Raw genomic sequence first — 72,089 nt, forward strand, 5'->3', positions numbered from 1 at the left:
GTCATAACCAACACTTTGAATTGTGACTGGAAACTGATCGGCAACCAATGCAGACTGCGGAGTGTTGGTGACACATGGGCATACCTAGGGAAGCCCATGATTGCTCTCGCAGCTGCAACTATAGGTAGTCCTCGACTTGCAACAGTTTATTTAGTGACTGTTCAATGTTACAATGGCACTTTAGAAAGTGACTTATGACCATTCTTCATTTTTACAACCATTGCAGTATCTCCATGGTCACATGATCAAAATTCAGATGCTTGGCAACCGACTCATATTTAAGATGGCTGCAGTGTCCCAAGGTCATGTGATCCCTTTTTGCGACCTCCCAACAAGCAAAGTCAATAGGGAAGCCAGACTCATTTAACAACTGTATTAACTAACTTAAAAACTGCCATGATTCACTGAACAACTGTGCCAAAAGGTCATAAAATGGGGCAAAATTTACTTAACTGCCTTGCTTAGCAACATAAATTTTGTGGTTGTAAGTCGAGGACTACCTTTGTTTGTGTTTGAGTTTGTTCTGATTTAGGCTTCATCCTATCATGAAACAGGCACCTTCTCCAGAAAAATACCAAACCCTTTTTATTTGGCTAATGTGAATTCCTTGCATTCCCATCCAGCAAAGTCCTGGCAAACAATCTTTTAAGAGTAAATTGCAACCACAGGCCTTATCAGTCCTTTGATAGTTGCCAGGCCGATAGCTCCAGATGCAAGTCTGTACAAGGAAATACTTGGCAAAGAGTCTCTCAGATAAGCAAATCTTTTCACTAATAATACAAACTAATTGTCTCTTGCAAACACCATTCTCCTTTCACTTCTATTTATTCCCTATGGGAGGGGTCATTCAGCATCCCCTTATGCCTTCACTCCTGAGTCGATCTCTGTTCCTTAATTGTTTCCTTCTCCTGACACTTCTGTGCATGCGCACATAGGGAATAGGTCTCAGTTGTTCTTCTGTCCTACTTATCTACAACTCCTAAGGCAGCTGATAACTGTCAGACAGCCCCGGGCCCATCTCTGCCTCCGATGCAGAGCGCTCATCAGAGCTTTCCCCAGACTCCAGGACTGGTCCATGTTGCCCCTCAACCTCCTCACTGTCTGAACCTGCCGCCAACTCTGCTAGCCAGTGGCGGGCTACAACAGTGTTCAGATTACTCTTCTGAGTAAGTTTGAGCATATGAAGCGGGTGGATGAAAATATATTAGCAATAGCTATAGCATTTAGACTTATATACCGCTTCACAGTGCTTCACAGCCCTCTCTAAGTGGTTTACAGAGTGTAAGCGTATTGCTCCCAACAATCTGAATCCTCATATTGTCAGAATATCATCAATATAACAGTCACAGACCAGCAAAGCAAATTTGGCTTAAAATAGTTGGAATTTAGATCCAAACTTTCTCTTTTGTTCCAATCTGAAGTTTTAGTTTCAAGTAGCATCTGTAGGTACAACGTGTCCTTGAAAATCTGTGTTCATTCACATAGAAGTGATTAAGCACTAAGATGGGGATCCGATAGCTTTGCCTTGTATTTGGAGGTTGCTTTCTGCATAAGTGCCTTGGGATTATTTTTCTTTACTTTAGAGGGATTTAAAACAAAATGAACGTCATAACTCTGTTTGAGAAAAATCTTGTGCAACTCTTGTGCAGGGAACATTCTGTTTAAGGCTTTCGGACTTCTCTGAAAAGGAATTGACCCTGAAACTGACCCACTTCTACAGTATATTTTATGTAATAACATATGAAGTGGAAAACAGAAAAGTCTATGATGGATTTTGACTGGGGATAATATAAACACATGAATATTTCAATATAATATTGGAATGTCTTTAATAACTCTAGAAACAGCGAAGAAAATGAGTGCATGGCTAAGCAGGGAGAGATTACATATTACACTTTACATATTAGCAAATGCAATTATATACATACTGTACTTTTAAATACAAGCCTAGATAAGTATGGAAAACTTGCATGGGATACACAGTTAATTATAAATCTCCCCATATGAAGTGTGGAATGTTTTATGTAAGTGTGAATTCTATTCAGAAAGTACAGTACTGTGCAATAGTGGGTTTCACTTACCTTCGCTACTGGTTCGGAACTGTGAATGCACACACTTATTTTGCCCATGCATGGCACTTCTCTGCATGCGCAGATCATCTGTGATGATGTCCAAGCACATGGGTGGAGCCTCCTGTTACTGCCGCTACCAGTTTGGCAGAACCAGGGCAAACTGGTAGCAACCCACACTGTGAGAACTGAACTTGATAGAAATCAGAGGCCACAGCAAGGAAGCAAATGATGCTTCCTTCATCCTTCTATCTGGGTAATGAATTATGCTTTGACAGAGGGTTTCTGAGAATTAATCTGACTTGAACCCATAAGAACTTATCTTGCAGGGAAGGGACAGAAAGCAAGGGAACAGACAGCAGACAAAGAGCCTTTGATTTAATGTAAGAAGACTCTTTGGCCTTCCACCCAAATGATCAGGGGAGTAACAAGAGAACCTAGTTTCTGGCATACTGGAAGCATGCTAAGTTAAGTAAATGCAAACAACAGGAAAGGACAAGAGTCCTTCATAAAATATTGGTAGGTGTCATCTTAGAAAGAGAAAATGATAAAAATAGTCTGACTTAATTTTCAAGTTTTCTTGCTCTTGTTAAATCGTCTGTACTTCTCCAACAAAATTCATCCATAATGAGAAAAGAAGAGAGAAGAGAGAAAGAGGGAGAGAGAGGGCATATGTTTATGGCATCTTGGTGATATATCCTTGAATTATAAACTCTATCACTGTTCAGAAGAAGTAAGTTAATGACATCATAATAATAATAATAATAATAATAATAATAATAATAATAATAATAATAATTTATTAGACTTGTATGTCACCCCTCTCCGAAGACTCGGAGCGGCTCACAACAACAATAGAACAATACAGATATAAATATAATAATTAAAAACTGTAACTAAAACCCATTACCTTAAAAACAATCAATACTACACAATCATAACCACACATAACTTTCAATGGTCAGAGGGGGGGGATACAATAGTTACCCCATGCCTGGAAACATAGATAGGTCTTAAGGCTCTTGCAGAAGGTGAGGAGGGTGGGGCCAGTTTGAATTTCCGGAGGGAGTTGATTCCAGAGGGCCAGGGCCCCCACAGAGAAGGCTCTTCCCCTAGGCCCCGCCAGATGATATTTTCTGGTCGATGGGACCTGGAGAAGGCCAACTCTGTGGGACCTGATCGTCCGCTGGGATTTATGCGGCAGAAGGCGGTCCTGTAAGTATTCTGGTCCGATGCCATGTAGGGCTTTGTAAGTCATCACCAACACTTTGAAATGTGTCCAGAAACTAATCAGCAACCAATGCAGGCCGCAGAGTGTTGACGAAACATGGGCATATCTGGGAAGAGCCATGACTGCTCACACTGCCACATTCTGCACGATCTGGAGTTTCCGAACACTTTTTAGAGGTAGCCCCATGTAGAGATTGTTGCAGTAGTTGAACCTTGAGATTATAAGGGCATGAGTGACTGTGAACAGGGACTCCCTGTCAAAATAGGGCCGCAACTGGTGCACCAGGCGAACCTGGGCAAACACCCTCCTTGCCACAGCCGAAAGGTGATATTCTAAAGTCAGCTGTGGATCGAGGAGGATGCCCAAGTTGCAGACCCTCTCTGAGGGGGTCAATAATCCCCTCCCCCAGGGTGATGGACAGGCAGATGGGATTGTCCTTGGGAGGCAAAACCCACAGCCACTCCATCTTGTCAGGGTTGAGTTTGAGCCTGTTGACACTCATCCAGACCCTAACAGCCTAGGTACCTTGCTTTATGTTAATGATATAAAGGTGTCTTGCAATGTCCTATCCATCAATGACTACTTCAGCTTCAATCGCAAAAATACACGAGCACACAATAGATATAAATTCAAGGAAAACTGCTCCAAACTTGATGGCAGAAAATACGACTTCAGCAACAGAGTGGTCAATGCCTGGAATACACTTTCTGACTCTGTGGTTTCTTCCCCAAATCCCCAAAACTTTAACCTGAGACTGTCCACTGTTGACCTCACCCCATTCCTAAGAGGTCTGTAAGGGGCATGCATAAGTGTATCAATGTGCTTACTATCCTTGTCCCAATGTTCCCATATACTCATAACCATCTCATTTATACATATTTATACTTTTACTGTAATCTTATATATAATAATTATTAATAATAATTTATTAGACTTGTATGCCACCCCTCTCCTCTCATATATGCTTGACATGATGTTCGTCCATCATGTTCAAAGAGGACCTTGACATTTAATGGGTTGTGGGCTGTACACGATGTGGCTGCAGGTGGATGGTAAGGCCTATGTTTGACATACATACATACATACATACATACATACATACATACATACATACATACATATTTACATACATACAATATTGCCCTAAAGCTAAAGTCCATATTGGTTCCAGTATTAATCAATCCATCTTTTATTCTTTGGTCTTGATCCAAATTAAAATGTGTACTGATTGTCTCTTTCTCTAAATTCTAATGGTTTTACAATTACCAATTTTGGATGAACATTTAAATACGTGAAGGTTCATTAAAAGATTATTTTGCTTATACTCCAGATTGCAAATCTAGTTCATTAGACAAATATCACCTAGATTTTACAAACAAACCCTGATTCTGTCCTCTGAGTTATGGACTAGTATAAAGCAAGGGCCATTTCTATGACTCACTCTTTTTTGTACTGCTTGAAAGAAACACCCAAAATTTCTTTTATTGTTGTTGATGATTGATTAGTAAAAATGAAATAGTTTAGTTGTTTCAAAATGGGCTGGCCCTTCCTCTCAGATTCACCTTAATAAATGCAAACGTGCAGTACACAGTACATGGCAAGCAAGGATGTTTAGAATATAGAGGTCAAAGAATAAGCTGCCATTGTTTATTCAATGTAAAAGAGAACAAGGAGAAACTATGAAAAACATCTGGCTTCAAGACATCTCCTTAGCTTAAACAGAGCTGTCACTCTTCTAAAAAAGGAAATTCTGCGTGTATGGGTGTGTATGCATGGGTGCGTCGATACACACACACAGAAACATGTGTGCATTTATGTGTGTACATGTGTATATGTGTATTTGTGTTTATTACAAGTGAAGGGTTGATAATTATGAGAAAATAAATGATTTTATTGCAATTTGCAACCTAGGGTTAAAACCTTCGCAGTTTGCTAATGATGTCAACATGCTTAGATCTGCCCAAAGATTTATTCTATAAATTCTCTGTTATGATGGCAAATAGGCAGCACTGCCACCTTTTTAAATCAAAACATCTGTCTGTGGAGGATGAGCATAATGAAGATGAAATGAGTTGTTGAAGTTTATTTTAGTTTATTGCATTGCCCGTTTGCATTTGTTAAGCTGAATCTGAAAAATATAAAGTCATTTGTTGAATTTTAGAAAGTATATACCGGTATTTATTTAAAGAAATACTAATTCCATTAGATTAAGATGTTGGCCTTTAGAGTTCAAATTCAAGTAAAGTAGCTACTGACTCTTTAGAATTCTGGAAACATATAAAGAACGATTGCTGGAATTGGGTATAATGAAAAGAAGGACTAGGGGAGACATGATAGCATTGTTCTAATATCTCTGGGATTTCCACAAGGAAGAGGGAGTCAAGTTATTCTCCAAAGCACTTTAAGTTGGACAAGAAGCAATCGATGGAAACCAATCAAGGAGAGAAGCAACCTAAAACTAAGGAGAAATTTCCTGACAGTTAGAACAATTAATCAGTGGAATGATTTGCCTCCAGAAGTTGTAAATGCTCCAACACTGGAAGTTTTGAAGAAGAGATTAGACAATCATTGCCCCTCCACGCAGAACTGTAGAACTGTATCAGCAGCTCCTTGGACAGTTTGAGTTTCCTGAGCTGGCGCAGAAAGAACATTCTTTGTTGTGCTTTTTTGATGATGTTTTTGATGTTAGGTGACCATTTTAGGTCTTCAGATATGATAGAACCTAGAAATTTGAAGGTCTCTACTGTTGATACTGTGTTGTCTAGTATTGTGAGAGGTGGAAGGGTGGCATACAAGTCTAATAAATTATTATTATTATTATTATTATTATTATTATCATTATTATTTATTATATATAAGATTACAGTAAAAGTATAAATATGTATACATGAGATGGTTATGAGTACATGGGAACATTGGGACAAGGATAGTAGGCACATTGATGCACTTATGCATGCCCCTTACAGACCTCTTAGGAATGGGGTGAGGTCAACAATGGACAGTCTAAGGTTAAAGTTTTGGGGATTTGGGGAAGAAACCACAGAGTCAGAAAGTGTATTCCAGGCATTGACCACTCTATTGGGCAATTTTTTTTGCCTCTTAGCATCTGGAGGGCAAAACAGCCTTTCCCAAGACTGAAAATTCGCTGGCCAGCATGCAGATGCACGCTGGAGCTGACACAGGGCAAAGTCTCATGTGCCCTCTAATATGGCTCTACATGCCACCTGTGGCACACATGTCATAGGTTTGCCATCATCGGTATAGAGTTTCCTGCCTGAGTAGAAGTTTGGACTAGGAGACCTCCAAGGTTCCTTCCAACTCTATTATACCATTCTAAAGAATCTGAACTACACCAAAGAAAAATGTTGTACCATCACTCTCACCCACTCAGAAACTGTCCAATATCTAATATGGGCACTGCATCCTCTGTACAACAAAGCTGTAATTCCTGACTAATTAGATCTTGTTTCTAGATGGGAGTGCCTCAAGCAACTTACTAAGTGTTGTGGTTCCGTCTGAGGCCCCTCAGGGAACGGCTGATCTTCTGTCGGTTTCCAGCTCAGAGGGAGAGGATGAGGAACAGGAGGTGCAGGCAGACGAGGAGGAGGAATCCCAGGCTGAAGAAGAGGGAGGACAGCCAGAGTCCCCCCAGAGGGAGCTCTCCCCAGCAAGCAGCCTGGATTCCTTAGAGGAAAATGCACAAGCCATAATTGATCTGCGACAGAGAAGAGCTACACAGAGAAGGGACCAATTGGCTAGGTACTTTCAGCATTAAAGAGGCAACAGCTGGGTTTGGGTGTGGTGCTCTTTGGAAAGGCTAAAAGGCAGACCCACCCTTCCTGGCTTGTGGAGTTTTATCTTTGAGAGTCTTGGGACCTGGCTGTGAACTTTGGCGTCTTGGAATCCTGGTTTGTGCCTTTGACTACTGAAACCTTGGGGTGGGTGTGCCAGCAAGAAGCTTGCTGTATTGTCTGGACATCAGGACTCTGCTGTAAAGTATTATAGCCTGTCTGTTGGGAAGAACAGGTTTTCCTCTGTGTTTATTTTTTCCAGCTATAAAGTACTTTTGCTTTTACCAGAGTGTCTGGCTGTTTTTTCCAGTTGGTGTTGAGGTCTGGGGGAACCCAGACAGAACACTAAGGATGTAACCTTTCTTATGCAACTAAATACCAGCATTATGGAAGATAGTTATATAATGAGATAACACCACAAAGCTCCTAAAAATAATTTACTTCTGAAACTATTTGCTTCTATGCTGTTTTTAAATAAATAAATAAATATCTCTTGAAGTCTGTTTCAGTTGCATATTCTCAAAAAAAACCCCAATCCTTTATAATTCTGTCATTTTAATTGGACTACTCAACCTAGGTGCCCAAACTATACTGAATGACAACTCTCATCATCTCAATCATCATGGTACAAGAAAACTCAACACCTCTAGATGACAGTGGATTATGAAATTCTTCACATCTTTGTTCTAAACAATGTGCAGGATGATTAATAGCAGGTTAAGGTTAACCCTTAACCTAATTTAATTTTTATTTCATATTTTGTAAAACTATCAAAAGGGTTCTTGTTATACCATATCAATGTTTTTAGCATTCTGAATTTAATTTAACTCTGTCCAAATGCTATCGTCACATTTGCTCTATATCTTTTGTAGCTCCATTAAATTATGTAAGTGAATAAGGTTTTGATTTAGCAATGATAACAACATCCATAATAAAACACATACTCTCCAGTTCTGGGTTAATTTTGTGCTTTTGCCTTGTTTCTTTTGAATAAGAAAGGTGTGGGGGGGGGGGTTGTCATGCTTTCATGTATAAAATTTCTTTGAAAATAAGTAGATAAAGGGGCCCCAAAATTATAATGTTGTGACAAAGCAAAAGCACGATTTTGCCTAGATAACTGCTGTCAGGTACACAAGGCGCACATCAAAATGAAGGTTTACTAAGAGATTAATTGAGATAAATAACAGAGGGTGCAACCAGTACAAGCATATCATAATGAAGAAAATCTGTGTACAGTGATCCCTCGATTATCGTGAGGGTTCCGTTCCAAGACCCCTCACGATAATCGATTTTTTGCGATGTAGGGTTGCGGAAGTAAAAACACCATCTGCGCATGCGCGCCCTTTTTTCATGGCCGCGCATGCGCAGATGGTGGAGTTTGCGTGGGCGGCGGGGAAGACCCAGGGAAGGTTCCTTCGGCCGCCCAGCAGCTGATCTGCTCGGCAGCGCAGCGAGGAGCCGAATCGGGGTTTCCCCTTTGCGTGGGCGGCGGGGAAACCCCGATCTTCGTCTGCTCACTGCTGCTGCGGCCGCCCAGCAGCTGATCTGCTTGGCAGCGCAGCAGCAGCGAGCAGACGAAGATCGGGGTTTCCCCACTGCCCATGCAAAGGGGAAACCCCGATTCGGCTCCTCGCTGCGCTGCTGAGCAGATCAGCTGCTGGGCGGCCGAAGGAACCTTCCCTGGGTCTTCCTCGCTGATGCCCCCGCTCGCCCGCCGCCCGCCCGCCGCCCGCCGCCCGCCAGCAAGAGGGGGAGAGATAGAGAAAGAGAGAGAAGGAAAGAAAGAAATGAGCGAGGGAGGAAGAGAGTGTGAGAGAGGAAGAAGCAAGATAGAGAAAGAGAGAGAGAAAGAAAGATGAGAAAGGAAGGAAGAGAGTGACGTCATCGGGTGGGAAAAATCGCGATATAGCGTTTCGCGAAGAACGAGATCGCGAAAATCGAGGGATCACTGTATTCATAACTATTCATTATTAACTACCCATATTTCCCCCAAAAATAAAGACCTTGTCTTATATTTTTTTGAACCCTGAAATAAATGCTTGGCCTTATTGCCTGTTGTGGTTAGCTCTGGCCCAGCTCCTGCACCAAGGAAAGTGCAGGTGGATGTGGGGGAGACATCCACATGCTGCAGGCCTGTTTTGCTCCCGATGGAATCTGCCGATGAAGCCTCCTCTGACCAAGGCAGCATGAGTTACAGGGAAGAGGGGAGTTTGGCAGACAGCCCAGGAGGAGATCAATCATCTGTATCATCTTTGGATTCTGAATAAGAATTAATGACACATCCACGCATGCGTAGAGTGATGCATGGGAGACAACAACTAAAGGATTATTACAAGAGAAATTGAGGCCACCTTTGGTTGGGTGGGGCTCCAGTAATTAGGGATGCTGCTATAAATAGCAGCGTGTGGGTTTGGCCATTGTAAAAGAGTATCTGATCGTAGTTCCTCAGGAATCCTGGGTTGCTGGTTTCTGGACTTTGCTTGATTTTTCACGCCTTTGAAAACAAAGCAGAGAAACGTGTGTATGTGTGTCTCACTTCATTGGAAGAAGAAGGGGTGTGAAGTTTCTTCACAGCTGCTAGCTAAGTACTTAATGACTGCTTAAGGTTAATTGTACAGACTACCGGGTTGTTTTGGGAGTGTTCTTTGCAATACAAAAAGAGTGCTTAGTTTATTTTGACTTTGGGGATAAAGAACATTGTTTGAATTTTCAAACGTGTGTGTGTGTCTGAAATTTGTACCCTTGAATTTTCAGAAGGCTCCTACCAGAGAGCCCAGCAGAACAATTGCCATACACTCAAAAGCCCGATTGGGCTTATTATCAGTGGATGTCTTATTTTGGGGAAAACAGGGTACTATTAACTACTTTCAAAACAAGTAGCTTCCGTATGATGAATTGGATGACAAACATACCATATTTGTTCTGATGTCCATATTGATGCTTTTGCAACTGGACCACCTCAGTCTATTAACCACATAGATGTGCCCTAATACACAACATTGGTTCAATGCCTATTGTAGGATACATTCTAGATGAACTTTTCTTGAATGTGGTGGGAAAATGTGATAATCTGAAATGTTCCCTTGTAACACCAGATAATGTTCTGCTGAATGGTGTTGACTTTCAGTCACAGTCTATGCTGCAAACTTGGAAGACTTCCTGAAAGCTCCATCCCAGAGGTCAATAGATCCTGAAGGATTTTGGAGGGCGTGGGAGATTTTCCAACTGGTATGGATAGCATTTCTGGGAAGCCAAATTCATCCTGTACCACCTTTACCCCTTATTTGGATAGAGTCACTGGGCAACTTTTGCAGATATATTAGTAGCCTCTCCATTACTGCTGTGTAAAAATAGCTTAGGTAACTCATTCAGTTCAAAACAGAGCAATCTTACTGCCACCCAGAGTTTTACTGGATAGATGGGCAGCCATATATATCCGACAACTAGAAAGATGGTAGACAGACAGTCAGACACAGGCAGATCTGACCAATGTGATTCTATTATACCAGAGTTTTCTCATCTCCATTGACTTTTTGTATGTTTCAGGCCCAAGTCTGGTATTCATATGTAAAGCTCTAAATGGCTTGAGTCATGTTGTCCATAGTGTCTCTTGCCATATTTTCATACTTGCACACTAAAAACTTCATATGAGATACTCCTTCAGATTCTCCTGTAGAATTAATTAGGGTTGACATATGAAAAGGAAAAAGGCAATGTAGGGCAATGTTATTTGTTTTTTTGTTTATGGTACATTTTACATCACATTTAGATAAAAACATGAGAGATTTAAAATACAAAATAAGAAAAAATAAAGCTTAAAATATTATAAATGTATGTCAAGATTACAGATTAGATAGATAAATCTATTATTATTATTATTATTATTATTATTATTATTATTATTATTATTATTATTTATTGGATTTGTATGCCGCCCCTCTCCGTAGACTCGGGGCGGCTAACAACAGTAATAAAAAACAGCATGTAAATCCAATATTAAACAGCTAAAAAACCCTTATTGTAAAACGAAACATACATACAAACAAACATACCATACATAAATTGTAAAGGCCTAGGGGGAAAGGGTATCTCAGTTCCCCCATGCCTGATGGCAGAGGTGGGTTTTAAGGAGCTTACGAAAGGCGAGGAGGGTGAGAGCAATTCTAACCTCGGGGGGGTTGGTTCCAGAGGGCCGGGGCCGCCAAAGAGAAGGCTCTTCCCCTGGGCCCCACCAAACGACATTGTTTTGTTGACGGGACTCTGAGAAGGCCCACTCTGTGGGACCTAACCGGTCACTGGGATTCGTGCGGCAGAAGGCGGTCTCGTAGATACCCTGGTCCAGTGCCATGATATCATGATAGATGATAGGTGACAGGTGACAGGTGACAGGTGACAGATAGATAGATAGATAGATTTGTCACAAGTGACTAATGACACATATCAATTATTTAAATTCATCCTAGAATTACCACTAAGTAGATATGTTATATTAGTTGCATTAGACTTCATAATTTCCTATAAACTTAACCTTTGCCATGATAAAATGCTTCTTTATTGCAAAGCTTCTTCTTCCGATACCCCTGAATGGAACCACAGGACCAGTGCTTACCAAATAAAAATGAAATGAAGCAATGTCATAAAAAGAAATTATATGGCTGCCGCTCTGCAGAACAAGAATAGAGAAGGAACAATTTGATCCTTATTCAAGGGATAATTATTAGATATTCATCTGACTGCTCAAGAGCAAGCAATAAAAAAAGGAAAGAAACTCAAAAGGAACAGGAAATTAAGACTGATCAGCATCACCCGAAAGAGATACTTTTAGCCTGGGGAATGTGAAATAAAATAAAGCATAACCTTCAAAGATCTACTAAGTTGCAATGCAGAACGACTGACTGCTTACTTCAGAGGGAAACAGCAGAACAAATACAGTGGTACCTCAAGATACGAACCCCTCTTCTTACGAACAACTCGAGATACGAACCCGGGGTTCAGAAAAAATTTGCCTCTTCTTACGAACTTTTTTCGTGTTACGAGCGCCAAACCCGAACTTCCGTGTTCGGCGTTTGGAGGCTGCTGGGAAGCCCCCCGGCTGTTTTAAAAGGTCACAGCCGGGCGGCAGGGCTTCCCAGCAGCCTCCGAACGCCGAACCCAGAAGTTTGGGTTTGGCGTTCGTAACACGAAAAAAGTTCATAAGAAGAGGCAAATTTTTTCTGAACCGTTCGGAGGCTGCTGGGAAGCCGCGTGGCTGTTTTAAAAGGTGACAGCCGGGCTGGGGGGCTTCCCAGCAACCTCCTGAACCCCGAACCTGGAAGTTTGGCAAAAGTTCGGCGTTCGGAGGCTGCTGGGAAGCCCTGCCGCCCGGCTGTCACCTTTTAAAACAGCCTGGGTGCTTCTCGGCGGCCTCCCGAACGCTGAAACCGGAAGTTTGGGTTTGGCGTTCGGCGTTCGGGAGGTCGCTGAGAAGCCCCAGGCTGTTTTAAAAGGTGACAGCCGGGCGGCAGCATTTTTTTTGCGGGTTTTTTTTGTTGTTGCACGGATTAATTGACTTTACATTGTTTCCTATGGGAAACAATGTTTCATCTTACGAACCTTTTGTCTTACGAACCTCCCCCTGGAACCAATTAGGTTCGTAAGACGAGGTATGACTGTATCTATAAAGTGCAAAGGATGTATCAAACTATGAGGATAAAATTCCTATTTGTAAAGACTAGTAAACCCTTTTGCCTTGGAAAGACTTTATAGAGAGGATCAACAATCTGTCTGTCAGGAACACTGCAGTCATATCCTGCACTAAACTATGGCATCTTGCACCAAGCCAGATGTTGGAGAAGATGACCCCTGGATCATTGGCTCCATAAAACACAATAATAAAAGCATTTGGTGCTGTTTGTGCGACTGTATCTTTGACCCATGCCCAAACATTTCTCAAAGTCCACCCTTATATTTAAAACATTTGTCCTTTTTTGAGCGAAAGCAATTCGGACTCATTGTTCTGAAGACAACTGGGCAGTGAAAGGCTACCAAAATTTTTACTACCACACTGTGAGCGTGGCTTATGCAGGACGCCCTGCATTTTCTTTCATCTTTCAGTGTAAATTGGGTGCTCCATTTTCACATTCCCCCCCCTCCGTCTGGGCAACAGCCCATCCCTGCAACTGGGCCAAGCATCCGGCAAAGGGAAGTTTCAATAGGGAAGTGAGAGAACATGTAATCTGAAATTTATTGACAATCCACATTAATTTTGAGGCGCTATAAGTAATTAAGAATGACAGTCCCAAATACTGAATTAATTAATTAATTAATTAATCTATCTATTTATCTATCTATCTATCTATCTATTTAGTTAGTTATTTAGTTATTTAGTTATTTAGTTATTTAGTTATTTAGTTATTTAGTTATTTAGTTATTTAGTTATTTAGTTATTTAGTTATTTAGTTATTTACTTATTTAGTTATTTATTTAGTTATTTAGTTATTTAGTTATTTAGTTATTTAGTTATTTAGTTATTTAGTTATTTAGTTATTTAGTTATTTAGTTATTTAGTTATTTAGTTATTTAGTTATTTAGTTATTTAGTTATTTAGTTATTTAGTTATTTAGTTATTATGCCACCCTTCTCCCTAGACTCAGGGCGGCTTACAACATGTTAGCAGTAGCACTTTGTAACAGAGCCAGCATATTGCCCTCACAATCCGGGTCCTCATTTTACCCACCTCGGAAGGATGGAAGGCTGAGTCAACCTTGAGCCGGTGATGAGATTTGAACTGCGTACAGCACACTACCAGCTTTATTATTGTTGTTGTTATTATTATTATTATTATTATTATTATTATTATTATTATTATTATTTCTTCTCCTCATCACTTTTGGAATCTGACCTAGAGCAAAAATATATTCTGAAGGAAATCCCAGCACCCTGAGATTATGTACAATGTTTTTTATCTCATGAGCATCATCTAACAGGGGTTTATAAAGCTTTTTAGTAGGTAGTGATGGACAGTTGTAGGTACTATTTCCTTTTCGTGCTGAGAGCTGTGATGAACACAAAACTGACAGCACAGCAAGAGATGAGAGATTTCCAGATTTTTTTTTTCCTCTGGTTTTTTTCCCAGGATTAGAGCCATTTTGGCCTAGTGATTAACGCACCAGACTAGAAACCAAGAAACGGAGTTTTAATCTCACTTAAGGCATGAAAGGACATGGTGGTTCAGTGGCTAAGATGCTGAGCTTGTCGATCAGTTCAGAGGTTCGAATTCCTAGTGCTGCATAATGGGGTGAGCTCCCATTACTTGTCCCAGCTTCTGACAACCTAGCAGTTCAAAAGCATGTAAAAATGCAAGTAGAAAAAATAGGGACCACCTTTGGTGGGAAGGTAACAGTGTTCCGTGCACCTTTGGCATTTAGTCATGCCACCCAGATGACCATGGAGATGTATTTGGACAGCGTTAGCTCTTCGGCTCTGAAGCAGAGATCAGCACCACACCCTAGAAAGGGGAATGAGTAGCACATATGTGCGAGGAGAACCTTTACCTTTTAAGGCATGAAACCCATCTGAGTGACTATGGGCAAGTCCTTCTCTCCCTCAGCAAAGCTCACCCCACTGGGTTTTGTAGAGAAAATAGGAGGGAGAAGGAGCATTAGGTATGTTCATGTATTGGGTTATTTATAAAAATGATGTGGATGGGATATAAATAAATCCACAAATCCCGGGAAGGCTATTGTAGACTTTTAAGTTTCCATATCCATTTGCCATGGGGTTTTTTTTAATGCAACAATAAATTGTGTCCATTTTTAAGTAGTTTGTTACCAACATCTAAAGTCCAAAGGGATTATCATTGGTCAACTTGAACAGCAGGTTGAGTAACAAACTCCCACAGGCCAATATGAAAAATCTTTATGTTCTACTCTTAGCAAGTTTACCACTCTATTATATTGTATATCATGCCATGAATAGCAGAATAAGAATAATTAGCAAAGCCTCAGGAGCATCTTTGTTACAAATAGATAGTTTGGCTTTGCAAATACGTCTCCCCTTGTGTATTTATAGAATTTCCTTTTACAGTTTTGCTCCCTGGGAGTCTAAATCAAGCCCGTTAGAATGATTGAAAGGGAGTGAAAGATGGAGTTTGCCACCAGTGAAATGTTGCCTTGTCTCTCAGCCAGAATAGAAATAAAATAGCTCTTGGCACTACAGAATGCTAAAAATCATAGTAAGGAGATATGTGGTAGCGTTGAAATGATGCCAAATAAGACTTCCCTTTGAATGTGATTATATGCTGGGCCTCAGAGGCTTGCCAAATAGTGGGGACAGAAGAGACCAAAAATAAATGACCACTTTCCTGCAAAACTGCAGGAAAGTGGTCATGGATGGTAGGGATGAAAAACGAAGTTGGCCTAGAAAGCTTAGAACTGCGGCACCTAAAACACAATCTAAGTATTGCCCACAAGATCATATGCTGCAACGTCCTTCCGGTCAACGACTACTTCAGCTTCAACCGCAACAACACAAGAGCACTCAACAGATTCAAACTTAATATTAACCGCTCCAAACTTGACTGTAAAAAATACGACTTTAACAATCGAGTTGTCGAAGCGTGGAACTCATTACCAGACTCAATAGTGTCAACTCCCAACCCCCAACATTTCTCCCTTAGACTCTCTACAATTGACCTCTCCAGGTTCCTAAGAGGCCAGTAAGGGGCGTATATAAGTGCACTGATGTGCCTATCATCCCCTGTCCAATTGTCTTCCCTTCCCTTATCTATCTATCTATCTATCTATCTATCTATCTATCTATCTATCTATCTATCTATCTATCTATCTATCTATCTATCTATCTACATATATATATATACATACATATATCATATATATTCTCTCCTTATCTCTTATATCATATATATCCTCTTTTTCCTTCTATCTTTATATATATTACTTAATGCCTACTCTCTTCCATATGTATTGTATATTGGACAAAGAATAAAATAAATAAAAATAAAAATAAAATAAAATACTGTAAATAGTTATTCTTTAGAGGACTGAGTAGGCTGCCCTTGGAGAAGGTGGTTGATACATAACAGGAATATGTGGGATATGCACTCTGTAAATGGTAGAATGCTGTATATCAATTAGAAAATATAATTTGCATTCTGAATGGAGAATTGCTTTTCTTATCTGTCATTGAAACTCTCTTCCTCCACCCCCAACTAGCCAGAGGCTGTTTTTGCATGGCTTGGGAATTGTTTAACGTCTCACAGCTTCCTGTGTTTCTTGAATTACACCACTACCTCCCACTTGCTTTAGGAATTATACCTGAAATGATATAATACCTGTTATTGTTACAAGAACATACCGTATTTTTCAGGGTATAAGACGCACCTTAGTTTTTGGGGAGGAAAATAGGGGGGGAAATCTGCCTACCAGGTATCCATCTGACTAGCATCCTTAGTTTGGTCAGATTCAGCACATTATTTTATCCCCTGGTTAGGGCTGAAAAAAATCTACTTTGGAAGGAGTAGGAATGAAAATAAGCCTGCAAGCCGGGAAGATTGTTAGCACTGGGGGAAAATGCTTTGGAAAAGCTACATTCGAAGTATAAGATGCACCCAAAATTCTTTTAGGGGTGGGAGGAAATGCATCTTAAACTCAGAAAAAATACAGTAGATAAGAATTATTCTCATATACAGTAAGTATTTGATAAAATGGGAATGATCCTATGCAAGATTTATATTTGGAGCAGAAAGCAAGGATTGAGTTTAAGGAAGATACATTAAACTAAAAAAAGCAAAGTTAGGTTGTTACAGTGATCCCTTGCCACTTCGCGGTTCACATTCCGTGACCTCAGTGCATCATGGGTTGCTGAAGGAACCGGAAGTGAGCGCGGGTGGTGGCTGCTGCTGCCGCTGCTGCTGCTACAACCATCCTATGATGCTGAGGCGAGGAAGGGCCAACGTGGAAATCTTCCTCCCCCCCAGGCTTTTCCCCTGAGCTCCCACAATGGTCACCTCCTGCACCCAGAATACCTGCAACTGATCTCCTCCACACCTGTCAGCCCCATTGATGTCAGTGCCAAGTCCGAGCCTCCTTTTCCCTGCCTAGCTGGGCTTCTTTTTTTTGCTTTTTGGCCACATGCACTTCCAACTCCTTGCCCGGCTGCTTCCCTGGGCGGTGGCCCTTCCGGAGCCCCATCTGGCTCCCCTTCTCCCCTCCCCTTAGTTTGGGGATCTCTGCTCCCCGCTGCCTTCAAGCCAAACTGATTTGGCTGGCCGGTATGTTGATGGCAGGGATGGGGGAGAGGGGATGCAATACCTCAAGCTCTTCGGTGCCTTCTTCTCCAACTTTGAACTTTCCGCCGTGATTTAATTCTGCTGTGTCTTTATTTCGTACCCTCCACACAAACACCTGTCCCTGCCATCAACAAGCCAGCCAGCCAAATTAGTTTGGCTTGAAGGCAGCGGGGAGCAGAGATCCCTGAACTAAGGGTGGGGAGGAAGGAGAGCCAGATGGGACTCCGGAAGCACCGCGGCCCGGGGAAGCAGCCAGGCAAGGAGTTGGAAGCACACGCAGATGAGAGGCAAAAAAAAAAGGCCCAGCTAGGCATGCAAATGGAGGCTCGGACATTGATGGGGCTGACAGTCATGGAGGAGAGCAACTGCAGATATTCCGGGTGCAGGAGGTGACTGCTGTGGGAAGTGAGGGACAAGGTGTGGGGCCGCGGTCCCCAAACTATGGCCCACAGGCCACATGCAGCCCGCTGAGGCCATTTATCCCGCCCACGGATGAGTGACACAACACAGTGTTCCATCTAATTTTCTATGAATAAAATGCTGTATTTTGTTAGTAACTATTATCAATCATCAAAAAAGTTGCAAAAGTTTTTTTTCTAATTTTGTCATCCAGTTACATTCATTTTCTTTTAATTAAATTCCCTCCTTAATGTTATTTCAAAAAGTACACCAATTATATTTCTAACTTATTAACCATTATGCCAAAGTGCTTCCTTCTTTCTTTATACATTCTCTATACGCCAAGAAAACCTACGATCAGATGTTAACAAAAGAAAATTAAAAACAAAACATAAACATATATGAATTTCAGACTTCTTCCCCCCCTTTAAATAGTACGTTCCCATTTTGTTTTTTACTTTAAAATAAGGTATGTGCAATGGGCATAGGAATTTGTTCATAGTTTTTTTTTATAGTCCGGCCCTCCAACAGTCTGAGGGACAGTGAACTGGCCCCCTGTGTAAAAAGTTTGGGGATCCCTGGTGTGGGGGATTAAAAGTGGAAATCCTACTTCACGGATTTTAATTTATTGTGAGTGGTCCTAGAACGTAACCCCCGCGATAAACAAGAGATCACTGTATTTCAAAATAAAATGCATCTTCCTGGTTAAGCATAGGCCTGCACATTTACAGTTGCAGTATGGTCAGCCATTCATATTTTTAATGCAGTTGTCCTTTCTGATTATTTCATCTAATTGCAAAGGGTTTGTGAGGCCTGAGAAACAACATGTCTAAATGTGCTCTTCGCTCTTCAGATCAGCTTGATGAAACTAACCAATGCTACAAAGGTCAGAGAAAAGATTGCTAAGCCACTGTTTATGCATCTCTGGAAGACTTGTAGGGAAGCGAAGCAGCACTCACATCTCCTTGGCCAAACTGCAATTAGATCTCTTCCTATTTATATTTACAAGTGTAATCTAAACTATCACATGGTTTCCTTTTATACAGCTCGGACAAGAACTAATAGTTCTTCTGCAGTGCATTACATGTTATTGCAATTGAGCAGTCTACACCGGTGAGAACTAGTACAGACTTCTCCACAAACATCTTGGCTTAATATATGAAGATATTTGTCTCTTGCACATCTGCCAACTCTATGGCCACCCTCATTCCTAGCATTAAGTTGTTATTTATTTGAAAGGTGGTGCCTGCTTTCCAAGAAGTTAGTAACAGCAGTAGCACTTAGACATACAGTTTATACTGCTCCATAGTGCTTCATAACACTCTCTAAACAGTTTACAGAGTCAGCGTATTGCCCCCAACAATCTGGTTTCTCATTTTACTCTACTTTGGAAGGATGGAAGTCTGAGTCAGCCTTCATCCCCGTCAGGATCAAACTCCAGACTTTGGGTAGAGTTAGCCTATGATACTGACTGCTAACCTATGCACCACCAGGGCAGTTACATAGTTTTTAAATATTGCATTTTTAAATATTTTATTTTTTATATATATTTCATGTTTCTAACTGCCCATTTCCTTCAGTATTTTTACACCATGATGCAGCATAAAATCTCCCAAACATGAATGCCATCCAGTCCAAGTGATTGTTAACTTCCTGTTTTTGCAGTCACCAGCAGACAACAAATGAGAGAGATTTATGAAGCTAGAAGAAAATGTATGGATAAAGGGATCACGAAATATTCTTGTCCAACCCTAACCCTGTCTCTTATTGTAATTACCTATGTAAATATGTTTCTGACCACCAGATCAAACTATGTATCTTTAGGGGCGTAACATGCCCTGATAGAAAACACTCAACAATTCCAGGTTTAAATAACATTGTGAATGAGCTGGCATTCTGAAAGACACCAGAGGTTGATGGCTATGTATTAATCAGCAGAACTATATGTTGTGTCCAGAGGACAGTTAGGCCTTGTACCCGCCCCATATTCCTTGGGCGGGAAAATACTGCAAGGTGATTGGTTGGCTCAGCCTGGCAGCCCGGTATATGTATAGCTGCCAGGCATGGCCATGTTTGTCTTGTTTTAGTTCTGTAAACCGTTACTTACTGTTAATAAAGAACCATTACTTACTGCAAGATTGCAGTCCTTCATTCCAGCAAGGATTTAACATCTGGCGACGAGGAAAAGTGCACCAGAGAGAAGGTAACCAGGGTCTTCCCTCAACCACCAGCAATTCCAGAAGTGGGTTTCTCCCAGTTCACATTGGTAGAAAACTGCTGGTGATGTATGGTGATGTCACAGAACTGGCTCTGACAGTGCTGGTCCATGGACGCCACCACCATTTTGGGGGATTTTTCTTTTTTTCAAAATCTGATTTTTTCCCTCTTCTACACATGAGCAGAAGCCAAATTTCTGGCACTGCACATGTATCACCATCTTGTTTTGGGCTTTGGGGATGGGAGTTTTCTAGAATTTTTGGCACTGTACATTTGCACATGTGATTTGCTGGAGAATGCAAACCGGCAGCAGGGTTAGTTAGAACCCACCCCTGAGCACTTCCTTTTCAAACATTTGTTCAAGAGCCTGGACCTACCATGAAACCGAGCCTCACTCCCATCTGAACAAGGGGAGAAGCAACCTAGAACTAAGGAGAAATTTCCTGACAATTAGAACAATTGATCGGTGGAACAGCTTGTCTCCAGAAGTTGTGAATGCTCCAACACTGGAAGTTTTTAAGAAGATGTTGGATAACCATCTGTCTTAAGTAGTGTAAGGTTTCTAGTCCCCTAAGCAGGGGGTTGGACTAGAAGACCTCCAAGGTTTCTTCCAACTCTGTTGTTGTTGTTATGGTTGTTGTTGTTGTTGTTGTTGTTGTTGTTATTATTATTATTATTATTATTATTATTATTATTATTATTATTATTATTATTTCATTCTGTGGCTCAGTAACCAGGATGTTGCCACTATCTTTTTGACAGCAGCAATAGAGGTCAGGAATCCAAAGACTTACAGTACACAAGATAATTTCCCAAGAGCTCAGCAAAACTTAGAGCCAGGATCAAGGTTTATTAATTCCTGACTTGCAACGAATAATGATAAGTCCAAAGGGTGAAGAGGAAGTAGAAAGGAAAGGAGAGAAGGAGTGAGAGATGGAGAAAGAAAGAGGGAGAGAGAGGTGTAGGAGGAATAAAGGGAAAGGAGGTAGGAGGAGGAAAGAAGGAAGGAGGAAAAGGAGCGGGTGCAAGAAAGGGTAATTAAAGGGGCAGACTGCTGTTATTTAACAATCTTTTTAAAAAAAATTAAATAGGCGTCTGAATAAAGGGCAAAAAATACAATTATGAATTTTGTGTGAAGTATGTAATACTGGAAGGTATATACATGTTGAATCTGTATTTATGAAGGTGGAGAAAAATAAAAAAACGTTTGAAAAATAAAATAATAAAAAAGCTTAGTGAAGTTGGAAAAAAATTAATAAGTTCTTGCAGAAGCAGAAGATTAAAATCATATTTACATGCAACTTACAAACAACAACAAAACAAAATGACTGATGCTATTATCTTATTCAAATTGGAATATGGTGACAGATACATCAGCACAACTAGTCCTCCCCATGCCATGTATGAATTACACAATACTTGCTTTTGCTACACAAAGCATGTGATAGATTAGCGAGTGGGCTTTTTTTGTCCTATTAGGTATCAGGTTATCCCATCCTGGTTTAACTGTAACATTGTGGATCAGCAAGAAGAATGTTGACCCAGCAAAATTGGATTCAAAAATAATCTCAGCGACAAAATTTCTCATTGGCCTTGAGAAAATCACAATCTGTCAGCCTCTGTTCCACATCATTAAAATAGAGTTTTAGCTCTTCCTTTAACACAAGTATTCAAGGACAGAGTAAACGAGGAGAAAAATTGTAAACTATGGTAGTTATAACAGCAATCTCTTAACCTGGTGACCTTGAGATGCATTGGATAAATACTTATTGTGCCTGCCAAAATGGATAGCGGCCATACTGGTTGGGGATGATGGGGATTTTAGTCAAAGGCATTGGATGGGGAGTGCCACCTGGATAAACTGCTTCCAAATGCTAGAAGTACAGCAATCTCCTTTCTTTTCCTCTCTATCTCTTGTCCCTTTGTCTTATAGGGAATAACTGAGTTTCTAAGTAGTTCTTAGTAGTGGTCAAAAAGAGAGCTCCACCTAGATTGGTTAAATTGCCTGTCTGATTTCTGCTGGATGGGTGCCAAAAGGCTCAGACTCAATCCAGACTAGATGGAGTGGCTGTGGGTACTGCCTCCCAAGGACACGTCCATCTGTCTGTCCATTACCCTGGGGGGAAATTATTGACCCCCTCAGAGAGGGTTTGCAACTTGGGCGTCCTCCTTGATCCACAGCTGACTTTAGAACATTATATTTCAGCTATGGTGAGGGGGGCATTTGCCGGGATCTGCCTGGTGCACCAGTTGCGGCCCTATTTGGACAGGGAGTCTTTGCTCATGGTCACTCATGCCCTTATCACCTCGAGGTTCGACTACTGCAATGCTCTCTACATGGGGCTACCTTTGAAGAGTGTTCGGAAACTTCAGTTTGTCCAAAATGCAGCCGCGCGAGCAGTTTTGGGCCTTCTAAGACATATCTCATCATCACTCTATGGACTGCATTGGCTACCGATCTGTTTCTGGACACAATTCAAAGTGTTGGTTATGACCTATAAAGCCCTACATGGCATAGGACCAGACTATCTCCGAGACCGCCTTCTGCCGCATGAATCCCAGCGACCAGTTAGGTCCCACAGAGTTGGTCTCCTTAGGGTCCTGTCGACCAAGCAATGTCAGCTGGTGGGACCTAGGGGAAGAGCCTTCTCTGTGGAGGGCCTGGCCCTCTGGAATCAGCTTCCCCTGGAGAGTCATACTGCCCCCAGCCTCCTCACTTCCGAAAGAGTTTAAAAACTCATCTTTGCTGCCAGGCCTGGGGTTCCTTAGATCTTCCCCCCTGACCAATGAATGCTTTAGTTTGATTGTTGAATGAATGGTATTGATAGTTTTTTAATTAGAATTTTAAAGATTGCTTTTTAATGTATTATTAATTGGATTGTTATTACTGTTTCTTGTTTTTCTGTACATGCTGTGAGCCGTCCTGAGTCCTCGGAGTGGGGCGGCATACAAATCCAATTAAATCTTAAAATCTTAAATCTTAAACATAAGAACAAGCTGAGTCACAGGCAAGTTCATGAATTGCTGTTCTGTTTCTTAAGTGCAGGACCTGATTTACATAATCTCAATTGAGCAAATCTTGATAACAGAAGCATCCAAGAAAATAGGCCCATGGGAGAATGAAAGTGCAATAGATTTGAAATAAAGAAACCTTGGGGTGCTTTTGTCTTCTGAAAGTGAGGGGCTAAAATAGGAGAGAACAGGAATGGGCTGCTATGGGTTCACCCGGGTTTAGGCAGACCCATAGCTAACATTATGACTGGTTCAGTGAACCATCAAATTCCATCCCTGTGTTAAAATTGTGAACTAGATATATTTTCAGTAGCTCATTTCCTTATATCTAATATTTAAGATTATAGATAAATAAGAGAAAGTGTTGAATAAATCAAGGTAAAGAGGTTTTAAGAATGCCAGTCTAATTTTAGTATATATATATCGATGTCTCATACATCTATTTAAAAAAAAGAAAGAAAGGTTTGATCCCAGATTTGTATCTGTTTGAATATATACAGTTCTTAACATTTATTAGGCAAGTTGTTCTTTTTTTCTAACCAACGGTAGAAGGGATCCCAGCAGTTGTTGAATGAGGACTCAATATTATTTCTAATTACCATAGTTAATTTAGTCATTTCTGCACAGTATTTGATTTTTCCTATTATTAAGTCATCTTGAGGTATGTCTTCGTTTTTCCACCATTGCGCAAATGCTAATCTGGCTGCTGTAGTTATATGGATAATTAGGTGAACTTGATTTTTATTTATTTATTGTATATTTGTAAATAAAAACTTTTATTTAAAAAAATCCATCCAAGACTGGCCCATTTTGTATGTGAGATAAGTGCAGGGCCCCACGGAAATTCAGGGAGGGGGGGAAATGGGCCTTCCAGAAGTTCTGGAAGTCTGAAAATAGGCCCATTTCTGGGCTCCGGAGGACCTCCAGAGCCTGGGGAGTTTTTGCCATCCTAGAGGCTCAAGGAATGCCTCCAGAGCCTGGGGAAGGCAAAACATGGGTCTCCCAGAAGTTCAGGAAGTCCAAAAATGGGCCCGTTTCTGTCCTCTGGAGGGTCTCTGGAGTCCAGGGGAGACCGTTTTTGCCCTTCCAGAGGCTCAAGGAAAGTCTCTAGAGCCATGGTGCAGGAGGCCAACTAGGCCATGCCCATCATTGCCAAGTCCACCCAGCAATTGGCCAAACAACCCATTGCTAAATTTTTTGAAGCCAAGCCCGGGAGAGACACAAGAGCGATAGTCTTGGGGTCAGCACTAATGTGAAAATTGCAGCCTAAGGCATGGTCTAGCTCATCGAGAATTACTTGTCTGTGAGCCAGTAAGACAAGAACTTATTAATAGCTTTTGTTAATTTGTCTGCACTTTTTGCTTATAGCAAAATGGCCTGGATGTTGATTAAAGCTGTTCATTTAAAAGAGAGGTAAGCAACACTTCAAATTGATATTCTTCCCTCTCCTTTCTCTTTTTCCTCTTTGTTTATCAACATTCATTTCTTCTCTGGTTTGATCACCCTAGCTAAGAAACCTTCTTCACCTTGTTTCTCAAGATGTTGTCATATCATTAAGGTAAGATGACCAAATGCTATGCAACTTAAGGCTTTTGCTACAGAATGAGCAAAAGTGCAAGGGGAGAAAAGACACATTTGCAAAAGCCTTCTTTTCTAAGCAATAATGCAAGACAGAAGGTTCTTGCTACACAATCCATTAGATGTCAAGGTCCTCTTCGAACATGATGGATATACAAAAAGACATTGAAACTCTGGAGAAGGTGCAGAAAAGAGAAACCAAAATGATCAGGGGTCTAGAAACCAAGAGAGACTAAGGGAACTGGGCATGGATAGCCTAGAGAAAAGGAGGGCCAGAGCGGACATGATAGCAGTCTACAGGTATACGAGGGGTTGCCACAGAGAGGAGGGGATCACTTTATTCTCCAGGGCACCGGAGGGCCGGACGAGGAACAATGGCTGGAAGCTGACCAAGGAGAGATTCAACCTGGAAATAAGGAAGAACTTCCTGATGGTCAGAACGATTAACCAGTGGAACAACCTACCAGCGGACGTTGTGAACTCCAATACTCTGGACATTTTAAAGAGGAAATTGGACTGCCATTTGGCTGGGATGCTATGGGGTTCCTGCTTAGGCAGGGGGTTCGACTTGATGACCCGCATGATCCCTTCCAACTCTAACAATAAATAAAATAAAAAAATAAAATAAAAAAATCATTTCAAAAATGAATGCTAAAAATGTTATAAGGCAGGGCTGTCAAGCTCGTAGCCTAGATGCATCACTCACTCGCCACACACACAGCTGGTTTAATGAAGGGGGGGGGGAATTCATGGTATGTCACATGATGACATCACAACAATCCGAGTTTGACACCCCTGTTATAAGGTATAGGACTCAAGTAACAACTGTCCCCCTCCTGTTGTGCTTTGGTTGATTTGGGCCCGGAACTCAATTAAAGACACCAGATTGATAAGAACCTGGATGGATTGGAGCAGGGGTGTCAAACTCACATTGTCACGGTGATGTTACATGACATATTGTGACCTTTTTACCCTTCTCTAAACCGGGCGAGGATGTGGCCAGCGCATGATTCATCTGTCCCATGGGCCGCCAGTTTGACAGGCCTGGATTGGAGAATTGGACCAATTAAGATAGAAGCTATAGTTTTCTCCTGAATCTTCTCCTGAACAGCCTTCTAAGAAATCTTATACGGCACTAAACTTACTGCAGCTCAGCCTTCTACCTCACTGAAGAAGGCAATCAATTCAATGATTGTTTTCGATATCCACAATTGCACAAACACGGCAATGTTTGACAAGATCGACACATCATACTAAAATAAAATGTAGTTTGGTTGCGGCATAGTGATAGAGTAGGAACCCAACCATTGTGGTTTGCAAACTGTGGTTTATGAAGCTTTGGTTTATGCCCCCACCCACCCCAAAAAATGGCTGCATTTGCATCACAAAGCAGAAAGGCTGTGTTAGCAAAAACTTCAGAAGAAAAGGATTTAGGGGTAGTGATTTCTGACAGTCTCAAAATGGGTGAACAGTGAAGTCAGGCGGTACGGAAAGGATGCTTGGCTGCATAGCTAGAGGTATAACAAGCAGGAAGAGGGAGATTGTGATCCCGCTATATAGAGCGCTGGTGAAACCACATTTGGAATACTGTGTTCCGTTCTGGAGACCTCACCTACAAAAAGGTATTGACAAAATTGAACAGGTCCAAAGACGGGCTACAAGAATGGTGGAAGGTCTTGAGCATAAAACGTATCAGAAAAGACTTAATGAACTCAATCTGTATAGTCTGGCGGACAGAAGAAAAAGGGGGGACATGATCGAAACATTTAAATATGTTAAAGGGTTAAATAAGGTCCATGAGGGAAGCATTTTTAATAGGAAAGTGAACACAAGAACAAGGGGACACAATCTGAAGTTAGTTGGGGGAAAGATCAAAAGCAACATGAGAAAATATTATTTTACTGAAAGAGTAGTAGATCCTTGGAACAAACTTCCAGCAGACGTGGTAGATAAATCCACAGTAACTGAATTTAAACATGCCTGGGATAAACATATATCCATCCTAAGATAAAATACAGAAAATAGTATAAGGGCAGACTAGATGGACCATGGGGTCTTTTTCTGCCGTCAGTCTTCTATGTTTCTATGTTTCTAAAGGAGATGCAGCACTGAATTTCTCAACATGTTGTCAGTGTGCTCGTACCTATCCTCCTTGGTACTCAGCAGGATTTCTGTTCCATCTGACCTTTTCTATTTATATATTAATATCATACTAAAGGGCTGACATTCTACAAAGAGAAACTATAGCCTCCAGCCTCATCTTTATTTTTAGTAATATATCTAAGTCCCAAACAGATCCCATAAGCCTCCTTAAAAATAAAAACAATGACTTACAATCACTAGGCAAGAAAAAGTTAAGCAGAGCGAGCAGGGCATACCCTCTAAAATAAGCTGCATTTTGGTCAACTAGAGCATTATGGTTGCAAATGCCCACATGGCAAAATAAAGACTCCATAACCAGCAGCCGTTTTGCAAGAACGCACACAACTGATTCTCCAAATTGCAAATGTGACCATCAGCCTCCCATCCTTGCAATTTTCTTTGCTAAGCCATGAGATAATTAAGCATTCGCTAACTGAATTAACCCGGTGTTTACTGTTATATTCTGTATATGTACTGAATATAAAAAATCAGTAGATATTGAATTAAATATTCAGAAAAGACAACAAAAGCCTAATATGGCTTTTTATATTGTTCCCCCCCACCACTGCAATAATTTTGTGGCATAAACTGGGCCAAAACTAATGCTGGCAAAGGACTGTACAAGGCCATCATGGCCGAAAATAGCCTGGGCAGGCCACATGCAGTCCCTGCTAGCTAGCTGCCAGCAATTCAATAGTTCAAATCTCACTAACTCAAGGTTGGCTCAACCTTCCATCCTTGCAGGTCATTAAAATGAAGACCCAGATTGTTGGAGCAACATGCTAACTCTGTAAACTGCTTAGAGAGGGCTGTAAAGCACTATAAAGTGGCATATAAATCTATGTGCTATCACTATTGCTATTGTCATGGATTGGGTGACCCACTTCTACCTAGGCAAGTAGGATTTATACATTGGGTGGTTCCCAATTCTTTCCAATGTACTTTCATACAGGATGGTAAAGGAAATATTTCCTTTAAATAAAGCATACAAACACAAGTGATGGAGCCGCAATGTTTTAAATTCTGCTGATATAAATACTGTGAGAAGGAATAACATTGGACTGCAGCCGATAATGTAATTACTTCTGAGGAAGTGAGTTCTAAATTGCTTCCTTTGCAATTGTGCCAGCAATACGCCACCCCGATTTTCAAACCATTTTAAAATATTGTCTTTACATTGGATTGCATGGTACAACAGAACAAACCCATTGATATTACTTTGTTTGCAAATACAGAATGATTAGAATGGACTTTTTTAAAGTTCAGAGAGGCTCCATAGAGAAAGCATTTGTCTCTTGATTGAATTATTCCTGCCTGTACATTAGATTTTGTTCAAAATGGAGAGGGTGTAACAGTGGTGGGTTGCACTTACCTGCACAAGCACAGGTAGCAAAACCATGCTAAAATCTCACAAAGGGATGCTCACACGCATGATTTTGGTGATTTTTTTGCTTTTGCACATGCATGGAAGCAAAAATAATCACTGGAATCTCATGCACATGTCTCATGAGATTTTGCTTCTGCGCATACACTGGAAGCAAAAAAAGCCCCAAAATTCAAGACAAATGATGGTGACACCCAACAGACTGACACTGGAGTGGTCGTGCTCAAATTGTACAATCTGGCAGTCACTACTGGTTTGGAGTTGCCTACTGCAGCAGTAAGAACCCATCACTTGCCCACCACAGTGGTAAGACTTGTTTGCAGGAAATTGTACCCAGTAACAGCTAATGAGGGTTTTCCTCTAAAAATGTTCCACATTCTTATTCAGAGGTTCATTCAGGCAAGGCACAGGAGGTGTGAAGGAAAGAAAGAATAAGAAAAGTAGGTGTTTCAATCCAAACTAATGTGCAGTGTATATTTTTGGGAGGTTAGCATGGAACTCATGCAGCTAGGACCTATTTCATTACGCCTGTTCCTCTCCAGAGATTCCCACCCTCAATCCTGGCACTCTTTTGTCCCTGGGGCAAAGGGAGTCAACAATGTTTGCCTTCCTCAAAGTGCCATTTGCTACTTTTACTGACATAAATCACACTATGGTGCCAAAGAGAAGAAGCGGAAATGAAATTTCACAGTGCTTATCCGGTTATTTCAGTTTTACTTCTATTTTTATGATGGTCCTTCAGTTGAACCAAACAGCTGTTTGCTGTGGGAAAAAGAAGTCTGATAGAGAAAGTCTCTTTCTCTTTTATTTTTTTTATTTTTTTATTTTGTCCAGTACACAATGAGGGTTTTAGTGGGTATATATCTATATACACATAGTAAAATACATGATAAAGGTTATAGAGGAGATACTCATAGTAAAATATATCTAAGAAATAATGGAAAAGAAGATATAGTAATAGAACATATCAAGGAAAGAATAGAAGAAGAGATATAGGAATAGAAGAAAGGAATAGGAGATATAGGAGAGCAATAGGACAGGGGACGGAAGGCACTCTAGTGCACTTGTACTCGCCCCTTATTGACCTCTTAGGAATCTGGATAGGTCAACCGTAGATAATCTAAGGGAAAAGTGTTGGGGGTTTGGGGATGACACTACAGAGTCCGGTAATGAGTTCCACGCTTCAACAACTCGGTTACTGAAGTCATATTTTTTACAGTCAAGTTTGGAGCGGTTAATATTAAGTTTAAATCTGTTGTGTGCTCTTGTGTTGTTGTGGTTGAAGCTGAAGTAGGAGAAAGCTGGGAGAAACTTTGGGAGAAAAGAATGTTTGCAGAATCTTCTCAATTCTCCCACACAAACACCTTTTTGTTTTCTTCTGATATTTTGGAAGGAGTTACCTAACAGTAACTAAATCCACCCAAAGCACTATAAATATTGTAAAAAAGGATAGCCAGGTTGTAAATATATTACTGCTAATGGCATAAATATATAGCATAAATTGGGACTTTAAAAGAAGGAAGCTACAGGCCTGAAAAATAAAATATCCCGGACCTCTTAATTTGGCTATCAGAAAAAATAACATAAAGAATTATGTGAGCTTATGTTTTGAGCAGTAATTTCAAATCTTGCAGAACCAATTCCAGATAAAGAAATAGATTTTCCTTGCACTGCCAACCTTCCCAAAATAGCCCAGCATTTCAAAACAGGACTAAAGGAAGGACAGGGAAGAGAGCAAAGAAAGGAGTTGGGGAGAGGAACTCATGATCCAAGACATCTACAGTTCAAATACTATTATGTTCATAGCACAGAGGTTAACTTATACTTAGAATTGCCACAAAGGATGGACAGCACTTTTGGTTCTACATTGTCTCTACCCATTGTGTGACTGAAAAGTTTATACTGAAATCAGCAAAATGCCATCCATCAGTGGACAAAGCAAGAATTAGATGACTGATCAGAGTTTTCCCCTTTTCTGTCGGGCTCTCTGGTAGAATCCTCCCAAAAATTCACAGGTACAAATTTCAGACACACACACGTTTGAAAATTCAAAACAATGTTCTTTATAATGAAAAGTCACTTAAACTAAGCCCTCTTTTGGTACAGCAAAGAGCACTCGTCTCCAAACAAACTGGTAATTTGTACAAGTCCCTTATCAGTTCTGTGATACTTAGCTTGCAGCTGTGAGGCAATTCACAGTCCTTCTTCTTTCACAAAGTGAAACACACTTTGCTCTGGTTTAGTTTCAAAGCGGGGAAAAATCAGCACACAAAAGGTCAAAGTCAGTAAAGCAGTCACAAAACACAATGATCAGATAATCCTCCACAATGGCCAAACTCACAGGCTGCTATTTATAGCATCCTCACTAATTACCACAGCCCCACCCAACCACAGGTGGCCTCATTTTCTTTGATAATAATCTCTCAGTTGTTGCTGCCTATGCATCGCTCTCCGCATGCGTGGCTGTATCATTAACTCTTGTTCTGAATCCAAGGAGGAGCTAGATAATTGATCTCCTTCTGAGCTGTCTGCCCCACTCTTCTCGTCCCTGTCACTCATGTCTTCTTGGTCAGAGGAGCCTTCATCAGCAGATTCCACTGGGGGCAAAACAGGCCTGCAGCATGTGGATGTCTCCCCCACATTTCATTTCATTTCATTTATTGGATTTATATGCCGCCCCTCTCCGAAAACTCGGGGCGGCATCCACAGTCCTTGGGGCAGGAGCTGGTCCAGAGCTAACAACAGCATCCCCCTTCTATGTTCTAATGTTTAATGAATGTTTAATTCATGTGGCCCTCATTATAACCATGATACAAGCCTTGAATTAAGATTTACATGGGGAAAAAATACAGCAAATATAACAAAGTGATCTGTATTCATGACCTAAGCCAGGCAGTGCACTACCGGTGCACTGAAACTCCGTGTGTCTAGCCTGTGCATATGCACAAGAAGCAAAATCTCATGAGGGGACACATAGAAACATATAAGATTGATGGCAGAAAAAGACCTCATGGTCCATCTAGTCTGTCTTTATACTATTTCCTGTATTTTATCTTAGGGTGGATATATGTGTGGTTTTAAGACTTTCTACCCTGAATGAGTCTCACAGCAACTTGTAAATTAAAAAAAATAGGCAGAGCTTGGCTCACAAGCCTTCACAGCTTGATTCACACAAGGTACCAGGAAAGCACCTTGGGCCTGCTTCTACCACTTCTGCATAAATTAACACATCCAGAGGACTTTCCCTCACTCTGTAATGCTGGGGGTGGAGGGAATCACATGATTGGGCAAGATGTCTATTATTTAATATCTCAACTGTGGTTTCTCTGACTGGCCTCAGAGGGACCTCGGGAGCATCTGAAGAATTTTGAAAATTGCACAAATTGTAAAAATTGTAACAAATAGCGTAGCTTGATTTTAAAAAATCATAGGCTTACTCCTATTACGTGCCTTCCCTTTTCTAAGCCTATTGTCCTTTGGGAAAATGTTTGATCTATCTGTCTGTCTGTCTGTCTGTCTGTCTGTCTGTCTGTCTGTCTGTCTGTCTGTCTATATAATCTATCTATCTATCTATCTATCTATCTATCTATCTATCTATCTATCTATCTGTTGTGATTCAGTCTGAGGCTCCTCAGGGAACGGCTGGAACTCTGCCGGCTCCATGCTCAGAGGGGGAGGATGAGGAACAGGAGGAGGAGGAGGACCAGGCAGACAGGGAAGAGGAATGTCAGGATGAGGAGGAGGGAGAACAGCCTGAGACCCCCGGGGGGGAGCTCTCCCCAGCAAGTAGCCTGGAGTCATTAGATGAGAACGCACAAGCCATCATAGATATGAGGCAGAGAAGGGCAGCACAAAGAAGGGGACAATTAGCCATGTATTTCCATCCCTAATAGGCAACAGCTGGGTTTGGGTGTGGTTCTCCTGAGAAAGGTTGAAAAGGCAGGCCTGCCCTTCCTGTATTGTGGAGAGTTATCTTTTGGGAGTCCTGTGACCTTGCTTCGATCCTTGGCGTCTCTGATTCTGGCTTGTGGCCTCAAAGGCTGAAAACTTGGGGGAGGCGTGGGTTTTATTATCTACAGTGGTGTGTGTGCCAGCAAGAAGCCTGTTGTATTGTCTGGCCGTCGTGACTCTTCTGTGAAGCTTCATAGCATTCCAGTTTGTAAGAACAATTTTTGTTATCTGTGTTTGTTTTCAAAGATATAAGATGACTTTGCTTTTTACCAGCGTGTCTGGATACTCTTTTTAGTTGGTGTTGACGTCTGGGGGAACCCAGACAGAACATCTATCTATCTATCGAGACTGCTATGCCACCCAATACCTTGGTACTCAGGGCAGCTTACGACAAAATAAAATACAATAACAATAGTAAGAGGTCAAATAAATATCAAATTATAAAAACCCCATTATAAAACCCCATTATAAAACCCACCATACAATCCTATCAAATGACATGGATACCAATCAACATATTTCGGCTGTGACAGATGTTAATATTCACGGCCCTCAGGCCTGCCGGCAAAGCCAGGTCTTCACAGCTTTCTGGAAGGCCAGTATGTTACTGGTAACTCCTAAATGTGTGTTCATAGATGACTGCATAGTACTAACCAGAGGAATTTTCTGGAGGGTTTTTCCCTCTATTGATTCTCATCCAGTTTGGTAAAAGACAAATTGTTGTAGAAATTCTTTTTTTAAAAAAGCAGTTTCAAAGAAATCCCCACAAGGGCTCTTACATTTGTTTAGACACAAAGTGGCCAAAGATGCTTGGGTCAAATCAACTCAAAGTTGACTACACAACCAACACGGCCAACATTGTATGGTCAAATTTTGGTAGACTGCGTCTTTCCTGACTTCCTTTGTTTCAATGAAGTTTTAAAGGAAGTCTTTTGGTAGAGAACTCTCCCCTTAGAGGTTTTTTTTTCAATGGGAGAATAGTTTTTGCTGCTAGGATAGTTCTGCTGTTAAGCAATTCTGGAAGTTCTTCCACTTAAATTATTGAAATTTAAAGTAACTGTCCACTTAATTTCTTTGGCCACAAAATCTTCAGAAGGTCATTTGAACCTAGCTCTTGTACAGTCTTGCTGGCACCATTGTAAGCTCGACATAATAATAATCAACCCCTCCCATTTCCCCCATGGCCAGCAGGAAGTACAATAAGCCTGCCCACTGATTGTCACCCACCCGTTTATTGATGTCAATACTTTTCCATTGCATCAGGTCCCAACTTCCTCTTACTACAATAGTGTAATTTTATACAAACAGGGAACTTCCATTTGAAGAAATCTAACTTGTACGAAAGAAGGAAACTGACACTTAGTGTTATGGAAAGCATATAATCACCCTGAGTCTACGCCACCCTGAGTCTACAGAGGACAGCATAGAAATCCAAGCAAAGAAACAAATAAATAAATATAACAGCAGCATTGACTGACTGGCAGGAATTCAGCCAGCTTCTGCCACCCATGGAGCAGAAGAAGCTGTTAGTCGCAAGTGACCAGATCTACACCTGTTAAATTCAACTTAACTATTTTATTGTATTCTGCCTATAATACAGGAATCTTCGCAGATGGCTTGCCTTCCCTTGGAAAGGAATAAATAAGCTTCCAAGGAGCTTGGAGAGGGAAGGTCAGCCTTGGATCTCTTGCTGTTCCACAACTATTCAATACTAATTCCCCCTTGTGTCTTCCTCCCTGCTAGTTGGCTGTTTCCCAACAGAGGCACGTATCAGCTCAGGCTGAAGCTTAAACCTAGCCAACTATTTAAAGTGGGAGGTATCAGAGTTTCTTCCAGATACAGAAGAAAGTAGAGCTGGGAATATTGAGTCCTGCTCAGGGACTGTCATTCCTTTGAAGTAGAAACTAAACCAATCAAAGCAAAACCACAAGTATTAATGCTAACTTTGTTGTGAAGAACTTCTCCCCTCCCTTGCCTTTACTTGCCAAAACAATTAGAGAAGGACCCTTCTGAGATGCTTTCTCTACCTACAGCCCTTTTGTGCAGTATCTCTTGCCTGGCATTTTCTGGTCTGCAGCTCTTCCTTCAGTCTCCCAAGGTTATTCTCACAGACAATAGGAAGCTTCTGATTCTGAAACCAAGACTCTGGCCTGTTGCCCTTGCTTGATCAATCCAGCAGCTCATATGTTCGGTGCACAATTCCAGCAATGGATAAATAATTGGATCGGAAAACCCATAATCCATTTGGCCAAGTTATGGGCACTCATGACCTCAGCCTTGACATGTCACTAACTGAGGGGAAAGAAAAAAGTAGCTTGCCAAATGGTTAAAATAAACCATGAGATGGTATAATGTACCCAACTCCTAAGTAGGATACAGGAAGTCTTTCTTAGTGGATGTTATCTCGTTAAAACTAAGGATTCTGCAAAATATGAAGGTATCCTGCACCACCCATTCCACAATTAAACAATACCACTTTTCCGTGGCCATATAATGCTATTAGCCTCATTGTGCAGTGGTTAGAGTACAGTACTGCAAGCTACTTCTGCTGATCACCGGCTTCCAGCAGTTTGGCAGATCAAATCTCAGCAGGCTCAAGGTTGACTCAGCCTTCCATCCTTCCGAGGTCGGTAAAATGAGGACCCAGATTGTTGGGGGACATATGCTTACTCTCTGTAAACCGCTTAGAGAAGGCTGTAAAGCACTGTGAAGTGGTATATAAGTCTAAATGCTATTGCTATTTGAAAATAACTACTGCTGCAATGGCAGACTTAACTCACAATATATTCCAGCGAAAATTAAGTGTCAACATCGAGTAAAATTTCAAACTTCGAACATAGTTACAGCTATGTTAATAGGAACTCGTGGAGATTCTCAATAGTTACAGCTATGTTAATAGAAACTCGTGGAGATTCTCAGTCATCCAGGTCATGGTTGTCCCAAAGGTGCTTTTCAAGAAGTAACTGGTTTTTCTTTGAAGACGTTTCACTCCTCATCCAAGAAGCTTCTTCAGCTCTGACTGAATGGTGGGGAATGGAAAGATTTATACTCCTTGCAGACCGCTGGACATTTGCATTCTCAGGAACTCAGTAAGTTTTCTTGCTACAAGAATTTAGATTTTTAAATTCAGAGTATCAATAGCTGTAGGAATCAGGCTATCCAAGAATCATGATGTGCCAGGCATTATCTGTACTTTTGGTAACATCACATTTGGCTATCCCTCCCCTAAATAAGCAACAAGCAAGAAGCTTAATTTAGCAACCAGGTTTTGATTTACAACTTAGATCATGTCTCTTGAATGTGAATAGAATTTCACTGGCACCCCATTCATTTCTGGGTCCAGATCCAAATTTCGATGTCTACCTATTAAGGTTTCAAAGAATTGGCGCCCAAATGAAATGCCTGAAAGGCTGCTTCTTCTGCACTAATTAGCATATATGTTAAGGTCAGTGGCTCATGCCATTTCAATCAGAGGTGAGATTAATTATTAAAAGGCAGAGGCAGAGACACACAGAGAGAGATAGAGAGAGTGGGAAAAGGGAGAGAGAAAAAGAGAGAGGGAGGGAAAGGGAGAGAAAGAGGAAAAGAGAGGGGGAGAAAGAGAGAGAAAGACAGAGAGGGAGAAAGAGAAAGGGAAGGGGAAAAGAAAGAAAGAAAGAAAGAAAGAAAAGTTTTTCTTTTTTATTGCTGCTAAACATAATATTTGAAAAGCAGAAAAAAATTAAGGGGAATAAAAGTGCATTTATCACATTTTTCTTAGAACAATTAATATACATTACATTATTGGGACAATGTGAATCCCTTTCCTTTCATAGTTTGTGTCTCTCAAACACTTAGCCAGGGTACCTAAATAAGATTCCAAGTAATCTGCTTTATCCCTACTTTGGAAAAAATTTAGGAGATCAAAGTTGAATTAACTAGTTTGAGGGTACTGAAGAGAAAGGTTCCATGCGTTTAAAGAATACCCATTGCCAATCTTAGACATCATTTCATTTTCTAATGAACATCCATGGAATATCCGCGAAAAGTTTTTTGTGTGTGGCCTAACAGCTCCTACACTTGAGGGGCAGCTTTTCTCTCAAGGTTGGCAGAACGATTTGTGCATTGTACAATTGGCTTCCACCAACTGCCAAAATGAGTCATTAAATGTGCAGGGAGTTCATGTGAAATCCCCTCTGTATTATAAAGGATTATTATAAAGCTCAGGATTTTGCAGCAGATGTTGGGGAAAGATGAAAAGTCTTGTTTTCACCTACAGGGCTGCTTCAAGGGTATTGGCCTAACAATTTGATTGCTTGAAAATTATTGATAAAAACTATTTTCTTTGCTTTTTGCATGTACATGTCCTTCTGTCTTAATTTTTTAATTTTTATTGTTTTTATCTTTAAACATCATGTTATTTTAATAGCTCTACACCCAACTTCATGCATTGTTATTATTTGTTAATATAATAATAATAATAATAATTTATTGGATTTGTATGCTGCCCTTCTCCATAGACTCGGGATGGCTAACAACAATGATAAAACAACATGAACAATCCAATAATAAAAACAACTAAAAACCCTTATTATAAAACCAAACATACACACAAACATAACTTGTAATGGTCTAGGGGGAAGAGCTATCTCAACTCCCCCATGCCTGATGGTATAAGTGAGTCTTAAGTAGTTTACGAAAGACAGGGAGGGTGGGGGCAATTCTAATCTCCGGGGGGAGTTGGTTCCAGAGGGCCGGGGCCGCCACAGAGAAGACTCTTCCCATGGGGTCCACCAAACGACATTGTTTAGTTGACGGGACCCAGAGAAGGCCAACTCTGTGGGACCTTATCGGTCCCTGGGATTCATGCGATAGCAGGCGGTTCCGGAGGTAATCTGGTCCAATGCCATGTAGGGCTTTAAAGGTCATGACCAACACTTTGAATTGTGACATTGTAATATACAGTATTTCATATGTTTACATAGTCTAATAACATCATTTTTATCTCACATTGTCTCACAGTCTTTTCTCGGTTTTTTAGTCTAATTGTAACCTTTAGTGCATATTTCGTAGTATTCTGAATTATTTTGCCCTTTAAGTTCAACATGTCCATCTCAGAATACCTATATATTTTATCCATCAACGCGTTTTCCCATTCCAGATACCTATGTCCATCAGCATTCAGTTTGCTCTGCATATTTGATAATGATTGGATGATTCCCAGGCTATTTAGCTGGACATTGATACTGCTAAATGCAGGATTGCATACAAGTTCATAAGAAGCTGTTTTCATCTAGAAATACGGTAATTTATTAAAATGATTTTTACAAGTCATCTAAGGAAAAATAAGTGAGAATAACATTTTGCACTGAAATCTTCCAAATACTAATTGAATCTTGCCCTTCCCCCACAAAGTAAAAATTATGCTGTATTTAAAAAAAAACATTAGAGAATCTATTAATTTTAAAATGTCACATTGCCACAATTTTTTTTCAGTGTTTTACTTCTTAGTAAAAATAAACTACATTTGCTGGTTTGTCAAGTGAAAGAGCTTAAGAATGTGCAATAAATAAGACCAAATCATCAATTACTACACTATTATTTTTGCATTGCTTATTTGATTGATTATTTGAACCCTATGACAATCATTAAGTGTTATACCTCATGATTCTTGACAAACGTCAAGAATGTACACTGAGAACATTAGCACCAAAGACAAATTCTTTGTGATCTTGGAGTCTTAGTGGACAACAAACTAAATATAAGCCAACAATGTGCAGCGGTGGCTAAAAAAGCCAACACAATCTTAAGCTGCATAAACAGAGGAATATACTCCAAGATAAGGGAGGTGCTAATACCACTCTATAATGCCCTGGTTAGACCACACCTAGAGTACCGCATTCATTTTTGGTCACCACAATACAAAAGAGACTTTGATACTCTAGAAAAAGTGCAGAAGAGCGCAACCAAAATAATAAAGGGACTAGAGACGAAAACATACAAAGAAAGGTTGCAGGAATTGGGCATGGATAGTCTAGCAAAGAGGAGGTCCAGGGGGGACATGATAGCAGTCTACAAATACTTGAGAGGCTGCCACAGGGAGGAGGGGGACACATTATTTTCCAAAGCACCAGAGAGCCAGACAAGGAGCAACAGTTGGAAGCTGTCCAAGGAGAGATTCAACCTGGAAATAAGGAGGAACTTTCTTACTGTGAGAGCAGTCAACCAGTGGAACAGCTTGCCCCCAGAGGTGGTGAATGTTCCAACACTAGTGACCTTCAAGAAAGGACTGGACTGCTATTGGACTAGCATGATGTAGAGCACCAGCAAGGAGTTGACTAGATGACCTGCAAGGTCCCTTCCAAATCAAATCAAATCAAATCAAATCAATCAATCAATGTTTTTTTAATCAATTAGCAGTTTTGTACTTTATGCAAAGTACAAATGACTTCCTAGTAGATGTTTGCCCGGATGAAACATTATAAAACTGAAATTTTATGTCTCTTTGTCAACCACATTCATTAGCCTCCATTGGTGCAATAATAATTATAATTAGAAGAATATTAGAAAACATTACTATCCAATTGTAGGTGATATTGGCGTACACATAGGCAGGTGGAACTGAAGAATAACTATCTTAAATGCTCTTGTGCAGAGAACTTGAGCTTGGTCTTTTGACAATTTACTTGCGACAATATCTTTGCTGTAGATGTTGTGTATGCTAGACATATACTGAGAGGGCAACCAATTTGTTTAAATTTTTGATTACTATCATAACACAATGTGAAAAACCAATTTAGCTGTTTGGGAGGTGGGGGTTTTTTTTTTATTCACATACACTATAAATTTTTCACAGCTTCTAGCAATTTTATCCCCTGCTGATACATAAAGCAGTGGGTGTGAAATCCTCATTTTAATGTGGAAAAGAGTGAGCAGACCAGAAATTCTCATCTTTCCAAACTTTTTGTTTTAACAAGTAGTATTCTACAGGCTGCATCCAGAGGCTGTAAGCAAATAAGCCCTCTTTGTCCTCTAGAAGATAAAATAACAAGAGAAGGAAGGATCTTTCAAAGATTTTCCCTATGAAAGTAAACATCCCATAGATTTTATGGGGTGGAAATGAAAGGAACAAGCATTGGGATAACAAAGAAAGGTATTTCAGACATTTTTAGTTCAGAAGTTAAGTGATTAGTTGTGAATTATTGGCAGTCAGAGATATTACATATAGGCCATAGATACAAGACTGCCTATGTTGTTGTTGTTGCTATCACTGCTGCTGTTATTATTACCTTTTTGATCTGGGAGTTCTGGAGAAGAAAATAAGTTCTGGGAATGGTGTTTTAATTTAAAGGACCTGTGCAATACCATGTAAATTAAGGTGACCAGATTTTAACATTGCTAAAGAGGGACACCATTGACCATGGTTGGGGGGGTGGATTAAAAATTTGGTTTATATGGAGCAAAAAAACTATTTTTCTTTTTTTACTCTCGCTCTCTTCCTCTTTTTTCACTCTCTTTTCCTTCCTTCCTCTCTCTTTTTTCTCTTTCTCTTTTCCTTCCTCCCTGTCTCTTTCTTTCTCTCTCCTTCCCTCCCTCCCCCTCTCATTATCTTTCTCTCCTTCCTCCCTCCCTTTCTCTCTTTCTCTTTCTCTGTCCCTCTTTCTTTCTTTCTCTCTCTCTTTCTCTCACTTCCTTCCTTTCTCTTTTCTTTTCTCTCTCTCTCTCTTCCTCCCTCTCTTTCTCCCTTTCTCTCCCTCCCTCTTTATTTCTATCTCTCTTTCTCTCTCTTCCTTCCTTTCTATCTTTTGTCTCTCTTTTCCTCTCTCTCTTCCTTCCTTCCTCCCTCTTTCTCTTTCTTTCACTCCCTTCCTTCCTCTCTTTTCTCTCTCTTTCTCTGTCCTATTACTCTTTCTTTCTCTTTCTCTCCCTCCTTCCCTCCTTCCCCCCCTCTCTATAATTCTCTCTCTCTCTTTCATGATGCTCAGACCTGGTAGGCACACTCCTCCATGCAGCCGCCGTATGGGAACATTGACAGAGCACCCAGTGCACCGCCGATATATCCCCGAGCAGCAGGAGCGCCTGATGAAGAAGAGGGCCAGGATGGTGAATGCGCTGCTTCAGCTTCTATGGGAAGCTACCCAGGACTCACCAGCCGCCTCACCCATCCTGTCTCTCTCTCCCTGCGAGGAGGCACGGCATCGGCTGCTCAGGCAGGCTGAGGAGCAGCATCGTCAGTGCCTCTTTAGCAGCGTCGATGTCCTCGGTGCCCATCCCAGCCACCCAGGGTGGAAGCTGAGCTGCTTGCAGGTTGATTCCTTCAAGCCACTCAATCGCACAGCAAGCAGATCCAAGGCAATCTCCAGCTGGCGTTCAAGCTGCCGGCTGGTATGTCAAAAAAGTGGGACTTATTTGAAACCCAGCGGGACACAGGACAAATTGGCAAAAAACGGTACTGTCCCACAGAAATCGGGACGTCTGGTCACCTTAATGTAACTTCTAATATTACTTCCGGAGAAAAATAATATTGCCCCTTACTGCTTACAGTTTTAGAATAGAATTTTTTTTATTTTTTATTGGCAAAGTGTGATTGGACACACAAGGAATTTGTCTTGGCGCATATGCTCTCAGCGTACATAAAATAAAAATGATTGTCATAGGGGTCAAATAAGCAATGAAGAAGCAATATTAATAAAAATCTTAGGATATAAGCAACAAGTTACAGTCATACAGTCAACATGGGAGGAAATGGTGATAGGAAAGATGAGAAAAACTAGTAGAATAGAAGTGCAGATTTAGTAGAAAGTCTGACAGTGTTGAGGCAATTATTTGTTTAGCAGAGTGATGGCGTTCGGAAAAAAACTGTTCTTGTGTCTAGTTGTCTTGGTGTGCAGTGCTCTGTAGCAACATTTTGAGGGTAGGAGTTGAAACAATTTGTGTCCAGGATGTGAGGGGTCAGTAAATATTTTCCCTGCCCTCTTTTTGACTCGTGCAGTATACAGGTCCTCAATGGAAGGCAGGTTGGCAGCAATTGTTTTTTCTGCAGTTCTGATTATCCTCTGAAGTCTGTGTTGGTCCTGTTGGGTTGCAGCACCAAACCAGACAGTTATAGAGGTGCAGATGACAGACTCAATGATTCCTCTGTAGAACTGTATCAGCAGCTCCTTGGGCAGTTTGAGCTTCCTGAGCTGGCGCAGAAAGAACATCCTTTGTTGTGCTTTTTTGATGATGTTTTTGATGTTAGGTGACCATTTTAGGTCTTGAGATATGATAGAACCTAGAAATTTGAAGGTCTCTACTGTTGATATTGTGTTGTCTAGTATTTTGAGAGGTGGAAGGGTGGAAGGGTTTCTCTTAAAGTCTACCACCATTTCTACGGTTTTGAGTGTGTTCAATTCTAGATTGTTCTGGTCACACCACAAGGATAGTTGTTCAACTTCCCTTCTGTATGCGGATTCATCATTGTCTTGAATGAGTCCGATCACTGTTGTATCATCTGCAAACTTCAGTAGTTTAACAGATGGATCGTTTGAGATGCAGTCATTAGTGTATAGAGAGAAGAGAAGTGGTGAGAGTACACAGCCTTGGGGGGCACCTGTGCTAATTGTACATGTATTTAATGCGATTTTTCCTAGCTTCACCTGCTGCTTCCTGTCTGTTATAAACTTGAAAGCAAGACATCTTGATTTAACAGATATTGCATTCTTATATTCACTTATCTGAGAATAAATCTGCTGCATTCAAAGCATCTTGCATCCGCGCTTGCTCTATTAATGATTCCAGACAGTTTTATTTCCTAAGTTAATATTTTTTATAACTTGCACAGTGTTCTAGAGTGTAATAAAGACTGCTTTATAAATTAATACCTTCACAGGCAAGTAAATTCTTGCCAAGTCAAAAATCTGCTCATGTTCCTCAGATGAATCACATTTTGTACTGACTGAAGATCATTATTTCTGAATTATGCAAGTGGAATTTTTGGATTAACTTCCTATTTATTTTAGTTAAACCATGAGTAAAATTACAAAATGTGAATTAAGGATTATGAGACATCAGTTCATCCATTGGTTAAAATAAAAATCAATCCTTCAGTTAAACTTCATACTTTTGGCTCTCAAACAAATAACAACAGTAAGAACAAGAAGTAAAAATATTACTTAGCTTATTTGATTTTATTGCTGAAGTGAGGAGAGAAAGAAACTTATTTTCCTGAAATTATTTTTATTTTAAAAATATAGAATTTAAATTTCTGGATAGAAACAGAGAAATTTTTAGAGACAATGATCAACCCCTCCCCATTTGGACAACCTGCATAGTGAATGCTTTGAACAGTTACTTCTAAATACTCTACTGCAATTGATCCCCTGCTTAAAATTGAAATTTTCTCAGCACCAATGGCTTCTATATCCACTGATCTCCACCTTGCCTGGATGAGTCTAACCATGATTCTGCCCATATAGACCCTGGAAGCCTCCAGAGATCTTGCAAAGCCCTTTACCGCATGTCCCATTGGGCCTGGGATTTTATGTAGAAGTGAGCAAAATCCGCATATTAATGATACCTCACCCTGAATTGATGGATGACTTCACCCAATAGTATCATGTAGATATTGAACAGATTATTGCTTTCCAACTGGTATAGCTTAGCTCAGGGATGTCAAAATCAAGGCCCACAGGTCAGATTCAATTCAATTCAATTTATTAGATTTGTATGCCACCCCTCTCCGTAGACTCAGGACGGCTAACAACAATGATAAAACAACATGAACAATCCAATAATAAAAACAACTAAAAACCCTTATTATAAAACCAAACATACACACAAACATACCATGCATCACTTGTAATGGCCTAGGGGGAAGGAATATCTCAACTCCCCCATGCCTGGTGGTATAGGTGGGTCTTGAGTAGTTTACGAAAGACAAGGAGGGTGGGGGCCATTCTAATCTCTGGGGGGAGTTGATTCCCGAGGGCCGAGACTGCCACAGAGAAGGCTCTTCCCCTGGGGCCTGCCAGACGACATTGTTTAGTCGACGGGACCCAGAGAAGGCCAACTCGGTGGGACCTTATCGGGCGCTGGGATTCGTGCGGTAGCAGGCAGTTCCAGAGGTACTCTGGTCCAATTCCATGTAGGACTTTAAAGGTCATAACCAACACTTTGAATTGTGACCGGAAACTGATCGGCATCCAATGCAGTCCACTGGGTGCTTAGATCTGACCCAGGGGGCTGCCCTGGAAACAATGACCAATAGTTCCTCTGCCAGCAAAAACGGAGCTCGGGGAGGGCCTTTCCGAGCTCAGTTTATACTGGCAGAGGGCTGCAGGAGACTGTCTGTGCAATAATGGGGCCATACCAGAGGTGGGCTGCTGCCCAGATAGGGGGGAAATGCAGTGGGGTAGCAAAGATGGAGTTCCGCCCCAGAGCACCCAATTTGCACTGAAAGTAGTGAAAGAAAATGCAGGATGCCCTGCATAAGCCACGCCCACAGTGTGGTAGTAAAAATTTGGGTAGCCCTTCACTGGGCCATACCCACCCCAACCTGGCCACACCCAGCCCAGCAAGGCCCTTCTGATGGTGCCCCAAAGTCATACACAACCTTGACGTGGGCCTCATTTAAATTAAGTTTGACATCCCTGCCTTAGCTTCTTTGGATCGTAAGCTAGTTTAGATGTGTAAGCTTTTGGGGTGAAGGTCAGGGGTGGACAGCAGGCAGGACAGGGTGGAACACAGTTCCACCGGCAGAAATGCAGATGGTGCACAGCTCCAGCTGATTGGCGGCTGTCACTTCCTGGATTACTGGTCTTGGCTTGGCTCTCCTTTTTTCCCCTGCATCTGCGCTCCTTGCTTTTTTCCTCTTTCCTCCTTCCTGGCCTCGGATGAGCTTCACTCTCTCTTGCCCGGTTCCCCTCCAGCCTCACGTGGCCACCTCCCCCCGGAGGTGCAAGCAGAAGCTGTGCATGGAAGGGGAACTGGCAACATTTATGTTTCTGACAGCACCCGTTCGCCTAGCTACCCAGCCTGAGGCAGGGAAATGACCAAGGAAGGAGAGCATGGGAAACACGAAGCAAATTGTCACCCCAGCGACACTGGTAAGGCTGTAAGTCGAGGACTTAACAGTTCAAGCCACTCCCAACCTGATCACATGGCCAGCATGCCACTCCTACCCAGTCACATGGCCATTAAGCCACACCCACAAAATAAGCCACACCCACAGTATGGCAGTAAAAATTTTGGCTGCCCATTACTGCTGAAGGTCCATAGCATAAAGTGATCTCTAGAAAGGCCTATGCAAATGAATGAAACTATAGAACTAAATAATGATCCTAAGACTATACCCTAGAGTCTTGCTGTAACATAATTACCATACTGATAATCATGAACAGTCGTATCTATGCATTCCATACATTCATTATGGCATGTGCCTACTGACCTTGTATTCTGGGGTGATGATTAACAGTGGGACTCTCAAACTAAATTGGAGTGCGTGGAACTAGCTTTAGCCTTAATAACACTCCCTGCAGCGTTCTTTAAAACTGGCTTTGCTAAGGGAACACCGGCTTGGAGAAAGCTGGTTAAAGACCACAGTATCCCCAATTGGCTGCTGTGGAAAGATAAGAGAGAAGAAACCCGAATGGCTTTACTGTAATAGAAAACTATTCAGGCTTGAAAGCACAGGCAGCTTTTCTTTTCAATTTGCCAGCTCAGACAGGGGTCAATGAGGGTCTTTAAAAGGGAATTAAAAATACAGTAGAGTTTTTGCCCCCATTTGTCCCTGACCTGTGTGCATGTGATACAACAGTAACAGAATATTATTATGACCTGTAAAGGTTTTCCAGGCTGCTGATTATAACAATTAACTTTGTGAGAGATGCTTTGGGAGCATTCCTTTTCAAGCATGCATACGCTCGTATTCTATGATCCATATAGAACAGTCTTCAATGGTTAATATGACTGCACTTATGAGAGCAATAGTGCATAGGCTAATATACTATTCCAGTACTTTACTGCAGTCTCTAAGTGGTTCAAAGAGTCAGCATATTGCCTTCAACAATCTAGGTCTTCATTTTACCCACCTCAGAAGGATGGAAGGTTGGGTCAACCTTGAGCCAGTCAGCATCGAACACCTGACAGTGGGCAGAGTCAGCTTGCAATATTGCATTCTAGCCACTGCACCACCAGGGCTCTTATAAAATGATGTCATTCTGGAGGATCTACACATTTATACACTGTTACGTATTTGTTATCACCACGAGAAGAGTTATGGGATTCTTATTGGCACTGCTCATCCCTGTATTACAATGGCTATTTAACACAAGGTTTCCAAGTATCATTCATACACTGTAAAAAGAAAAACAAAGTTTTAGACCGTTTTGCCAAAGTGCACATAACTTCTTATTTTATTTATTATTTATTCAATTTCTGTGCCGCCCAACTGCCTAGAGACTCTAGGCAGCTCATAACAGGAATATAAAACAACAATACTGATACAAAACCTCTATAAACCATTTTAAAACAATTTACAGTTAAAAAAATAAACCCCTGCATACCATTCATGGCCGGATCTCACTGATTACCCTCATAAGATCAATGGCCCCAGTCATGTCGGAAGAGCCAGGTCTGTACGGCTTTCCAGAAGGCCAATAGGATGAAACAGTCTGGAACTCAGGAGGTAGCTGGTTCCAGAGAGCTGGGGCAGCCACAGAGAAGGCTTTCCCCGATGGACCCTCCAGCTGACACTGTTTTAGCTGATGGGACCTGGATAAGGCCAACCCTGTGGACCTTTACTGGTCACTGGGAGCTATGTGAAGATTAGTGAAGATTGAACTTAATCCCTGGATAGTTCAGTAGATTTGCAGCTGGCTGAAGTTAGACATCATGTTAATGGCGAGTATTCTGAGCAGAGACAGGTTACAAGCGGTGTGCCACAAGGGTCTGTTCTGTGTCCTATTATTTTTAATATGTTTGTGAGTGACATAGGGGAAGATTTGGTAGGGAAGGTTTGCCTATTTGCCGATGACTCTAAAGTGTGCAATAGGGTTGATATTCCTGGAGGCGTCTGTAATATGGTAAATGGTGTAGCATTAATAAATAAATGGTCAAAGCAATGGAAACTGCAGTTTAATATTTCCAAATGTAAAATAATTCACTTGGGGAAAAGGAATCCTCAACCTGAGTTTTGTATTGGCAGTTCTGTGTTAGCAAAAACTTCAGAAGAGAAGGATTTAGGGGTAGTGATTTCTGACAGTCTCAAAATAATAATAATAATAATAATAATAATAATAATAATAATAATAATAATAATAATAATTTATTAGATTTGTATGCCGCCCCTCTCCGAACACTCGGGGTGGCTTACAACAATAATAACAGTATACAATATAACAAATCTAATACTAAAGATTATCTAAAACCCATCATTTTAAAATCATACAACACGAGGATACCATACATAAACTATATAAGCCTGGGGGAGATATCTCAGTTCCCCCATGCCTGGCGATATGGGTGGATCTTGAGCAATTTACGAAAGGCAAGAAGGGTGGGGGCAGTTCTGATTTCTGGGGGGAGTTGGTTCCAGAGGGCCGGGGCCACCACAGAGAAACTTTTCCCTGGGGCCTGCCAGATGACATTGTTTAGTCGACAGGACCCGGAGAAGGCCCACTTTGTGGGACCTAATCGGGCGCTGGGATTTGTGCGACAGAAGACGATCCCAGAGATATTCTGGTCCGATGCCATGTAGGGCTTTATAGGTCATAACCAACACTTTGAATTGCCACCGGAAACTGATCGGCAACCAATGCAGACTGCGGAGTGTTGGTGTAACATGGGCATATTTAGGAAATCCCATGATTGCTCTCGCAGCTGCATTCTGCATGATCTGAAGTTTCCGAACACTCTTCAAAGGTAGCCCCATGTAGACAGCAATCAATATACAGTACCAGCATCTATTCAGAATGAAAGATCATCTGTCTGCATTTTCATATAAAATAGTTTCCCTCTTTGAAAGTTACCTTTTTGATTTTTCCATTATCTGGTTTAAGTACCGTGTTTCCCCAAAAGTAAGACAGCGTCTTACTTTCTTTTTATCCCCAAAAGCCCCACTATGTCTTACTTTCGGGGTATGTCTTATATTGTCCCGGGCACCGGGGCCGGCTCGTTTTCGGCCCGACCCCCCGCCGCCATTCCCGCTCCCCGATCTCGCTGACCGCTCCGGAGATTGCCATCCAATCCGCAAAATGGAGAAGAGTCCTCCACTGCACAGGAAATGTGAGGGAGAAGGATTTATTTCCCTCCGTTCTAGTTTTTCTCTGTGGTTCTTCCGCAGATCTTAAACGTCACCTCCGATTGGTTCCTCCCCTCCCACCTCCTAAAGGCCCTGGAGCCAATCGCGGCCTCCTCTGGCCCGAATTCTCCGCCCCTCCCTTTTTCCCCAACCAGTACTGAGTTGCAGTCCTGAAGCGAAAGAGGGCTCAGCTCGCTTGCTCCCTCCTTCGGATCGTAAAAGAAGCCACAGCGGGAAGAGCGCGAGGCACCCGTAAGGTTAACGCGATGTCGCGAGCTGTAAACCGAACCTCCCTTACGCAGCGCGCCACCGCCAGCTGGCACCAGGTTGCGTAAGGGAGATTCTCCTGGGCGCGCAGCTCCCTCGCCAGCGCCACGAACTGCTCCGCCGCTTCGGCCAGGGCCGCCGCCTCGCCCGCCGGGTGGCCCAAGCTCTGGGCGCAATGCGCCACTGCCAGCTTGGGCCACCCGGCGGGCGAGGCGGCGGCCCTGGCCGAAGCGGCGGAGCAGTTCGCGGCGCTGGTGAGGGAGCTGCGAAGACCTCCCCGAGGCAGAGATCCTGGGCAGCCTGAAAATGGACCGCTGCCGCTCGCCGGCCGCTGCACGCCACAGCCCCGCGCAAGGCTCGGCCGGCGAGTGGGGCTCCCCGGGCAAAGGCCGGGGCGCGGCGGCGGGCAAGGCGCGTAAGAAAACCCCAGGCAAGAAGAGCCCTCCGGGAACGCCCCCCCCCCCGGCAATACCCCCCGTGTTTCCCCATATGTCTTACTTTCGGGGTACGGCTTATATTAGCCGACCCCCCTGAAACCCCCGATACGTCTTACAATCGGGGGTGTCTTACTATCGGGGAAACACGGTATGATCACCGCTGTCAGGTTTTCACCAGTTTTTTCCTCCTTTTCCTTTATTTTTGATTCTCAGCTACTTAGCACATTCACACATATTATGCGAATTGAACAAAATTAGGTAACTTGCTATCTTTTCTTAGACTCTGTGAAATCTGTTTCAAAATAGGAATACTAAGAACTATATCCAAACTCAGTTCTGAGAATAATTACTCAGAAGTCCCAGTGATGGATCATCTGGTAAATATGTACAGGACTGCCATTGTTATGATTATTTGACTAAGTCATTATACTCAGTATGAGTTTAGTAAACATGAACATAATTGGACTGTAGAAATACTCCTGAGTGATGGTACCCAACTCAACCATCTGTTTCAAAATCTGATTCAATATTGTTCTACAATATTGCTACAATTCCTAGCAATTGTTGACTTGGATTGTTCAATCCTGAACAGCAAATTTGATATAATGAAGAATGCATGCTTAATGCATTCCCAACTCTTCGGTTATCAAGTTTTTATTTTATATGGAATAAACTTATCAGATAAAATTTAAGAGTGACGAAGTTTTAACCAATCCATGTGATGTTGGATCAGAGCCAGTGTCTTGCAATGTCAGCTCCTGAAAAAAAATTATTTGTGCTATCAGGCTGAACCACTGCAAATATTAAAGCAGCTAACTTAAAACCATACTGCTGATCACAGGCTAAAGGAAGTAGTATTTTCAAACAATGGAGCAATAAACAGCTGATGCATCCAACAAGACGGAGTGGCTATGGGTTCTGCCTCCCAAGGACAATTCCATCTTTCCATCCATTACCCTGGGGGGAGGGGATTATTGCCCCCCTCAGAGAGGGTCTGCAACTTGGGTGTCCTCCTTGATCCACAGCTGACATTGGAACATCATCTTTCAGCTGTGGCGAGGAGGGCGTTTGCAGAGGTTCGCCTGGTGCACCAGTTGCAGCCCTATTTGGAGAGGGAGTCATTGCTCATAGTCGCTTATGCCCTCATCACCTCCAGGTTCGATTACTGCAACGCTCTCTACATGGGGCTACCCTTGAAAAGTGTTCAGAAACTTCAGATGGTGCAGAATGCGGCCGCGAGAGCCATTGTGGGGTTACCTAGGTTCGCCCACGTTTCTTCAACACTCTGTGGCTTGCATTGGCTGCCGATCAGTTTCCGGTCACAATTCAAAGTGTTGGTAATGACCTATAAAGCCCTACATGGCATCAGACCAGAATATCTCAGGGATCGTCTTCTGCCGCACGAATCCCAGCGCCCGATAAGGTCCCACAGAGTTGGCCTTCTCCGGGTCCTGTCGACTAAACAATGTCATCTGGTGGGCCCCAGGGGAAGAGCCTTCTGTGTGGTGACCCCAGCCCTCTCAAACCAACTCCCCCCAGAGATCAGAACTGCCCCCACCCTCCTTGCCTTTCGTAAATTGCTAAAAGACCCACCTATATCGCCAGGCATGGGGGAACTGAGATATCTCCTCCGGGCTTATATAGTTTATGTATGGTATGCTCGTGTTGTATGATTTTTAAATGATGGAGTTTAGATAATTTTTAGTATTAGATTTGTTATATTGTATACTGTTATTATTATTGTTGTGAGCCGCCCCGAATGAATTATTATTATTATTATTATTATTATTATTATTATTATTATTATTATTATTATTATGTGCACCTTAATAAAGATTGATATGACATTGCAATATGAACAAGGCCATTGGAGCTGTGAGCTCCGCCACCTGTTTACTGGATCCGTGTCCCTCCTGACTGGTTTAGGCCAGCAGGGAGCTGACACAGAGCTGGGTCCAGGAGATTGTCAATGCTTCTTTGGGGGGGTCCTTTCCGGCTCCATACAAGGAGGCAATTGTGCGCCCCCTCCTCAAGAAGCCTTCCCTGGACCCAGCCGTCCTTAATAACTATCATCCAGTCTCCAACCTTCCCTTTATGGGGAAGGTTGTTGAGAAGGTGGTGGTGCTCCAGCTCCAGCGGTCCTTGGAAGAAGCTGATTATCTAGGCCCTCAACAGTCGCTCAACTAATTTGCATCACATAAAAAGGTATTTAAAGACCAGTGTTCTGACAGACAAGCACAGTTCAAAGTGCACTGATAATGTTCCCTCAAATAGTGATGAAATATTTGCAGCCCAATTACCAAGCTCAGAGCTCAGCCCAGCAGCTTAACATTATTATATGTATCATAGTGATAATTCATTGGACTGCATGTTGTATTGTCTTTTGTTTAGATGAAATATTAATGCTTCAGATGGAAGGAAGATTTGATGACAATCTGAGTCAAGTTTGAAAACAAAACAGCCCCTGGGACATATAATACAGCATCCAATCCACCAAAGAGGTTTAGAATATTTTTTTTTCTTGCCTAGTACATACTGGGCAATAGGCCATATTTTATCATAGGTTTAGCAACCTCTCTGAATATGAAAGTAGAAGATACGGTAAATATAATCAGCTGTTAAAGCAGTAAAGACTTTTGCTGACTTGTTTGGCAAACTTTCCTGCTAGCTAAACTATGAACTCCGGAGAAGAATCCTGGCAAGCTTATAATGTGTATTTGGCGATATGGCTGTCAGCCAAATCTCACTTTCCATAAAGAGGAGGTTTAACTCCTGGAAAATGTCTTGAAGTGATATGGAGTCAAATCAAAGGGCAACAAATAGTGGCAGCTGGCTTTTTAATACTTTGCTGTATTCCCTAGCACAGCAATTTGTTATCTAAATATTATACTTGTCATACTTGTTTGAGAAATTTGATTTATAAAAGAGATAGTTAGAATAATTGATAATGAGAGGAAGGCAATCAATCCTCCAACCTCCTAAATTTGCTACTTTGGTTTCATGTTTTCTGTTAAAGAGAAAAATATTTAGAATTTAGTATTTTAACAGAAGTATCAGTCCAAGAATACTTTTATTTTTATTTATTTTTATTTATTTATTTTTGTACAATACACAATGAGGGTTTTAGTGGGTATATATCTATATACACATAGTAAAATACATGATGAAGGTTATAGAGGAAATACTCATAGTAAAATATATCTAAGAAATAATAGAAAAGAGGACATAATACTGTCTTATAATACTGAAGACATAAGCTTTGTTCCTTAGACTGTTCCAAAAAACCCCAACCCCGAAAGGTTTTTTAAATCATTCTACTAGAACTTCATTTATTAAGTCTGAAACTGTTATTCACTGATTTTGCACTTTCTTGAATGCATCATTTTTTTAACCTATCATACTGTGTTTAAAATGCATATTTTAAAATGCAAAAATGCATTATTCTAGAAACTTCCATTCCAAAATAAAACATGTTTGTAATAGTTTCAGAGAATATTGCAGGACAATATTCACATTCAGATTTTCATCCAAGGGTAGGTTGTTTTTCTTTTTCTATTAAAGAGGGTTAAATATGATAAGATGCACTTAAGCCAACACTTACGTAACAGTGGCACTGACCAGAAATAGACCAATTTGCCTACCTAAAAGGTATGTGATTTTAAACTCATGTAAAGAGTTTCGCTGATGTTAAAAGGAAAACATATCTGTCTAATATGCTCAACAAGTTAATCTTCTATCTGTGCAAGAATGGACCCAAGTTTAAGGAAGCAAGTCCCATGCGAAAGAGATATATCTATCATGTTGAGTTACTGAGCATTTCAATTCCCAATATGTCCTTTGTTAATCCGTGGGAGATAATGTTGATGATTATCCTGGTAGCATAGAAGGCAGCTCCCTGTGGATGCATGCCAATTTTTATTTCTATTTCTGGCAGCATAATGAGATAAAACAAGATCCCTGTATATGTTGAAATTAATTATTAATTTCATTATTGCTTCCAGGAAAAGATGGACTTTCAGAAGTAGGTTAAATTCAAGAATCACAGGTTAACTTCATTAAAAACATAGAAAAATAAAACATAAAAACATAAAAACATAGAAAAAGACTGACGGCAGAAAAAGACCTCATGATCCATCTAGTCTGCCCTTATACTATTATCTTAGGATGGATATATGTTTATCCCAGGCATGTTTAAATTCGGTTACTGTGGATTTATCTACCATGTCTGCTGGAAGTTTGTTCCAAGGATCTACTACTCTTTCAGTAAAATATTTTCTCATGTTGCTTTTGATCTTTCCCCCAACTAACTTCAGATTGTGTCCCCTTGTTCTTGTGTTCACTTTCCTATTAAAAACACTTCCCTCCTGAACCTTATTTAACCCTTTAACATATTTAAATGTTTCGATCATGTCCACCCTTTTCCTTCTGTCCTCCAGACCAGTGATTTTCAACCTTTTTTGAGCTGCGGCACATTTTTTACATTTACAAAACCATGGGGCACATTGAGGGGTGAGGGGGCGGCTAAAAAAGTTTGGACAAAAAAATTCTCTCTCTTCCTCCCTTTCGCTCTATTTCTCTCTCCCTCTTTCTCTCCGTCTTTTTTTCTCTCCCCATCCCTCTTTCTTTCTCTCTTCCTTCTTTCCTCTTTTTTTGCTCTCTTTCTCTCTCCCTCCCTACTTCCCTCTATGTCTTTCTCTCTCCCACCTTCCCTTCCTCTCTTTCTTTCTCTCTCTTTCTCTCTCTCTTGCTTTCTTTCTCTCTTGTTCTCTTTCTCTATTTCTTTCTTTCTCTTGCTTGCTTTCTCTCTTGTTTTCTTTCTCTCTCTCTTGCTTGCTTTCTCTCTCTCTTGCTCTTTCTTTCTTTCTCTCTTTCTCTCTCTTTCTTTCTCTCTCTCTTGTTTTCTTTCTCTCTCTGAGCTTCGCGGCACACCTGACCATGTCTTGCGGCACACTAGTGTGCCACGGCACACTGGTTGAAAAACACTGCTCCAGACCAGTGTTTCCCAACCTTTTTTGAGCCGCGGCACATTATTCATATTTTCAAAATCCTGGGGAACACTGAATGGGGGGACGGGGGGGGGGCGCGGGGGGGCTAAAGAAAAGTTTGGACAAAAAAAATATCTCTTCCTCCATTTCACTCTATTTCTCCCTCCCTCTTTCTCTCTCTTCCTTCCTTCCCTTCTTTCTCTCTCTCCATCCCTCTTTCTTTCTTCCTCTCTTTTTTGCTCTCTTTCTCTCTCCCTCCTTCCCTCCCTCTATGTCTTTCTCTCTCCCTTGCTCTCTCTCTGCCTCTCTTGCTATCTCTCTTTCATTCTCTCTCTTTCTCTCTCTTTCTCTGTCTCTCTTGCTATGTCTCTTTCTTTCTCTCTCTATCTCTTTCTCTTTCTCTCTTTCTCTCTCTCTCTTGCTATCTCTTTCTCTCTCTCTCTCTTTCTATCTCTTTCTCTCTCTCTCTTGCTATCTCTTTCTTTCTTTTTCTCTCTCTCTCTTGCTATGTCTCTCTTTTTCTCTCTCTTGGGCGGGGGGTGGGGGCTAAAGAAAAGTTTGGACAAAAAAAATATCTCTTCCTCCATTTCACTCTATTTCTCCATCCCTCTTTCCTCCCTCCCTCTTTCCATTGTATCTCTCCCTCCCTCTTTCCTTTCTATCTCTCCCTCCCTCTTTCCTCCCTCCCTCTTTCCTTTCTATCTATTTTCTTTCTATCTCTCCCTCCCTCTTTCCATTGTATCTCTCCCTCCCTCTTTCCTTTCTATCTCTTTCCTTTCTATCTCTCCCTCCCTCTTTCCACTGTATCTCTCCCTCCCTCTTTCCTCCCTCCCTCTTTCCTTTCTATCTCTCCCTCCCTCTTTCCTTTCTATCTCTCCCTCCCTCTTTCCTTTCTATCCTTCTCTCCGTCCCTCAGCGGCGGCAAAGAAGAAGGAAGGCAGGCTGCAGAGGGCACCGAGGATAAGAGCGCTCGCTCGCTCCCTCACCCTCTGACTTCCCTCCCTCACTGCTGAAGGGACGAGCGCGGGCACGAGCGCGCGTGGGGGCCCGTTGCAAGAAGTTTGGACTGTGCCTGTCTTTGGTCAGTTTTGTCCAAAAAACATGTCTTCAGCCCACTTTGTCAGCAGGCTCACAGGAAATCAAGATTTTAGGGTGTCAGACAATATAAATAAGACTAGCTAGTAAAGTGCTTACCTTGAGGAAACAAATGCAAAATTTTGATTGCTATTTATAAGAAAAAGTGTTTTAATATTTTCTGTCCCACACAGCAAAGAAAATACTGCTGGTTCAGAGGTTTGAGCCACGGTGGGGCACTGGTTAGGCTGCAGTACTGCAGGCTACTTCTGCTGACTAACGTCTGCCTGCAATTTGGCAGTTCGAATCTCACCAGGCTCACGATTGATGCAGCCTTCCATCTTTCTGAGGCGGTAAAATGAGGACCCAAATTATTGGGGGCAATATGCTGACTCTGTAAAGCACTGTAATGTGGTCTATATGTCTAGGTGCTATTGCTATTAGGCACCTGAGTTAAGTGAATCTTGCCATTTGCTGCTCTGTTTCAGAAACAAACTGTCAAGCAGAGAGCTGGATTACAGGGTTAGTTAATTTTAAAGTTCATTTTTTAAGATCAGTTTTTCATATTCTAATTTCATTGCGGCTGTGCAGCTTTTTTCACGTATCAGAAAACCCTTTGTTTATAACTGTATGAATAGGACATGCTGGGTTCATGTTGTACCCTGCTTACATAATTCGGAAAGGATACAGTTGAGGAATTGTGTTGTGAACAAAGAGAACTACTGCTCCAGTTTCCAGAAGCTTCCTGTCTGCTATCAGATGGCTTAGAAGATACGTGAAGTACAACCAAAAAGGGAGAACAAAATGCTTTAAACTACAGAAAGCCCACTGCCGAATTTCCACTTGGCCCGGCTCCTTTTAGTACCAATAGCCTTTGACTTGGTGTCATCTGAAGACTATAGGATCATATAGGCAAACAAATCAAATGTGCCTGACATCTTTTACAATGCATTTTCTCTTAGGAGAGTTAGTGCAAACTAGCACCATCCTTAGATGTCTGTGTTGATGAGGCATAATTATATTGTTTATATATGCGGGAATCAGTGAAGGGTTCCTATGGGTGTAGGGTCAGGTATGAAGAAACGGTAGAAAAATTTTGGTCAGGTACACAGACACCATTAGAAAAATTTTTCTTTTTTTTCCTTCTGGGCTCAAGTTATATTTTTCCTATCGCTGTAAATGAGGTTGAGTGTGTATAATTTTTAGAAGAGCTTTGCGTGTATGTGTGTACATATGCATACAGTTTATATAGTAGATAATGTATATTTTTGTGTGCTTGTGTGTGATATATATGTACACATATGGCATATATACATAGAATTAAATAGTATATTTTGGATGTTCAGTAATAGTAAATAGATAGGGAAATTGTATCTCTTTGAGGCAAGGAGAGGCCAGGCACCCTAACCCTAACCCAAATCCTTGCCGTGAGTTACGTCAAGTTGGCCACCTTTAAGCTAATCACATGACCTTTAAGCAATTTCCTGGTCACATGATTGTCAAGTCACTCCCACCTGGTTACATGGCTGGCAAACCACACCCACAAAATAAACTATGGCCACAGTGCGGTAGTAAAAAATTTTGCAGCCTTTCACTGGCAGGAATGATACAAGAGGCAAACTAACTGGGTTTATTAACATTAATTTAGACTCATTTCTCTATCTGGAATCAAAAAAACAGATTGTGAAGAGCATCATTGCTCCCCTATAAATGGGTAAAGTTTAATTTTTGGAAAACACCAACTTCCTCACAAAAAGTGGACACTTACATTTGGGAATTAAACCTGGAAACCGGGAAATTAATCTCAGTTAAGGTAAAGAACTAAGGTCATAGTCAAAAGTTCCAGAAAAGTTACAGAAATATAATTCCACATAAAAAATGAATTTTCTGAGCTAGTTCATATTTTAATAAACCGGATTATTTTGTTGCATCATGTTTTAAAAGTTTGTATCAAACAATATGGCAAACCTTTCTGACTGTCTTAATGATAGAGCTGACCTTCACTACCATTACCGTAGGTTTTGGGGGCCATAAAGCAAGCTGGATGCAAAGTCCTTATTATAGTGAAGTCTTCAAATGAACATCTACCAGCTATAATTTTACAGAAGGGCATAATTACATGTATCACTTTAAAGAATAATGTAGCTTCAGTACATTGTGCTAGCCTTTCTAAGGAGTTGTATTTTTCTCCCCAGGATTTGAAAGTTTTGGGCAAAAAGACTATATCCCTTTTTCCTGCCTTTCATGTGAAAAGTAAACAGGATCAAGGGATGGCATCTAGTCAATTTGCCATCCACCGAAACATGCTTATTAGAAGAAAAATGTATTATTTATGAAAGACGTGGCTTAAGGTGAAAAACTTTAAATTGAGTTTGGTAAGTTTTGCAATTTTAGGTTATGCTCAACACAAGCTAAAAATATGATGAATTATTCAGCACAGAAAACCTGCCAGTGGGAATAACCAGAAAGCTGATATGGCCCTTGAAATAGGCTTTCATATTATTAAAGAAAATCTTTTTTAAAAAATTAAAGAGTGATGCTGAATTCCATTATTTCCATTTCTTCTTTCCCCTTAAAATGGCAGCTGAGTGACAGGCCGCTGTTAAATTGTTTCATATTGCAGCTTTCAATGGCAACGTTAAGGTGAACTCTGTTGGCCTTAATACGAAGAGGTTTCTACCTGTCCTGTAGAATATCTACATGCAGTCCCTATGTGCTTCAACAGGGACTTCAACCTGCTGTTTCTACCTCTCCCTTAGATATTACTCAAAAGCAGTGGGATTGTGACATGCTGAATACGCACTACTTCTTGGCAACAAAATAGAGGCATGAAGTTTGCCAGTACAGTGATCCCTCGATTATCGCGAGGGTTACGTTCCAAGACCTCTCGCGATAATCGATTTTCCGCAGTATAGTGGTGCGGAAGTAAAAACACCATCTGCGCATGCGCGCCTTTTTTCCATGGCCGCGCATGTGCAGATGGTGGAGGCGGGGAGCAACAAGAGTGCGGAAGCCGACAGATTGCTTTGAATGCCGGCTGCCCCCGCCCCCTCAGCACCCGCCCGCCCGCCGTTCGCTGCTCGCCCGCCCGGCTGCTCGCTCGCCGCTCGCCCGTTCACCCGCCCGGCCGCTCGCTCGCCCGTTCACCCGCCCGGCCGCTCGCTCGCCCGTTCACCCGCCCGGCCGCTCGCTCGCCCGTTCACCCGCCCGCCCGGCCGCTGTTTGCCGCTCGAGAGCAAGAGGGGGAGAGATAGAGAAAGAGAGAGAGAAAGAAAGATGAGAAAGGAAGGAAGACAGTGAGAGAGAGGAAGAAAGAGAGAGAGAGAAGAGTGGAAGGAAGAGAGAGAGAAATGATAGAAAAAAGGGGGGGGGAAAAGAGAAATGAGAAAATGATTGAAGCAGAGAATGACAGGAAAGAAAGAGAAAGAGACAGAGAAGTGACTCTTGGTGATGACGTATGACATCATCAGGTGGGAAAAACCGTGGTATAGCAAAAAAACCGTGGAGTATTTTTTAATTAATATTTTTTGAAAAACCGTGGTATAGCGTTTCGCGATAATCGAGATCGCGAAAATCGAGGGATCACTGTATCACTTTCATGGTACCCAAAGATCCGACATGCAGAAAGACCAATGTTTTGAGTCTTTTTTTTCATATTTAGTAGTTTGGATGCCTTACTGGACAAAATCCTTTCAACATCTGGGGGATGTAGAAGCAGGGATGGGTTCCAAAAAATTTTCTTTCCACTCTGTGGGCATGGCTTAATTTTGTGGGTATGGCTTAATTTTGCAGCTTGACAGTCATGTGACCAGGTGGGAGTGCCAGAAACCTAGCTTCTGCACATGCTCAGGAGAATTTTTTTTACCGGTAAATAAAATTGTAAAAATCATTTTTTTTAAAAGAAAAGAAAAGCCAAAAGCAATATGGCAAATGCATGCAGAGTATTGGAAACTTGGCTTCTGCAAATATTATTTTTTTAAAAAAAATTTAAAGATCGTGGCACCTATGGATTGGCACCAACCAATGTGCTTTGGTGATGTCATTGTGACATCACCAGTGGGTCACTACTGGTTTGGGTGAACCAGTCCAAACTGGGAAGAAATCACCCCTGCCTAGGAGACATGCCCTACCTGAAGTTGCTCCAGACCTTTGGAACAGTTTAACACTTGAGATTCAGGGGTCCCCTACCCTTTTAGATTATGAAGATGATGAAGATCTGTTTCTCCCCTAAGGCATGAGGGTTGAAAATAACCAGTTTATGTAGATGTGATTGAAGTTGTGGTATAGTGATGGGAAGCACTGGATTGCTTTGTGATAGGATTGTTTTATTACTGTTTCAGTTTTTCTGGGAGTTTGTTAGAATTATTATGTAAACGTTAGGCAGACAAAAATTATAAATTAAATTAAATGATTAGGAGCACACCTGGCAGATATCCAAATACCTTAAATTTTAAATCCTATTTAAAAAGATACAGGCTGTGTTGACTTGATCAAGTAGAGCTGCTCTGGCACTGGCCTTCCAATTGTGCAATTTGGGCACGACGGCTCTGGAGTTGTCTTTGCCTGTCTGTGCACGGTGCCATTTTCCCCCCTAATTTTTGGTGATTTTTTTTTTCTCTCTGAACATGAGCAGTTTAAGTTTAATTGGATTTGTGTGCCGCCCCTTTCCGAGGACTCGGGGTGGCTCACAGCACATAATAAAACAGTAGAAAAACAATCCAATTAATAACATAAACAACCATTAAAAAAATCTAATTTTAAAACTTCAATTAACAATTCATACAACAGTCATACTAGGAAACATTCATTGGTCAGGGGGAAAATCTAATAACCCCAGGCCTGATGACAGAGATTTTAAACTCATTCGGAAGGCAAGGAAGGTAGGGGCAGTGCGAATCTCTGGGGGAGTTGATTCTGGAGGGCCGGGGCCCCCACAGAGAAGGCTCTTCCCCTAGGTCCCACCAGCCGACATTGTTTGGTCGACAGGACCCTAAGGAGACCAACTCTGTGGGACCTCACCGGTCGCTGGGATTCATGCGGCAGAAGGCAGTCTCAAAGATAGTCCGGTCCTATGCCATGTAGGGCTTTATAGGTCATAACCAAAACTTTGAATTGTGTCCGGAAACAGATCGGTAGCCAATGCAGTCCGTGGAGTGATGATGAGATATGGGCATGTCTTGGAACGCCCAAACCTGCTCACTTTGCTGCATTTTGGACAATCTGAAGTTTCTAAACACTCTTCAAAGGTAGCCGCGTGTAGAGAGCAGAAGGAAAATCGTCCCTCTGCACATGCATGGAAACAAAATTGTGTGAGGAGTCGCGTGCACACACATAAAATATCACAATGTGCATGCAGCACACCAGTAGTAAGGTAAGATGAACCCGCCCCTATATACACCTAAGATCATACACACTTTTTTGTATGAAATATAATTAACTAAGCAACAAATTACGGAAACACACATGTGGCCTTCCTCAGGAGCAATTCCTTTGCTGTTTCTGGTACACAAATTAGTGAATAGACAGGAACATGAAGGATGTTGAATCTTCTTCTACCCTTGAAATATTGGCTTTAACATAGTGGTACAGCGTGAACTCCCTTTGAACTCTGCAAGATAAAACAGTAATACTAACTTTAAATTCTATTTTTGATCATTTGCAGTCATAAAAATACCGTATTTTTCAGAGTATAAAAGGCATGGGAGTATAAAAGGCATGGGAGTAAGTATTAGTTTTTGGAAAGGAAAATAGCCGGGGGCGGGGAGGGATCTACCTACATTGGTATTCATCTGGCTAGCATCCTTAGTCTGGTCAGCCCCAGCACATTATTTTATCCCCTGGTTAGAGCTGGAAAAAAAATTCTTTGGAGGGAGTAGCAATGAAAAAATCCTGCAAGTTGGGAAGATCGTTAGCACTTCATTAGGGTGAAAAAAAAACCTTTTTCAGAGGGAGTAGCAATGAAAACAAGCCAAGAAGATCATTAGTACCTCATTAGGGCTGGGGGGAAAAGGCTTCGAAAAAGCTACATTCAGAGTATAAGACGCACCCAAATTTTCAGCCTCTTTTAGGGGGGAAACAGGTGTGTCTTACACTCCAAAGAATGTGGTACCTTGATGTTGCAGGTATTGATAGTATTTCATTGCTAGTTGAAATTGCGAGTAAGAAAACCAGTAGGAAAATAAACATTACCCCTAAAATCCAGCCCTTGAAAGTATTAACAGAAGACAACTCTATATGCGTATTTTAAAAGATGGGAATTGATATGGATGCTCCAGGAATACAAATATCAAGGCCTGCTTGTTTTCAGAATTCCCCAAGGCGTCTGGATTAATGTTGATTAATATAGATATGCACATTAAAAGAGAGAGAGAAAGACAGAGATTAACTGTACATCAGCTATCTTACCATTTTTTTAAATATTCGATTTAGGTTAAGTACTGGGGAAAATCTGCAAATCTGGATTCATAGAGTTATTCTATGAAGTATTAATTTTGACATTTTCTTTTAGTATTTTATAAACAGTCTTTTAGCACAGAATCATAAATCTTTCAATACCATGTTCCAGTGTAAATTGCCTTCCTTGCTTTTCCTCCCGGTAGTAGATTAGAGTTGCTTCTTTAAAAGAAAGCCCAGCAGAGTTTGGGGTTTTTTTCCCCTCAAGTTCTAAACAAGACCATGCAATGTCATTATGCATTAAGGAAGTAGGAAGAAGAAGGAAAACAGATTACTCTGATTGTAATAATCGAAATAATACAGTTCAGAATAACAGAACGACATTTGCAATCTGCATTTGGCATGACAAAGGGTAGAGTTGGAGCAGCAGGTCCATTTGTGCAATTTTTTTAATGCAGATGTCATTACCTATTAATGTCTTTATAATATGACAACTTTTCTACAAAGAAAAGGATTTAGGGGTAGAGATTTCTGACAGTCTCAAAATGGGGGAACAGTGCAGTCGGGTGGTAGGGAAAGCAGGTAGAATGCTTGGCTGCATAGCTAGAGGTATAACAAGCAGGAAGAGGGAGATTGTGATCCCACTGTATAGAGCGCTGGTGAGACCACATTTGGAATACTGTGTTCAGTTCTGGAGACCTCACCTACAAAAAGATATTGACAAAATTGAACGGGTCCAAAGATGGGCTACAAAAATGGTGGAAGGTCTTAAGCATAAAACTTATCAGGAAAGACTTAATTCAACAACAATTTGGCCTCTTTGAAAGTCTGAGAGGTCTGCCATTTCTAGAAGGTTATAACCAATTTCCTTAAATTTCTGTTTAAAAAAAGGTAGTTTAAAAAAACATATCAAATAACAGAAATAACCCAAATGTTAAAATATGTCAAGTTTTGATTGATTTGAACATGTTCAAACATTATGATGCCAAAAAGTCAAGTGTTTCCATTTTTTTGTCCACCCTATGTAGTACTGTCCTTGAAATGTATCTTCAACTAATACAGATTCCAAACAAACTTGGATACCCAAAGAATGGCACATGTAACACCTCTGCTGTTTGAGTTGCATGCCAATTTGCTTCTGGATCAAATTCAAGGTATCGGTTATGACCTTTAAAGACGTTCTGTTAAGTGTAAATATCGGCAGATCCATTAGCCAAATGTGCCTTGCCCTAGCCAGAAAGGTAGATTAAAATATTTTTATTTATGCATAAACAAAGATGGGAATCACCTTATATACTGTTCAAACACATGGGGTTTGGAATGAATATCTTATTGGTTAATGTTATTTGATACAATCTCTGATGCGACACGTATGCTCAGTAATTCTAATATGTGGCATGTAACATTCCATAGCATCCCCTGATCTTTTTAATGCTCATCCACATATTCAAGAGGTGTGAGCTTTTGCATTACAATAAGGTATAATGAGTTTTCAAGTAGCTAAAGTTCAAGTCAGTATCCTTGAAAGGTTTGAGCCAGTTCTCTTATCAGGCTGTACATAGTTTTCTTTGTTTCTTCAAGAACAAGAAATATTAATAAAAAAACAAGAGCGTGTGCGCATGGGCTATTGTTCATGCACAAGTGCCCACACCCATAATTCAATGCCCCCTGTACCTCTGCGCATGTGCCCCCCATGGTGCCATGCCCACTGTGCATGCACACACAATCCCCCCCCCCCTGTTTCCTGACTACAGGTGGGCCTGGCAGGCCTGTTTTTCACTTTCCCCAGGTTCCAAAGGCTTTCTTGGAACCTGGGGAGGGCAAAAACAGCCTCCCCTGCCCCCCAGGAGGCCCTCCGGAGATTGGAAATGACCCATTTCCTGACTTCTGGTGGCCCAGGTAGGCCCATTTTTCGCCCTCTCCGGTTTCCAGGGGCCTCCCTTGCCTGCTGGCAGACATGGCTCTGCTTGTCATCAGTGGCATAGGGTCAGATTACCTATAGTAACAATAACAACAACAACAACAACAACAATAACAATAACAATAACAATAACAACAACAACAACAACAACAACAACAACAACAACAATAAAGGCCGCTTACTGTGATCAGCAAACATAATTCGCCGCTACATCACGCAGTCCTAAGTGCTTGGGAAGCGCCCAACTGGTGATGAAATATGAAATCCAGCATAGTGATCTCGTTTGCTGTGTTGTACTGATATAATAATAATAATAATAATAATAATAATAATAATAATAATAATTTATTAGATTTGTATGCCACCCCTCTCTGAAGACTTGGAGCAGCTCACAACAATAATAAACAATGTAACAAATCCAATACTTAAAAAGACATTTAAAAACTATGGAACCATCTTCATTCCATTATATCAGCCATCTCACCTGGTCAGGCAGGGAAGGTATGTTGGGATCCAATTAGTTGAATTCTGACTGACAGATTCCAACAAGATGGCCGTCTCTGCCATTACCCAACCCAATTCAACATATCCCTTCATGGCATTGGACCAGAATATCTCCGAGACCGCCTTCTGCCGCACGAATCCCAGTGACCGATTAGGTCCCACAGAGTGGGCCTTCTCCGGGTACCATCAACTAAACAATGTTGGTTGGCGGGCCCCAGGGGAAGAGCCTTCTCTGTGGCAGCCCCGGCCCTCTGGAACCAACTCCCTCCAGAGATTAGAACTGCCCCTACTCTCCTTGCCTTCCAAAAGCTCCTTAAAACCACCTTTGTCATCAGGCATGGGGGAACTGAGACATCTCCCCCGGGCATATACAATTTATGAATGGTATGTTTGTACGTATGTTTGTTTAGCAAATGGGGTTTTTAAACATTTTAAACTACAATTTAGATTTGTGATGAATTGTTTTATTTTGCTGTGAGCCACCCCGAGTCTGCGGAGAGGGGCGGCAAACAAATATAAATAAATAAATGAATGAATGAATGAATGAATGAATGAATGAATGAATGAATGAATAAATAAATAAATAAATAAATAAATAAATAAATAAATAAATAAATATCCCCCACTCACTCCCAAGGTGAGGCACGACCTCTCTTCTCCTGGACTTCCAGACTTGGCTCTGCCATCTTGTTTGGGCCTCACAAAGAAACATGTAATTATTGGTCGGGTTAACATCCTGAAGGCTGTCCATCTGCCTTTTAATCAGGGGTGGGCTACTGCCCGGACAGGGGGGAACACAATGGGGCAGCCAAAATGTAGCTCCATCCAAAGCACCCAATTTACACTAAAAGATGTTGAAAGAAAATGCAGTGCTTTCTGCATAAGCCACACTCGCAGTGTGGTAGTAAAAATTTTGGTAGCCCTTCACTGCTTTTAATTAACTTTTAATGTTACATTTTAACTATCCTCGTCTCTTCTTTTTATACACAGTTTTTGTGTTTAAATATTTTATTTGTTTACTTCCCATAATCTAGGCAGGCAGGCAGGCAGATAGAAGGACAGACAGACAGATAAGCTCAAGCCAAGAACATTTTGGTAAATTCAATTATCAATAATAAGAGATATTTAAGATGTAATATTGATTCCCAATATAGATTGGATAAACAGAACTATGACACCAGTTCCCTTGTCAGAGAAGCAGAATTAAGTTGACCCGTGTAATCTATGAAATAGCCTTGAGTAAAGCCCTTGTTAATACCTTCCATTTTCCAGTTAGTCGAATTTATAGAATGTGCCCATGAACCCCTCAAAAATGGCCAAAGTTTATTGTTACTAGCTTTTACTAATTAAAACATTATGTTCCCCTTTTAAATGCACATTGGTTTGATGAGGGTGAATCATGGCTCTCTCTGTTGAACTCACTGAGACAGGAGTGACCCTGGAGTTAAGCAGAAAATTACATAATGTGAGATTGTTTTAATACAAAAGCACACTAAAGACCTGAGGCATGTTAAGTACTTTTTTCTGAAACCAGAATCCCAAGAGATGTCCCTGCAGAATTCAGAGACATCAGAATATGAATACAAACACACAGACAGACCTGTGAGAGCAAGAAAGGAAAAGAATTATTCTTAAAACATAGAAACATAGAAGACTGACGGCAGAAAAAGACCTCATGGTCCATCTAGTCTGCCCTTATACTATTTTCTATATTTTATCTTAGGATGGATCTATGTTTATCCCAGGCATGTTTAAATTCAGTTACTGTGGATTTATCAACCACGTCTGCTGGAAGTTTGTTCCAAGGATCTACTACTCTTTCAGTAAAATAATATTTTCTCATGTTGCTTTGTATCAAAAAAAGTGATACTGAGGGAAAAACTTCCCTATTTTTACTTCCTGTTTCGGATCAGGAGATTGAGAATGTATATGATTTTTAAAAAGCAGGCACTCGATGGTACTTTATGTACAACAGCTGTGAATGCAGAAACAGATGATCTTCAAACTCTATTTTTAGCTTGTGGGATCAAAGCTTTTTAAAATGTGATTTTTGAAAGGAAAATATCCCCCTTTAAAAAGAAAGATTTAGAAATAGGGCATATTTGTGTCTTGCAACATTTAACTCCGAATAAGAATTTTGATTAAAATATATCAAAAGCAAAGCTTCTTAACATTTTTAAAAAAGATATGTATGGATATATCTCCAATTCCTGATGAACTGAAAGCTTTCTTGGATACAAACACAATGAGAGGAAGAATATTTTTGGAGCTTTGGAGTTTTATGTTTAGTATCCTATATGTGGTTGAGTGTCAGAGAAAGTTTTGTGTCCCTTATGCTAATAAAACCTGCCAACATAACAAAATGTATAATACCTGTTTATTTTCGGTATGGGAACACCTGTACTTTCAGGCAAAAGAAAGTTTATGATAGAAACTAATAAAAGAAATGTTTATTAGTTTCTATCATAAACTATCTGAAGCAGGGGTGATTTCTTCTCCCTACCAGATCGAATAATCAAATTATCACAGATAATCCCTACTCAGTTAAAGACCTCTGTATACTAATAGCAAAAGATTTAAGTGCCAAAGCCCACTGCAATAACATAGCCAAGAAGGCTTCAAGAGTTGTAAACCTAATCCTACGTAGCTTCTGCTCTGGCAATCTCACACTGCTTACCAGAGCTTACAAAACTTTTGCCAGATCCATCCTCGAATACAGCTCATCTGTTTGGAACCCATATCGCATCTCAGACATTAACACCCTTGAAAATGTTCAAAGATACTTCACCAGAAGAGCCCTTCACTCCTCCACTTGAAACAGAATACCCTACGAGGCTAGACTTTCAACCCTGGGCCTAGAAAGCCTAGAACTAAGACACCTTAAACATGATCTAAGTATTGCCCACAAGATCATATGCTGCAACGTCCTGCCTGTCGGCGACTACTTCAGCTTCAACCACAACAACACAAGAGCACACAACAGATTTAAACTTAATATTAACCGCTCCAAACTTGACTGTAAAAAATATGACTTCAGTAACCGAGTTGTCGAAGCGTGGAACTCATTACCGGACTCCATAGTGTCATCCCCAAACCCCCAACACTTTACCCTTAGATTATCTACAATTGACCTATCCAGATTCCTAAGAGGTCAGTAAGGGGCAAGTACAAGTGCACTAGAGTGCCTTCCGTCCCCTGTCCTATTGCTCTCCTATATCTCCTATACCTTTCTTCTATTCCTATATCTCTTCTTCTATTCTTTCATTGATATGTTCTATTACTACATCTTCTTTTCTATTCTTTCATAGATATATTTTACTATGAGTATCTCCTCTATAACCTTCATCATGTATTTTACTATATGTGTGTGTGTGTGTGTGTGTATATATACACTAAAACTCTCATTGTGTATTGGACAAAATAAAATTAAATAAATAAATAAATAAATAAATAAATAAAAATATGTGTTGTGTCAGAAGTACTGATTCTCTGCACATGGGTAGAAGCCTTTACACATGCACAGAGGATTATCTGTCAGCCACCGTCAAGCAGCAGTGAACAAGGAACAAGTTTGGGGCCATGACAAACCAGCCTTCACTACCAATTCAGTGACTATGACCAAATTTCTGCCACCAGTTCACGTGAACCAATCCGAACTGGTAGCAACCCACCACTGATCTGAAGACTAACTAAGTGCAATCTCCATAGAATCCTCTGCTTTCTTTTTTTGCTTTGTTACTTAATGAAGAATTCTAGAAAAATACAAGGGTCGCCCAGAAAGCAATGTACCACATTTTTTCCTCAGCCTACAGTAATGGTACGAATGCAAAAGTTTAGCTATACATTATTTGAATTGTCAGGAGTGCGTGTATAAATTTTGCATTTCTTCAGACAGATAGTATAGCTGCAGCAGTGTTTTGAAATTGTTTCTGTAAATGATGTGCGTTACAAGCACCGTGTCGTCATTGAATTTCTCACTGTGGAGAAAGAAACTGTTGGGAACATTCACAAACGTTTGTGTAGAGTTGATGGAGAATCTGCAGTTGACAGAAGTATGGATAGTCGCTGGGCACAGAGGGTGAGGCCATTAGAGGTGATTCACACAGTGCAGAAATGGCTTCATGAACAGAACAAGGAGTGGTACCGACAGGGCATACACGCCCTTGTGTCTCGCCAAAGGAAGTCCATAGAATAGGACAGAGATTACATTGCAAAAGAGGGAGTATAGAAGAAACATCATTCTTTCTTGTGTGTAAGTTTCATTGTGTTCAATAAATAATTGTTGAAGAAAAAAATGTGATGCATTACTTTCTGGGTGACCCTCATAGAATTAGAATTATTAGAATTAGAATAATTAGAATTAGAATAATTATCATCATAACAAACATGCCAAAATACTTTGGGACTATCAAATTCAAACTGACAGAGTTTTGAAACACAATACACCAAACGTCACAATTGTGGAAAAGAAAAAAGTGTGGATCATTGATATCGCCATGCCAGGTGACAGACAAATTGATGAAAAACAACAAGAAAAACTTAGCCCATATCAGAATCTTAAAATCGAACTACAACAACTCTGGCACAAACCAGTAGAGGTGGTCCCAGTGGTAATCAGCATACTGGGTGCCGTGCCAAAAGACCTCAGCCGGCATTTGAAAACAATAAACATTGACAAAATCATGATCTGTCAGTTACAAAAGGCCACCGGACTTGGATCTGTGCCCATCATACGAAAATACATCACACAGTTATGACATCTAACAAAGGTTTTCATTCTGATGGATTTTATGTTTTCTATAATTTCATATTTCTGTTATCGGGCATTTTGAAAGCTTCCAAGTTCATGATACACGATTTTAAAATAAATGAGACAAAAACACCCGAAAATACATCACATAGTCCTAGACGCTGTTTGACTTGTGATATTGTGATATGAAATCCAGCATACAAATCTCTTTTGCTCTGTATTACTGGTCTTTGTGAATAAAATACTACAATCTGCTACAATCGTTACTGGATACTTTTAAAAAATCTTCATTGGCTTCACCGAAGCCTTCACAGTTTATCTAGACCTTTTCATTTAGTCTTGGTACTTAACAATGAGCAGCATCAAATATCTCAGGATCTGTTTCAATCAAGACTCCCCATCGAGTTGCTTGTGTACACAATGGGATAAGTATAATGCCAGAAGCCAAGCAGAAATCAATGGCAGGCTGAACTTCCAGGCAAAGTGTGACAGGGTGTCCTTTCGTAAAGGAAATATGCCCACACGCCCTGCGCCTGTCCTTTCAGCCTGCAGACTTATTGTCTGTCTCTACACTTCCTCAAGCCATAGAAGGCAAATTGAAACAAATGTCATCCTTTTCTCTTGCCTCCTGACCTACGCAGTATGTCAGTGTGTCAGCTCTACATGAATTACAACTTTAGCTCAAAGGGGCTCGAGAGACTTGGATGCAATAAAGAGGAAGGAAAATAAAACAAAGGAGAGAGAGAGAGAGTAGATCTGTATAGGATTCAGATCTATTTTTATTTATTTATTTTATTTTTTATTTATTCTTGGTCCAATATACAATACATATGAAAGAGAATAGACATTAAGTAATATATATAAAGATAGGAAGCAAAAAAGAAGAGAAGTAGATGGGAAGGAGACAATACCAACTCCCCCCGGAGATTAGAACTGCCCCTACTCTACCTGCCTTCCGTAAACTCCTTAAAACCCACCTTTGCCGTCAGGCATGGGGGAACTAAGACATCTCCCCCTGGGCATGTTTAAATTGTGTATGGTATGCTTGTGAGTGTGTATGTACTATACGGGGTTTTCTTTTTAAATCTTAAATGTTTTAAATGTATTCAGATTATTTATGATTTGTTTTTCTCTGCTGTGAGCCGCCCCGAGTCCTCGGAGAGGGGCAGCATACAAATCTAAATAATAAATAAAATAAATAAATAAATATATGGGATATATGGGATAAGGAAAGACAATTAGACAGGGGACGATAGGCACATCAGTGCACTTATGTACACCCCTTACTGGCCTCTTAGGAACCTGGAGAGGTCAATCGTGGAGAGTCTAAGGGAGAAATGTTGGGGGTTAAGGGTTGACACTATTGAGTCCGGTAATGAGTTCCACGCTTCGACAACTCGATTGTTAAAGTCATATTTTTTACAGTCAAGTTTGGAGCGGTTAATATTAAGTTTGAATCTGTTGCGTGCTCTTGTGTTGTTGCGGTTGAAGCTGAAGTAGTCATTGACCGGAAGGACGTTGCAGCGTATGATCTTGTGGGCAATACTTAAATCGTGTTTTAGGTGCCGCAGTTCTAAGCTTTCAAGACCCAGGATAGTTAGTCTATTTTCGTAGGGTATTCTGTTTCGAGTGGAGGAGTGGAGGGCTCTTCTGGTGAAGTATCTTTGGACGTTTTCAAGAGTGTTGATGTCTATTGTGCCTGCTGTCTATTCAGCAAGTAGTTCTTGGCTCAGACCCATCAATTTCTCACTGCATCAGCCTGAATCCCTGTTACAGACAAGAGGGGTAATCTGTACAAGCCTTTTAACCTATACCTGCAACTTCTGACTGGCTCATGAAGGCCACAGCACATTCCCCATCCGATCCTCTTTTTGCTCTTTCCCCCCAATGTTCTTTTCCTCCTTCCAAAGATTTCTTTCTGACAGCTCTTTCGGTCCATTGTAGTTTTCACACGCTTTTGAATAAAATGTGCTTCAGTGTCTCGGCCTCGGGGCTCTTTCTGGCAGAAGTGGTTCAAAGTGTGATGTGTTGATAAGCAGAGAAAACAGGCGCTTGGCTGAACAGGCTGTCCAGAATTAGGATGCCTTCCTTGAGAGCTAGGGAGGCTGCTGAGAGAGGAAGAGAAATCCCTTCCCTCCAATTTCATTCATTCAATCAATAATAATCTTCAGAGTCTTTGGAAAAGGGCAGCATACAAATCTAATTAATAATAATAACAACAACAACAACAACAACAACAATAATAATAATAATAATTACAACAACAACAATAATAATAATGATAATGATGATGATGATAATAATAATAATAATAATAATAATAATAATAATAATAATAATAATAATAATAATAAAAGCATTGCATGGACAGTTCTTGGAGACAATTGAAGGCAAAGTGGATAAAGAAAAGACCTGGTCATGGCTTACAAGTGGAACACTCAAAAAGGAGACAGAAGGACTAATACTGGCAGCACAAGAACAGGCCATTAGAACAAATGCTGTCAAAGCCAGAATTGAAAAATCAACAGACGATCCAAAGTGCAGACTCTGTAAAGAAACAGATGAAACAATCGATCACATACTCAGCTGCTGCAAAAAGATCGCACAGACCGACTACAAGCATAGACATGATGCTGTGGCACAGATGATCCACTGGAACTTGTGCCGGAACTACCATTTACCAGTGGCAAAGAACTGGTGGGATCATAAGCCCGAAAAAATGGTCGAAAATGAGCAAGCAAAACTACTGTGGGACTTCCGACTTCAGACTGACCGAATTCTGAAGCATAACACACCAGACATCCTGATTGTGGAGAAAAAGAAAGTATGGATCATCGACATCACAATTCCAGGGGACAGCAGAATTGAGGAGAAGCAGCTAGAGAAATTAGTGAAATACGGAGATTTAAAAATCAAGCTGCAACGACTCTGGCATAAGCCAGTGAAAGTGGTCCCAGTAGTATTTGGCACGCTGGGCACAGTGCCAAAGGATCTCAGCGGACATTTGAAAACCATCGGAATTGACAAAATCTCCATCTGTCAATTGCAAAAGGCTGCTTTACTGGGATCGGTAAAATTAATTCGCGGCTACATCACGCAGTCCTAGGTGCTTGGGAAGCCCCCGACTGGTGATGAAATACGAAATCCAGCATAGTGATCTCGTTTGCTGTGTTGTATTGACATGATAATGATGATGATGATGATGATGATGATGATGATAATAATAATAATAATAATAATAATAATAATAATAATAATAATAATAATATTATTATTATTATTATTATTATTATTATTATTATTATTATTAAAGTGGTACCTCTACTTAAGAACTTAATTCGTTCCGTGACCAGGTTCTTAAGTAGAAAAGTTTGTAAGTAGAAGCAATTTTTCCCATAGGAATCAATGTAAAAGCAAATAATGCGTGCAAACCCATTAGGAAAGAAATAAAAGCTCAGAATTTGGGTGAGAGGAGGAGGAGGAAGAGGAGGAAGACGAAGGAAGAAGGTGAGGGGAATAAAAAAAATCCAAAACTTTAAGGCATAAAGAAAGAGGGATTTTGAGGTGGCAAGGAAGAGCACGCCTCTCCCATACACTGAAAGGCTCCTCTGGCAGCCCAGAAAAGCCTGAGATGGCTGGGATTAAAGGGGGAATGGCAGGAAACTGGCTGGGCCTTCGTGCCGCTCTCAAATTTCCTGGGAAATTTTTCCAGGAAAAATTTTCTACTTAAGTAGAAAATGGTTCTTAAGAAGAGGCAAAAAATCTTGAACACCTGTTTCTTATCTAGAAAAGTTCTTAAGTAGAGGTACCATTGTGGTAATATTAAAACACAACTTCTAATAAGTTGCTTTTTTCAAGTGGCAAATGAACCTCATTAATGGGTTGCAGCCAGTACGGCTGGGATCGGGGCTCCGATAGCAGAAATGGAGATGTGCTCCGATAGCAGAAATGGAGATGTGCAGAAATGGAGATCTCCATGCCCCGACACATGCACGCACATAGCCATATAAGATTTGGCTTCTGTGCATGCACAGCAAACAAAATCTCATGTGAGGATGCTCTTACATGCGAGATTTCACCTATTTTCAGTTATTTCTTTGCTTCCGCGCATGCGCAGAGATTTTGCATGAGATTTTGCTTGTGCAGAAGCCGAATCTGGCACCAACGGGCATGCACGCACTCGAGACAATCCCGAAGAGCGTTCCAGTAGCATCCGGTAAGTGGAACCCCACCTGCTGGACCTCCTTTTGTATTTCCTTGAGGTTATTTCACTTCTCCACCAAGAAGCTTCTCCGGTTCTAGCTGAATGGTGGAGAATGGAATGATTTATATCCCCTGCAGTCAACTGGTAATTAGCACTCTTTGTGAGAGTCATTGAGGCCACTTGGAGCATTATCTGTGCCCTCAGGGTCACAGTGTAAATGGGTGTGGAACCTT

This window comes from Erythrolamprus reginae, chromosome 1 (assembly GCF_031021105.1).
Source record: "Erythrolamprus reginae isolate rEryReg1 chromosome 1, rEryReg1.hap1, whole genome shotgun sequence".
Lineage (NCBI taxonomy): Eukaryota > Metazoa > Chordata > Lepidosauria > Squamata > Dipsadidae > Erythrolamprus > Erythrolamprus reginae.